At 40.1% G+C, this 65,547-nt stretch overlaps 1 protein-coding gene across 1 annotated transcript; it reads left to right on the forward strand.

The window, feature by feature from the left end:
• The first annotated feature begins 26,250 nt into the window (after positions 1 to 26,250).
• MEP1B (meprin A subunit beta) lies at positions 26,251 to 54,121 on the forward strand. The gene is made up of 15 exons (XM_023648268.2): positions 26,251 to 26,361; positions 28,655 to 28,673; positions 29,501 to 29,545; positions 29,628 to 29,671; positions 31,844 to 31,922; positions 37,442 to 37,559; positions 38,294 to 38,472; positions 39,985 to 40,203; positions 40,869 to 41,021; positions 43,087 to 43,302; positions 46,454 to 46,897; positions 48,373 to 48,552; positions 49,757 to 49,883; positions 50,528 to 50,732; positions 53,279 to 54,121. The coding sequence occupies exons 1-15, from the start codon at positions 26,302 to 26,304 to the stop codon at positions 53,291 to 53,293; spliced, it is 2,103 nt and encodes a 700-aa protein (XP_023504036.2). The 5' UTR covers positions 26,251 to 26,301; the 3' UTR covers positions 53,294 to 54,121.
• Positions 54,122 to 65,547: the final 11,426 nt, after the last annotated feature.

The raw sequence follows: 65,547 nt of genomic DNA on the forward strand, positions 1-65,547 counted from the left end.
TCACAGAGCAAAAAGTCTTAATTTTTATGAAGACCAATTTATTGATATTTTTCTTTTATGGATTATACTGTTGGTGTCGTGTAAAAACTCTTCACCTAGCCCTATGTCCTGCAGATGTTTTCCCATGTTAGGTTTTATGATTTTATATTGTACATTTAAATCTATAATCCGTTGATTTTTGTGTAAGGTGTGAGGTTTAGGTGGAGGTTCATTTTTTGGCCTATGGATGTCCAATTGCTCCAGAACCATTTGTTGGAAAGACTCTCCATCCTGCATTGAATGTGCTTTTGCATCTTTGTAAAAAAACATTTGAGTGTACTTGTGTGGGTCTCTTTTGGGGTTCTCTGTTGATCTATGTGTCTATCCCTCCACCACTCTGTATAGTGGATATGTAAGAGAATGTCCTTGTTCTTAGGAGATACATCAGAAATATTAGGTCATGGTATGTGTAATTTTCTGTCAAGTGGTTAAGCTAAAAGGAGACACACACAGATAAATAAATGTTAATACTTAGAGACAAAAGATGAAGGGTGTATGAGAACTTGTAATAGTCTTGCAAATTTTCCATAAGTTTGATTTTTTTCAAAATAAACTAAAAAATGTGTAGTCTTTTTTTAAGTTTTTATTATGGAAAAAAGGTATAAATTGTGTCCTGTCTTTTGAAATTTAAACTATGTCTTCAGTTGACAAGCTGCAGAACTCCGGCAGTTTATGGGGAAGATTAAGCTGAGCAGAGATGATGGCTTAGTGAAAAAGAAAATAGTGATTAAGTCTGTGAGCCTAGTGCCATGGAGCTGAGAGGAGCACTTTCTAAGCTAGTGAGCTTTTCCAGAATGTTTTCAGGCTGTGGCATGATGGCATCGCTTCTAAGTGATTTCCATAAAACAGCTTCATAACTCCAAACTCTTATCTGATCAAAAATAAAATAAAATTATGGCCTCTGCTTTAGTATTTTTTAATTGAAATGTAACATATTAGTTTCAGGTGTACAAAATAATGGTTTGGTATTTGTATATATGGTGAGATGATCATCACAATAAGTCTAGTTAACATCCATAACCACACATAGTTGCAATTTTTTTATTGTGATGAGAATTTTTAAGATCTACTCTCTTAGCAACTTTTGAATATACAATACAGTATTGTAAACTATAGTCACCATGATGTACATTACATCCCCATGACTTATTTATTTTATAGCTGAGAATTAGTACCTTTTGACCACCTTCACCCATTTTGCCCACCCTCCACCCTCTGCCTCTGGCAACCACCAATCTGTTCTATATCTATGAGTTTAGTTTTTCTTTTTGTTTCTGTCTTTTTTTCAGATTCCACATATAAGTGAGATCATATGGTGTTTGTCTTTGACTTATTTTCACTTGGCATAATGCCCTCAAGCTCCATCCATGTTGTTACAAATGGCAAGATTTCATTCTTTTTTTTTTTATGGCTGAATAATATTCTGTGTGTATATATATATATATACCACATCTTCTTTATCCATTTATCTATTGATGGACACTTACGATGCTTCCATGTCTTTACCATTGTAAATAACACTGCAATGAATGTGGGGGGTGCATATATCTTTTCAAGTTAGTGTTTTCATTTCCTTTGGATAAATACCCAGAAGTGGAATTGCTGGATCATATGGTAGTTCTATTTTTAACTTTTTAAGGAATTTCCATACTGTTTCCATAGTGTATGCACTAATTTATGTTCCCACCAACAGTGCACAAATGCTCCCTTTTCTCCATGTCCTTGCCAACACTTGTTGTCTTTTTGATAACAGCCATTCTAACAGGTATGAGGTGATATCTCATTGTGGTTTTGATTTGCATTTCCCTGACAGTTAGTGATGTTGAGCATCTTTCCACGTACCTGTTGGCCGTTTGCTGTCTTCTTTGGAAAAATGTCTATTCGTGTGCACTACACATTTAAAAAAAAAATTAAAGTCTTTCATTCTTTTTTTATCTTATTTTTAAATTTTTGGTGAGGAAGATCGCTCCTGAGCTAACATCTGTTGCCAATCTTCCTATTTTTGCTTGAGGAAGATTGTTGCTGAGCTAACATCTGTGCCAAACTTTCTCTATTTTGTATGTGAGATGCCACCACAGCATGGTTTGATAAGCAGTGCGTAGGTCTGCACCTGGGATCCGAACTCATGAACCCCAGGCCACCAAAGCAGAGAGTGAGAACTTGACCGCTATGCCACTAGGCCAGCCCCCACTACCCATTTTTCTTTATATATTTTGGATATTAGCCCATTATCAGTATATGATTTGCAAATATTTTCTTCCATTCAGTAGATTGCCTTTTTATTTTGTTGATGATTTTCTTCCCCGTGCAAAAGCTTTTTAGCTTGATGTAATCCCACTTGTTTATTTTTGCTTTTGTTGCCTTTGCTTTCATTGTCAAATCCAAAAAAATCATCACCAAGCCTGATGTTGAGGAGCATACTGCCTATGTTTTCTTCTAGAAGTTTTATGGTTCCACGTCTTATGTTCAAGTCTTTAATCCATTCTGAGTTAGTTTTTGGGTGTGGTATAAGATAGTGGTCCAGCTTCATTCTTTTGCATGTAGTTGTCCAGTTTTTGTAACACCATTTATTGAAGAAACTCCCTTCCCATGGTATATTCTTTTTTTTTTATTTTATTCTTCCTTTTTCTCCCCAAAGCCCCCCAGTACATAGTTGCGTATTTTTAGTTGTGGGTCCTTCTAGTTGTGGCGTGTGGGATGCCACCTCAGCATGGCCTGATGAGCGGTGCCATGTCTGCGCCCAGGATCCGAACCAGTGAAACCCTGGGCCACCGAAACAGAGCTGGTGAACTCAACCCCTCAGCCACGGGGCCGGCCCCTCCATTGTATATTCTTGCCTCCTTTGTTGTAAATTAATTGACCATATATGAGTGGGTTTATTTCTGGGCTCTCTATTCTGCTTCATTCATCTATGTGTCTATTTTTACACCAGTACCATATTGTTATTTCTATAGCGTTGTGATATAGTTTGAAATCAGGGAGCCTGATGCCTCCATCTTTGTTCTTCTTTCTCAAGGTTGCTTTGGCTATTCAGGGTCTTTAGTGGTTCCATACAAATTTTAGGATTGTTTGTTCTATTTCTGTAAAAAAAAATGCCTTTGGAATTTTGAATCTGTAGATGCTTCTGCTTTTGAATGCATAAAATAAGAAACTGTTGCAATATCAGGAAAATTTTTACTTTATTTTAGGTTAAACTTCCTCGTTATCTTCAATCATTCCTCATGGCCTGGTTTTAGAGTCACTTATCTTTCTGGTTTTCATTAACTGGTCCTGGTTCACTTTTGTTAATGCTCTGAATTGTTGGCTCCTTGATTGCAATGTAGTACTTTAATTTTTTTTTGATCAATGCAGAATAATTGGTGCCATTATGTGCACTGTATTAGAAACCACATTTTAATCAAAATTGCTCAAGTCCATGAGCACTGATAGCAATTTATGTCAATTATAACCTCTAAAATGTTTTTTCATAATTTATGACTACCGAATTTTGTCTTTTTTAGTTTTTCTGATTCTTGCCACTTACATGTTTGAAATTTTGGTTTTGGCATTCAACATATTAGCTATCACACCAAGATTCATTTGCAAATTTGATAAGCAACACCTTGACCTTATTGCACAAGACCAAGGTCAGCCCAGGAGCAAACCATTAAAGACTGCTTTAGTCAACCACCGTCTATTAATCAATAATATTTGTGTACAATTATTAAACCACATATAAATATGCCTGAATATTCTATTCTATAGTCTTTGCATATTGTTCACAAGACTAACAATTCTTAATCTACCAGTCCATTAAAAGTGTTAAAATATGAAATGTATTTAGTTTGATTTGACTTGGTGAATATACAGTGGGTCCTTTAATTACCATTTTCTTTTCTAATTGCTTGCAAGCCAGCTATTCGAGAATTTTGTCCGACGTGGAGCAGAAAAAGAAGGAATGAAGTCTGAGTATGCCGTGATGTGGGTTTGGTTCTGGCAAGCCTTAGCGGAAGCAGATCCTTGGAAGACAGGCATCTCTTTTGTTCTTTTCATGATGGTTACAGATTGTTGTGAAGCTTGAATGTGGGAGGCTCCCAGCAAACGGTTGTCGTTGTCTTCATTTTCCTGGGGTTGCCACTCTCATCCTTATCATACTGGGATGCCATTTATCTGGACCTAGAGATACGAATTCATGTGAAGCTGCTGTTTATTTTTATTCATGTACCTCAAGCTTCAATTCTCTATTAATTATGCTTATGCTACTTTTTCTAGTTAAATGCTGTTTTCCTTAGTAGAGAAAAATGGAACTCAGGGTTTGCATCCCAGAACCTTAATGGTGAAAAGTTCCTTATGTCCTAGACGGAGGTCTCATAGATGGTTAGCACCTGTTTTATTTTATTGGGATGCAATACCGTTTTCTCTTGGCCTATACGGCATTCTACTCTCCTTGTTCCCCTTAGAGTCCTCTCCTACTCCTTCTTCTTTCTTGGTTCCCCGTCTTTGGCCAGGCATTTCCATATTAGAGTTCTTCAGGGCTCAGTCCTATCCCTTCTCTTTTCTCACTCTATACTTTATCCCTCATCAAGGATTCTTGTCCTTCATTGTACATCAGTGATCGTGTTCCTGCAGGTTTTAGGTACCGTCTTTACGTTAACCAATCTCAACTTCTCCTCTGAGCACCAGACTATCCAACTATTTGCTCAGCATCTCTGATTGTCTCACAGGCATCTCAAACTCATGGTAGCTAAAACCAAGTGTATCTTCTCCTCACACCTAGTTCTCTGTGTTCCAAAACTCAGTAAACATAATACGTTCCAGCACTTGCTTAAGCCAAAAAAGCTTGGGAGTCATCCTTGGCAGTTCTCTCTCCCTTACCTCACATGTCCAATTCATTATCAAATCCTGTTTATCTCCTAAAAAGGCCATAAATCTCTTTGCTTTTCTTCCTAGTCACTGTCATTCTGCTACCCAGGGCTATCAACCCTGCTTGTAGACTGCTGTCAGTCTTCCTGAATCTACTTTTGCTTCCCTTAGTATATATACTCAAATTTCTCATCATTTTCTCGTTAAAATCAGCCAGTGACTTCCATTGTTCTCAAGAGAAAAAGAAACAAAACAGAAGTTCTTAACTTGGCCTACAAACCTACATGATTTGCTTCTTGCTTAACCTTCTCAGCCTCATCTATCACCACTCTCCTCACTAGAGACCAGGGCATTATAGCCATAGATTTTGTTCCTTCAAAGTTGCCATGAATAATCCCACCAGAGAGCCTTCACACGTGCTGTTTCCTCAACATAGAACACCCCACCGTCATGCGATTCCCCGTGTAGCTATGTGTGATCTATTCGTCCAAAAGCTCACTTCTCGCCTTACTTGCTCAAGGCAGTCCTGACGGCCCTGTTTGGTCAGGTCTTGGTAAATGCTCCAGAGCGCTCATTTCCTCCCTTCCCTACAGGTGTTTTCTGGACCTCCCAAATGCACTGCTTACACTTGAATCCTTGTCTCAGAGTCTATTTCTTGTGGAACCCAAACCAAGACATGCACTAAATCTCAGACTGTGTGTCAGATGCTGCCCAAAGTAGCAGCATCAGCATTGTGTGGGAATCTGTTAGGAAAGCAAATTCTTAAGCCCTGCCCCAGAACTCTGATACAAAAACTCTGGGCTTGGGTCATTAATCTGTGTTTTAACAAGGCCTTGAGGTGATTCTCATGCATCCCAAAGTTTAAGAACCACTGGAGTGAATTATTGCTGTTAGACCTTCTACTCCAAACAGAAACCCTATGTCTGTGTTGTGTTTTTCCCCTTCCAAATATATCTCTAAAGTTTTTAAAAAATAAAATCTTCAGAATTTTTCAGGAGTCTTAGATATCCTGGGCACTAGACTTCTGGAAATGATTCTTAAGTGTTTTAGGTCATGACTATCCTTGTAGATATGTCCTATCTATAAGACTGATCCCACTAAAAAAATTTGATCTTATTCAAATGTGCAGTTACTTTTATTTCTTTAAGTATTTCCCCTTTTCCTTCCTTATTGGGATCAGTTTGTGATAACATTGTTAGAATACTCTTTCTAGTAACTTTTTTCTTTCTAAAGTCTCTTGCCTGGGGATCATACCACCTTAGTCTGAACTTGTTGAAATCTGATTTTTCCCCTGTAATTCATGAGTCTCCAATCTATTAGGACATTCAATTCAGAATTCTTTTCAGTTGTACCTTAATAATTTGATAATCTGCCTTATATTAAGAAATATTTATTCCCAACAATGTTATTTATATTTTTTCACCCTCTTCCAATACTGAACCTCTAAATCTCTATTTGTGTCTTGCTTCTGTAATGAACGCCAGGCACCTGCCAGTTTAGCCTTCTTTGGTCAGATTATTAGTGGAATTTCTTTTTTTAAAGATTGACACTTGAGCTGACATCTGTTGCCAATCTTCTTTCTTTCTTTCTTCCTTTTCTCTTCTTTTTCTCCCCAAAGCCCCCCAGTACATAGTTGTATATTCTAGTTGTCGATTTTTCTGGCTCTACTATGTGGGATGATGCCTCAACATGGCCTGATGAGCAGTGCCATGTCTGCACCCGGGCTCCAAACCAGTGAAACCCTGGGCCAACAAAGTGGAGTGCACAAACTTAACCACTCAGCCACAGGGCCAGCCCCTATTAGTGGAATTCTGAACACAGGAAAATTAACTTCATCAACTTTCTTCCACTATAAAAATGGAGGCAGTCATCTTGTTTATAGGACTGCAGGTCCATAAAGAGAAGTATCTGATAACCTCAGATCTTTAGTGTTATCTTTGAAAACTGTAAATTATGTACTGTTTTTTTCTTTGATATTTACCAATTTCTGCACACTTCAGAACAAATTCCTTAGCATGGACATCAGTGCACTTTTCTACTTGCCTCCATCATACAGTCTGCAATCTAGTTTCATTCAACTATTTGAAATTCTTCCCACATGCTCTACACTTACTCTTATGTCTTTTTTCTTTTTAGTGCCTCTGCTTTGAATGCCTTTCCCATACCTTATCTTGCTGAAATCCTATTTATTTGCTCTTAAAGCTACAGCTCAACAATATAAATTGAATGACTATGTTAGACATGTTCTAGTGCATGAGATACATCAATGAACAAAAATCTCTCACCCTTGTGAGCTTATATTCTGCTTGATCTCCCAGCAGAATTTACTATGTTAGTAGCAATTTGTTTACATCTCTATCACAGCATTACAATTAATTTGTATGTCTCTTTCCCAACCAGATCAACGGTTTTCAACACTGCTGCTCAATAGAATCACCTGGGAAATTTTGGAAAAACAACTATGCCCATGTTCCATCTACAAGATTTTTATTTATTTGGTTTTGGGATGAGGCTCTCATGATTCCTAATGTGCAGCCATGGTTAAGCACAACTGCACCAGACCACACGGAAATTTTCTTGCTTTTTTTCTTTTTCGTAAGGAAGATTGTTCCTGAGCTAACATCTGTTGCCAATCTTCTTTTTCCTTGAGGAAGATTGTTGTTGAGCTAACATCTGTGCTAATCTTCCTCTATTTTGTATGTGGGATACCGCTGCAGCATGGCTTGAAGAGCAAGTGATATGTAGGTCCACACCCGGGATCTGAACCTGTGAACCCTGGGCCACCCAAGCAGAGTGCATGAAGTTTAACCACTATGCCACTGGGCTGGCCCCCAGACTATGGCATTTTTGAGGTTTGTGATCATGCTAATTTGGCATTGCTCAACACCTAACACACAGTGGGCAATCACTAAGTATTTGTTCAACTGTTTTGTGACAGTAAGGAGAAGCAGTATTGGCTCTCCTTTCACTGAGCTACGAACAAGTTGAGACGGATAGTCTCCATGGGGCCTTTAAGAAACTGAGTTCATTTTAGGTAATTATTAAGATGCATAATCAAAAATTACCAGGTAGACAATCTCCAGAAAAACTATAGAAAGCATTTCATAAAGAAACTTGGGAAAACAATCTGAAAATTTAAAAAGGAAAAATAAGGCATGAAATATAAATTAAGAGAAGCTGAAGAGGGGTATCATGAAAGAGAAGTAGTTAAAAAAAAATACCACCCTTATATTTATTAAGTACTCTATAATTTTAATGCACTTTTGGACCCATTGTTTTGCCTGATTCTCACAATGATGATGTAGGCAGGGCAAATGTTTCCATTTTACAGATGAGGACTCTGAGTCGAGGTAGATGAGGTTAGGTAACTGGTCCAAGGTTATACACCAGCTTGAAAGCAGTTAGACCCAAGACTAGAACCTAGTGCCTAGTCCTTAATCTGATGGACTTTTTCCAACACACTGGCTGTCCACAAGAGGTGCAATTGCCCTTGAGTTTGACTGTCTAGCTAGAGGACGTTTGTGAGCTCTGTCTTCCCCTTCTTCGACATGTCTGGGTCTCCCCTTCAAGGAGACCTCCTTTGGAGTTCCAGATCCCTAGAATTATCTATCAGCCAGCAGGGCCTTAGATGGTCTACTTTGACATGTCTTCACTGTATTTGTCTCCCCGGGTGAGACTCGGGGACTTTTAGCTTATTGTACTTATTCATTTAGTGAATGATGTATATTTAACAAGTGGTTAGTGTATGCCAGGACCTGTGCTGCATCCTGGACAGATAATATTGAGCAGAAAGACGCAGTCCCTGCCCAGAGGACATTTTACAGTAGTGGGCGAGAGACAAACATTAAATATTCACACGCTCACGTGCACACACACATACACCAATCCAAAATTGCAACTGTGCTCAGTTCTACAGAGGAGAGGTACATAATGCTATGAGAGCACAAAAGAGCAGGATTTGGTTATGTCAGAGACTCACAGAAAAGATTCCAGTTGAAACAAGATCTGAAGAAGTAGGCATTAACTAGACAAAGACAGGGATAAAGAGCTAAACCAGATCCAGCATTGCAAACTCCCTTTGAATTCCAAAAAGTCTCTCAGACCTCCCCACATGACGAGCAGCTGACTTTTATGATTGAGGAAATATACAGTGCTATTAATCCAGTAACAACTCCAGGTGGATTTATAAGTTATTACTTGTTCAACATTTACATATGTTTGAACCGTGTTTTTTCTTTTTGTGAGGAAGATTTGCCCTGAGCTAACATCCGTTGCCAATCCTCCTTGTTTTTTGGTTTTTTTTACTTGAGGAAGATCAGCCCCAAGCTAACATCTGCACCAATCCCCCTCTACTTTGCATGTAGGATGCCTCCACAGCATGGCTGACAGCAGAGCACGTCCGCACCCAGGATCAGAACCTGTGAACTTGGGGCTGCCAAAGCAGAGCAGACAAACCTTAAATACTCGGCTACCAGGCAGGTCTCTGATCAAATATTTCTTATTTTTGTGGGATGTTATTTATTGACTATACAGATAGCACTTGCCTTCATGTGTGGCCTCCTTAGACTCTCTATGGCTCCTAAGCGTTGGGTGCCATGGGTTGTCCATCTCTGAGCTAATTTGTGGGCATCTACTTTAGGGAGAAGAGAAAACAGGACCTTGCTTCTCCTCTCTTTGTCCCTCCCCTAGCAGGTACCAAAAGTGTAGTCTTCTGTGACTTCTTGGAGCATCAGTCTCAGCCAGTTTCCAAACCACTCTGAAGGGATGGATGGACTGTGGAAAGATCTTGCGTTGCGTTAGAATAAGTAATTTTGAAAAGGGAAGATTACATGAAGGAGAAAACAAACATCTGGTAACGCAGTGGTTGGTCAAACTATATGTCAGGAATAGCCTATGGTTCAGTGTAAGATTTTGTTTTAAAAAAAAGAAAGAAGTTTCTCCTAAGAATATTTAAACAAGCCTGTTAAAAGCAAGATCCTCGAGTGCCTCTTGGGCTGGCGAAACTCCAGGAATGAAGTCCCAGAATGGTGGTGTGTGAGCTTCCTCACCGAAACGGTGCTGCTCTTCCCTCTGCCTGGAGTGTCTAACCTCCCCTCAGCCGTGGCCCCTTGACCTTCTGGCTGAAGCCTCAGCCTAGACTCTTCTGTGAAGCAAGCCATCACCGACCCCTTCAGAGAGACTCGAGTGCTCTCTCCCAGGCCCCCAGTGCACGAAGAGCCCCACTGTAAGCAGGCTGCACTACAGCAGTTGTCCTGTGGTCTCGCATGGCTCCCCACAAGGCTGGGGGCTCCTCAAGGCGATGGCTAACAGGTGTTCAATAAATGCTGGCGAAAGAAACTCATTATTGCTTGCTGGATACTGGGGTTTTAAAGTAAAGATTACACAGCAATTTGGGAGAACACTATCATTGTGTCTAGACTCCAAAGCAACGTGTGACCCTGCCGTGATTTTAAACTCTTGGGACACTTGTTATCCTGAAGGATGTAAAGAATTGCAATCCACTTGCATGAGCCTGTGACGGGAAAACTGGCAGCTCTGGAGGAAGGAAGCACATATTTCTACTCTGTAGCTGTCGCATAAGTAACATGCTGTTCCCACATGCCGGGTGGAGTTAGTGGTCGTGATGAAAATGCAGAAAGTATTAGGAACGGCTTCAAATTACAAGTGTAGCGGACAAGCAGCACATTAAAAAGGTGGGTTAAAACACATTCACTTAACAGCCACAAGGTGGCAGCTTCGAACTATGACATTACGGATAGAACATTCAAAGACCGGGCCGCTTGGAACGTGGTCAGAGTGGAGAAGAGAGTGCAGGCATATTGGGGTGATTCGAATGCGGAAGGGAGAAAGAGACCAGGATTTGCTGCTGCACACAGCTTTGTAATTTTGTTTCCCCTAGAAAAAAGGACAGGCACACACATACACGCTCACACACAGCAAAGTCCCATCAAATGCACACTTCACCTGGGTCCCTCTCAAGAAGCCCCACAGTGAGTCCGAGGTGTTTCAAGTGTGAGCTGGCTGTTTCCTCAGGTAGACCTCACTTCTTTTGTACCTCTTATGGTATGCTTTTATGGACTATTCAAGTATGTCTTGAGGGTAATTTTCCCTTATTTGGTTTTCACCTGATGTGTTTGCTTTCTCATCTAACCCTCTTATTAAATGCTGCTATACCCTGCTTATAAAAATATACATATATAAATTTATACATGTTATTTATGACACCTATTTTATATATTATAAAAACATATAACATATACTAATAAATCGGGCAACTAGTGCTTTCCATCATGCCTCTAATACAGTGGGTGCTCAATATGTTTGCTGAGCTGACCTGAAGGGAAACAGAGATGAAGCGTCCAGGAAAAGGAAGGGGCAGCCGCAGCGGCAGAGCAAACATTCAACATGGTGTGGACGGCCGTAGAGGGTCACACACTGTTCAACATAGTGTAGAAAGACAATGCCCACTTCCCTTCCTCTTCTCAGGGCAAACCTGCTACGTCCAGGGGTCCACTAAACTCAGCGTCCCCTCCCCAGTTTTGATCCAAACTGTCAACATGTCCACATGTCCTTCTAGTGATTTGAACACCAGTTCTTCTAACATGGTTGTGAAACTTTAGGAAAAATAAGAGTATCACGAAGGGGATTGCTGGAAGGCACAGTTTATGAGACAGACTTGCTGTTTGAACTCTCATATTTCCAGTACCTTGCCCAGAGTAGGCACTTAATCAAGCTTGATTACAAATCCAACACGCCCAAAAAGAAGGCCGAAAGCTAGTCACTGAACCACGCGAATGCAGGGAATTACTGAAGTAAATAAAAGGAAATGTTATTCATAGTAAACCATTGATAGACTACTTGAAACACAGCTTTTGTTAAGTATTTAGCAAATCAAAGTCACATTTCAGCGAAATCACCTTTCTTCAGACCCATACTACACGAAAAATTCTGGATACAGGGCAAAGGGTACTGTATCATCCCTCCTTCAAGGAACCGTGGGAAAATACAACACGTCCATAAAAACATGTTCAATGCTGTATGGCAAAAATAAATACTGTAGGACCTCAGAGGAGGGAGAGAGCACTTTGTTGATGTCAAGGAAGCTTTCACAGAGGAGACCAACATCGACCTGGACTTTGAGTCATACCTAGATAATAAGAGGAGGGGGAAGCAGTCTCAGAGCGGAGGGCCAGGAAACAGACTCAGGAAGGTGTGTCCAGGAGACGGTGCGGAGAACACAGCAGACAGAGCAGAAAGTCATGGAGGGTGTGGCGGGAGATAAGACTGAGACACAGATGGGGCAGAGTGTGAGCCAAGCTCCAAGCGTCTCTTCTTTACCCTAGAAACACTGAAGTTCTTTCAAGAGGGTAATGACCTGGCAGAAGCTAACTTTTGAAAGATTATGCAGTGTATATTGGTTTGGGTGTGATGAGAGATTTAGATGGTATTTTATTCTGCTTTTAAAAAATCATCCAAACACCATAAAATACAATCTGCAACTACCATGCATACATAAATGTTCAAACATATTGCAGCCAATAGATTATCACACAATTATAAGTGGATGACAAAGGAAATTTGAGAATCACACGCTATTTTAAATACACCATTTTTAAATTAAGGTGTTACTGAAGCGTGTGGAGGATGAGTGAAGAGGAAAAAGCGACCATGACTTTATTTGGAAGGCACATTCCAAACTCCACCTAGAGTGCTAAGAGCAGAGCCTTGGTTTTGAGAGGGGCTCTTTGTGACCAGCAGGGCAGTGGTTTGCTATGCACAGCGGGGCATCAAAGGGCCAGCTAACCCGAATCAAAAGTTCTCTCATTTGAGATCTTCAGCTAGTGCAGCGCAAACCTTTTATAAAAAGAAGAATGGTATCCATGGTTTCACTTTTGTCATGAAAAAATATACCTGCTATAATCTAGTAGTTCATCAAAAACTTAAACATAGAGTTACTATCTGACCCAGCCATGCTACTCCTAGGTGTATTTGCAAGAGAAATAAAAAATACATCCACATAAAAACTTGTACAAGAATGTTCAGAGCAGCATTATTCATAACAGCCAAAGACTGGAAACAACCCAAATGTCCATTAACTGATGAATGGATAAATAAAATATGGCATATTCCTACAAAGAAATATTACTTGGCAATAAAAAGAAGTAAAGTGCTGATCCATGCTACAACATGGATGGACTTTGAAAATATTATGCTAATTGAAAGAGGCCAGACACAAAAGACCACATATTGTGTGATTCCATTTATATGCAAAGTCCACAATAGGCAAATACATTGAGACAGAAAGGAGATTAGCATTGCCAAGGGTGGGCAAGATTGTGCAGAAATGGAGAGTGACAACTAAAAGGTACAGGGTTTCTTTTTGGGGTTCTAGACCTGTTGATCTTGAGAGGTGTCCAGCAGGAGCTGATTTTGAATCTGAAGCTTAAGTAAAGGAGGTCATTAAAAGCATGAGAACTTTTAATGACCCAGACTAACATGTAATGATATTTAATAGTTGTTAACATTTATTACATACCTCCTATGTGTTTATATATATTAACTTATTTAATTCTCCCAAAATATCTGTTCAGCTGATGCTTTTACCCCATTTAGGTATAAATGAGAGATTAGAGACAATAATATGAGACTTCCGCAGCTTCCTCACCCCCATCTACCTACCTGCCTCATGCACTCGCTCTACTCTCCTCCGGGACTTGATCTACGAAGGATGAAAGCCGTTTTCCTCAGCCTGCAGTCTCACCACTTGTGTACTAGATGTCCTCCTCGCTCACCTACTAATGGACACTGTTTCAGCAGCTGTCCCCTCTCTCTGTCCATGATAAAATTTTACCTCTCTACTGGATTATTCTTATCAGTCTACAAACATACTATGATTTCTCCTAATTCAAACAAAACCAAACCCTCTCTTGACCACATTCTGCCTTCTAGCTTCTGTCCCATTTTTGTTCTTTCTTTTACATTGGAAGGCAGAAGTGAAGGGACAGCCATATTAGGCTTAGAGGACTGGTACAGTGTGCGAAGTGCTGCTGGTGCAGTCAACTACAGTGTCACTTACCTGCTGGCTCACCTGGTTGGCACGGGGCAGTGGCTGACCCACAACTCTTCTGGCTCTAGCTGGATCCTCCTTTAGTTTCTGAGACTTCTGGGTCTGGGATGTGTTTAGCTCCATGATGAAGGGCATCAGCTTCTCCCGTAGGATGTCCCCACCCCACCCTGCACATCCCTGAAGTCGGAAGCTTAGAGATGATGAGAGCAACGAGTTTCAATCCACCCTCTTGGGTTCTAGTTCAGCTGTGTAGGTTCCATCTTGCTTCCCTTACTTCACATCTGTCTTCCCTTCTGGCTACCTGCCCTGCTGACTTCAGGCACCAGCACCAGACGCGGAAGCAACAGCCCCCTACAGACTGTTTAACCAGCTCCCCCAATTGCGTAAAGTCAAATCCCTATAGTAAATCCCTGTGTGTGTGTGTGTGTGTGTTATATTGTGAAAAGTTGAACAACTAGCTTCCTAGAAAAAAAAAAAAGCCCTGATTTGTAGCATTTGCCAATTTCCCTTGTATAAATATTCCCACCATGGGTATTTTAAACTACTGATGTGACATCACTAAATGGGGAGTGGGGCAGAGATGCTAACAATTAGATCTCTCAGGCCACTACTAACCAGCTCCTGCACACCACTGGGAGTATCTCCTAGTGGTCTTGCTTCTCTGACTGCACCCTAATAGATCTATTTAATTTTTTCCATAGCTCTCAGCACCTTCACCATGCTACATATTTTAGTTATCTGTCTCCTGTCTTGGAATGAAAACCCTATCAAGGCAGGGATTTTTGCTTGTTTTGTTCACTGCTATATCCCTGGCTCTCAGAACAGGTCCTGGCACTTGATAGCTCTTCCATACATAATTTTGAATGGATGAATGAACAAAGGAAGGAATGTGGTGTGGGAGGAGGAATGGGGCAAGAATAGAACCCTGGGTGTGGCAGAGGAAGAACTTTGTTGAGGTGACATCTAGTGTGGTTCAACCCAACAAATATTTGTTGAGTATCTGTCATCTGCCAGATATTTTTCTAGCTGCTGGGGCACATAAAAAGAATAAGGCATAGTTACTAATGTGCTGGAATTCAGAGAGGTGGGAAAAGAAGGGAGAGAAATGAGTAGCCAGGTAACCAGGGACAGAGAAAGTTTAGAAAATGAGGAAATATTCAAAAGTGCCAAAGGCAGCATAATGGACTAGTAAGAAAGTGATTGCGAAGTGTCATCTGAATAGGGCAATTAGGAAAGTTATAGGGGGTTTTCTCTGAGAAGTGCCCTGGTATCTCCTTTCTTTGGCTGTTATAGTCCCAAAGCACGTTGGCCACGTTCTGTTGCAGCCTTGCCACATAATTAATTTGTTTCCAGTCACCCATTCCTTTTGGCAGTGGAATCTTAGAAGACAGGGCTGTTGTTCAAAATCTGGACCCTTGGTTCCCAGGCCAGTGCTTAGCATTTGTAGGTGCACAGCAGGTTTGATGAATAACCAAAGTACAAGAAGATTTTAAAAATTATAGACATCCGGCTATTCGTCTCAGGCTTTTCTTAGAGTCATTTTCTCTTAGCATTTTTCATGGACACTTAACAGAAATTGGATTATTACTCTAATAATTTTAATTCTTCAGTTCTCCAAAATTTAGGCCTGCTTTTGGGATCAGAAATAAATATTAAGTGGTAATTTATAATGAGACAAGTCACATTTGGAAGTAATAGAAAATTAATTTGCAGCCCAAACTATTAGTTGGGAAACACACTGTCTGGATAACTGATAACTAGACCAGGCTAATTTGTTTATTCGTTTTCCTAAAAGGTATTGTTTTCAGGATCTCTAATCCTGAAACTTTGCCTTCGTATCCACCGTTCAGTAAATTCCACCCGTCTGGAATTCGTCCCTCTGGTCTCAGAAAATCGTCGTCTGACCACAGATTCCTCCCCTGACACCTCAGGTAAGTAGCGCCCCTCCCTCACTCTCGACCTCCTCGCCTTGAGGAGGGACACGTCACTTCCTCACATGGTGTTCTGTGGTGACATATCTGACGACTGTCTCCTCTCCCATGAGAATGTAAGCTCGAAGAGGGCAGGACTTCATCTGCTTAGCTCACTGCTTTATCCCCAGCACTGAGAATAACAGCAGCATAAAATGGGGACAGGAAATCTGTACACTGGATGGTTCTGAGCCTTTTAGAGCAGTAAGTGGATTTGTCCTTTTTTTTTTTTTTTTTTTTTGAGGAAGATTAGCCCTGAGCGAACTGCTGCCAATCCTCCTCTTTTCGCTGAGGAAGACTGGCCCTGAGCTAACATCCATGCTCATCTTCCTCTACTTTACATGTGGGACGCCTACCACAGCATGGCGTGCCAAGCGGTGCCATGTCCGCACCCGGGATCCCAACGGGCGAACCCGAGGCTGCCAAAGCGGAACTTGTGCACTTAACTGCTGTGCCACCGGGCTGGCCCCTGGATTTATCCTTTTTACCAGGCGTATTTTCTTTTTAGAAAGAGTTTCCAGAAAGTGATAAAGATGAGAACATGAGAGCTAATACCAGGACTGCATGGTACAAGTCACCCACCTGTTCTGTGAGTTAGTGGCCTCCTCCTTTTCTATATAGATGGATAGATGGCTCTTTCATGGCTCCTCTGACCCTTCCCTTCCCACTCTTCCCAGCCCTTTCCCCGTCACTGTCCTCTCCCCCATCCCCCCTGGCTCCAGCTTTGCTGCCAACATGCCCGAGTCTTTGACATTCCCTATAATCTTTGTTAGAACCTCCTGCTGCCTGAAGTTACCATCCTACCGTTCTTCTTTCTCTCAGGGCCCAAATTCTCAAACGTGAGGATTGTGCTGACAACTTTCATCTCTTTTCCATCTATTCCTCCTTTAAACATTTATAATCTGGCTCTCATTCCTAAATACTTCTGGAAACTTCTCCTTATGCAACTATATCCAAAATGGTCTCTCTTAACCTTTTCGAATCTATCCTCTACACAGACAGCAGAGTAATCTATCTAGAATGAAAACCTGATTATGACAATTTCCTGCTTAAAAACTTTTGAGGCTTCCCATCTGCTTTAGGATCAACTTCAAGCCTGTTTACGAGGCAGCCCAGACCTGACACGCTGCTTCCTGACCACTCTTCTCTGCTCAGCTCACCATTCTCTGTTGGGCACTAGGCTTTCCATCTGCACCCACTGTTTTATCCTTGCTTGCACCATGTTCTTTACTATAATTCCTGTGTTCTGGCTGCCTTTTGTCTAAAATATCTGAAGTCCTTTTATGACTCCCATCCGGCTAATTCCAGCTGATGCTTTAATAGCCATTTAAAAACATTTTAAACAACTAACTATATATCTATTTGTATCAATATCATCTATTGATAACCCATCATTTGTCCACTAGTTTTAAATGCCACCTCTAGCATATAGTAGATTCTTATGTTTGGGTCTTTACATTGTTTTATTAATCTATTTTCTGTTGTTATTATTATAAATTTCAAATGACTTTTTTTTTGGTGAGGAAGATTGGCCCTGAATTAACATCTGTACCAATCTTCCTCTATTTTGTATGTAGGGTGCCTCCAAAGCATGGCTTGACGAGCACTGCATAGATCCACACTCAGGATCCGAACCTGTGAACCTTGGGCTGCTGAAGCAGAGCATACAAACCTAACCACTACGCCACAGGGCTGGCCCCTCAAATGACTTTTAATATCTAATATCAGGGAAGGCAACTCTCTCCACTTTTTTTCTACGTAGCTACTGACGGCTATCCCCTTCTCCCAATTCTTTTTCAAAATTTTCTTGACTATTTTCAGATGTTTATTTTTCCAGGTGAGCTCTAGAGTCATTTTTTCAAGTTTTCTCCCTTTTCAAAAAAATGGGATTTAGATTGAAATTATACTATAATTATTAACAATTTAAGAAAGTATTATTAAGTCAGAAAGAAGAAAGCAGAGAGCCAGCAATTGTTCAGCTATAGTTTTCATAGTCCCCACTCACCATTAATTCATTCTATACTTTGGTTTTTGATATGGTACAATTGTTGATAAAATGGTTTGTTAGGAAAAATTGTCCAAGACTTGGAAATTGGCTAAAGAGATTATTGGGCTGTCTTTCCATGGAATGCTGGGCACTGTCAAGAGAACACTGTCTCACTATATAGGGGTGCATATCTTTGACTGTCTTCTGTTGACTGGGGTGAAACTGAAGCTGCAGAAACCTGGTAGTGGTGCAAATGACTTCTGTAAATAGAGAGGCAACTGCTACTGTCCAGTACAGATACGATTGACTTCTGCCCTCTAGAAAGATAACCTCAATATTACGTTGCATTTTTCTATATAATATTAATCAGTTTTGCAACTATTAGCACATGTATTTTGGCATTCCTGATTGCCTATATATATGACGATTCATCAGATTCTTCTTGGAACTGGTTCTGGCATCTTACTGCGTCTTTATTAATTAATTGAATAAAACCTTTGACATGTATCTATTTATATTTGGATGAGAGTCATAATTTTATTTCTTTGAAAACTATACATTAGCAGTACTGTGCCTTAACAGACTATGTGGGAAATGTAATTAAAGCAGAGTGCCTTTGCGTACAATCCTTCAAGGAATTAATCTATGTAAGTAATATATGCTTATAAAGTAATTCAATGGTACAGAAGCCAGCAGGTCTAGAGACCTTAAACCCTGGAAAAATCAGAATGCCCAGCCCCTTCCCTTCAAATAAAAACAGTAGTAGTAATGTTAAAGAAAACTTTTCCGATATTTAGTTATTAGCAGATATCAAAGTTGTCTGACACCCTTGCACACAAGGGAAAAGCCCTTACAGAGGCTAGTTTAAAGATTTTTTTTCTCAGTGGGAGTATTTTATAGAAAAAGAGAACATTTTTGTAATCATTGTAAGATCAAATACATTAAAAAAGCTTTGGTAAACAGGCAGCTGATATTGAAATGGGTGGTTGGAGAACTAGATTCTCTGAAAATCTTAGTTCCATTAAACTTCATCAGAAAATGACTCCTGTGGGGCCGGTCCGGCGGCACAGTGGGTAAGTTTTCACGTTCCGCTTGGGTGGCCCAGGGTTCCCCGGTTTGGATCCCTGGTGCAGACATGGCACCGCTCATCAAGCCATGCTGTGGCAGGTGTCCCACATATAAAGTAGAGGAAGATGGGCATGGATGTTAGCTCAGGACCAGTCTTCCTCAGCAAAAAGAGGAGGATTGGCAGCAGATGTTAGCTCAGGGCTAATCTTCCAAAAACACACACACACACACAAAGAAAATGGCTTATGCGTTTTATCAGGAATGCTCATAGCTTCTCAGGAGGAGGTTCTTTCCAGGTTCAGGACAATTTTTTGTTTACACTAATCTTACAGTTTAGTGTAAGTATAAGAAGGAACACTAAAGTTCTGAATTTTACTTTGGCGCTTTCAAATAAATATATCAAATTTCAATACTTTTCCATTTTTTTTTTTTCTCTTTTAGGTCTCCAAGCAAATATTTAGTCCAACCAACTAAGGTCCACAATTAAGCAAAAAAGTCCTTTCCTTGCTCCTGTGCGTCGGTTGCTTTCTTCAGAATTGACTCTTATTGGCAATTTCTTATGTATTTCTTACATATGTGCTGGAGACAGACAAGCAGATCTGTCCGAAACCTTTATCCTTCTCCTTTTCAGCTCTGGAGATCACCCCCTCCCACCCGGCACGGGCGAATGCTCAGTGAGATCCAGATGAAGGAAGAACGGCTAGGACAGTTTCTCCCCTCGTGTGACTTGTCCCTACTCAAAGTGACAAAGGTGGGCTTGTCCAGAAGTATTTCGGGAAACCAAACACACAGCATTTCTGGTGGAGAGAGGACAAGCCAAGAGACATGGCATGGGAGAATCCTGACTCGCGGAGGATCAGACGCCCTCCGTTCGAGGTGCAGAGGTCTGGAACAGAGGGAAGCCCAGGGAACATCCCAGGAAGCCTGAAACTGCTGAGTTTGCAAAACCCTGAAGGAACGTGGACACTGGGACTCCTTTACCTTTCTCGGAAGGCGACGTCACCGGAGCAGGGGGGTGAGAGCTGAGGCAGAATGGAGAAGCCCGTAAGAGGGAGGGGCAAGGAACGCCAAGGCTGGGAGTCTTCCCAGGGCTTAAACTCTGAGGCTGTGCTCCTGATGGGAGCCAAGAGGACAAGTTACAGCTTCGGGCCAGCCAGGTTTTGAGACCTTTGAAGGCCTGGGTCCGCCCTCTTATTTGGAGCCCCATCCCACATCCTTTCAAGAATACTCAAATGTGCTGACCTCCCACATTACATAAATATAGCTTTCTTCCCCCATAAAATATTGGGTGTATTTTTAGGATTCTGCTTTTGAAAATATTTGCCTGTGAGTAACTTTTAATTTTTTTATTGCCTTTCTTCATAATCATGTTTACTTGAGATTTCTGGCAAAGTGAGAAAATCTGATGTGTTTTTAAGTTTTTTTCAAATGCAAAAATATTTATGAATAGTAAATGTAATGACAGATGAGTTTGACACATGAGATTAGGTGCAATATTTAATTAGACATTTATTCATTTCACATCTGTACCTCTATTTTTAGTTCAGAGCAAATTTTTTCCCCCTAGGTCTGTCTCAAGCATTTTCGTAGACAGCATCATTCAAGCTCATTGGCCGTAGGCCCTGTTTCTATGGTGCCTAATGGAAAAAACAGCTTCCTATGGTCCTTACAGGCTATTAAAACACTCCTCCTTTTTTCAACTACATTTCTGTTTGAGGCCTAATTTTCTTTGTGTGCTTTCATCATGACAACATATTGCAATGGACTGAATGCAGAAGCAGATCTGAGAATCCCACTGTTCTCTATTAAGCCAGATGAGATTTGTCAAAATGTAAAATGCCACTTTCTCACTAATTTATTTTTGTTTTTGAATATGTACTTAGTTTTCTTTAAAATATATTATTCATGTTAACAAATAATAGGTTTAAAATTATTGTTTCTTAATAAATAGTTTAAATTTTTCTCAGTTTTTAATTTCTAAAAAGGTCAATATTGAGAGATAACTCAAAATAATAAAATTTCTTTGGGGGTCCTCAATCATTTTTCAGAATGAAAAGGGGTCTCAAGATAAAAATGTCTGGGGACTGCTGTGGAGGAATGTGCATGTGACAGGAAGGACCAGGAGCCAAACACCTACAGCAGAATGCTCAGGAAACCTTTTCTATTCACAGTAGACTCCAGTGGAGTGAATTGAACATTCGATCTTTTCTTCCTCAGTAACATTTGTGGTTAAAGTGGCCCAGGCGGAACATTACTGTGAGTTGGAAGCTGGAGCGCAGGAAACAGAAGGAGGAAAGAAGACTATCTTTCCCTCAAATTTTCTGTCCAGGAAATTTTCTCCTGCTTAGATACAGCAAATGCTTAAGCAATGCCATTGACGGTCGCACACTTTAGTAACACGAGGTAACAGAGTCAAGCTCATTCCCCGAGGCGCCCGTCTAGTCTTGCACTATGTGTGTGACCCTGGTTACCTTTTGCTCTTTCTGTTGTTGCACTGCAGATAGAGTCATTTGCACATTCTTTGGAAAGTATCTGTCATTCTAGCACATGTCTGGGTGGCTTTTCTCAGCTGGCACACACTGTAAAACAAACTGAACAAAACAAAAAGCCAATGCAGTGAAAGACAGGCTGGATGGTGCTTGGTACCGGGCACAGAGAAGGTACCACCTGCAAGTTGTTAACAGATAATTGAACTTTGGTGATTGCAAATAAGAGGACGATAACAGTGTCATCTTAGCTGACCCAAATTTTCACTGATACTCTCAACTTACCTGTTTTTGAGGAAAAGCACTTGTATGATTGTTTGAGATGTGAGCTGAACTGGCTGCTTTTTTCATGAACACCATATTTACTTAAAGAACAACGGACAGACGAAACCGTGGTTATTAGGTAATTGGCAGAAATTTTCTCAAAAACGAATGGAGTGAGCCTGCAGTGAATGCATTTATATAGATGAGTAGCTTTTAAAACCATGTTAGTGCTGGGCACACGTAATCCCACCCTCTACAAGGCCTTTTGTCACTTTGTACTAAGTCTAATTGACCCAACCAAATCACAAAGCAGTGATGTGTACACAGGAAACCCTTAAAAATATATCAGAACGAAGACTTCCATTACTTCCAGGGGAAAATATTAGTTCTTGCTGAGCAAAAATATGCAGGATTTTGATTTTAAATATCACACATAAAATATGTGATTTTATTGGCTTTTTGACCTATGTGCCTAGTGGAGATAAGATAGGCTTTAAAAGCAATTCACACATAGACACTGATTTTTCTTTTTTTCTTTTTTTTGCTGAGGAAGTTTCGCCCTGAGCTAACATCTGTGCCAATCTTCCTCTATTTTGTATGTGGGTCACCACCACAACATGGCTGATGAGTGGCGTAGGTCCGCACCTGGGATCTGAACCCGTGAACCCAGGCTGCTGAAGCAGAGCAAGCCAAACTTAACTGCTATGCCACGGGGCTAGCCCCTAGACACAGATTTTTCAATAGCTCATTCCCATTTCTTTCAACAAATGTTTACCAAACTCCTATCAAAGGCCAAGTACTGGGGCTGTACATTCCAAAGAGACTAGTTTCTAATTAGTTACTTGGGAGAGGCAAATTTACAAATAAGTAACTATAATCCTGGGCCATGAGTGTTGTACATAAGTGCAACCAAAGCAGAGAAGGAGTGATTAATCCCTTCTTCCAGGTGTTTGCAGGCCTGAGGCACAGGGGTAGGAAACTGGACTTGAGTTTGAGGGAGTTATCACTCTTGAACAGTGCCAAGAGATAGATGTACAGCTATCAATTTAGGAGCAGGTGTCATTATTTCCATCACAGAGTCACTGGCTGCTCACTCTAGACCTCTTCCAGCTTGGAGTAAATTCTTTTTTTCTTTCCCCCAAGATTTATTGAGATACAGTTGACACCAAACGTTGTATATATTTAAGATGTACAACCTGATGACCTGATATACATGTACCTTGTGAAATATTCACCTCAACCAAGCCAATCAACATATCCATCACCTCACACGGTTACCATTTTCCTATTTATTTATCTTTGTGTATATGGTGAGAACACTCCAAATCTACCCCTGTAGCAAATTTCAAGTACACAGTACAATCTTGCTGAGTCAAGTCACATCGCTGTATAATTGGAACTTTGTACCCCTTGACCAACATCTCCCCATTTACAACAAATACCATATGGAATAAATTCTTAGTGGCACCAAGCCAGCTGAGCTAGATTAGGGTTGTGAAACTTTACGAGCCACCTGGTGATCCTTTCATAGTGGTGGGAGGCAGCTGTTTATCTCTTCCTGCTGCAGCAGTTTTTTCCCACAGTTCCTTTGTGGGCTGGCTCCCTGCATAAAAGCTCCCCGTAGGAAATCAGCCCAGGGATTTGAAGTAGGATTATCCTGTGTAGTAATAGACTTTTTCCTCACTGCCTCAGCCAATTGGCTTCTTAAAATCTCAAGGGTTACTCCTGGTCCTTTGATAATTTCCTAGTATCAAAGATGTGACTGTATTGTCGTTCATGCTCATCACAAACTACGATAGATAGCATCTTCACCTTCTATTCGCCAGGGGTGTGGCTGACAGTCAAGGCAATTGTATGAGGTGACAACAATAGTCACCTTAGTGTGACCAGTAGCTATCCTGTAAACAGGTGAGCATGAAGAGTCTGGCAAATAAAACAAGAGAAACAAAAAGGTAACTATGATGTTTCATTTTATGTGTCAACTTTGTTAGGCCACAGTATCCAGATATTTGATCAAACACAAGTCGAAATGTCACTGTGAAGGTATTTTTTAGATGAGATTAATATTTAAATCCATAGACTTTGAGTACAACAGATTACCCTCCCTAATGTGGGTGGGCTTCATCTAATCAGTTGAAGGCCTTAAGAGAAAAGTAGACAGAGATCCTCAGAAGAAGATGGAATTCTGCCAGCAGACAGCCTTTGGATTGGAGCTGCAACCTCACTTTTTGTCTGGGTCTTCAGCCTGTTGGCCTCCCTTATAGATTTTGGACTTGCCAGCCTCCACAATTGCGTAAGCCAATTCCTTAAAATAAATTTCTCTCTCTATCTATTACACATCTTATTGGTTCTGTTTCTCTGGAGAACTCTGACTACTATGGTAATATCCTACAATTTTGAAAAATGGACTAGGAGATGGCAAATCAGGGCAGGGATTTAGAAGATATGTGTGAAGAACGTGATTTAGTGTGCTCAATCCCAGGGCACACGGATGACTTGTGAGCTTGCCTGCCCTCTCATTGCCTGGGCCCCCATTGAATTCATGTTCTCATAGCTGCTCAGGGACTTCTTTAGTCACTCCACCTCCATTTTTTTCCTTTTTCCTAGATCCATTTAATTTAATTTATATTCAAATATATGTACCTTCCTATTATGTTATAGAAGTGTTTATAAAATATCACAAAGAGCGAGTATTGGGAAACTCATGAAATAACTTACAAAAACATTTTTTTCTTTTTGGAGGGAGAATAAGTAAAGAAAATGGGCATTACAAGAGGAAAGATATAAAGTTTCTTGGATCTTTTGTTGCAATATCTGTACTATTTACTGTTAGAAAGCTTTTTACACTCACAATCTGCTACCCTCAGGTCTAGAATGTACTCATATTCCATGGGGATTTTGAGAACCATATTCCTAAGAGAAATTTGCTTTCCTGATGGTTCCAGGGGCTCTCAGAGCAATCCATAAATCCTAAAATCTCAAGCTCCCGGTTTCTTGTTCATGACATTAGCTGGGAGAAATGAAGAGCAGCAGAGGATCAGCAGGCAGAGGCAGAGACAGCTCCCTGGGATCAGACTCCAGACGCCATGATGAGGCTTCCTAGGGACAGCATCAAGTGATGGGAGCTGGAGGGATGTTAGACCAGCCAAGTGTAGCTTCTGCATTACAGAGCTTCATTGACAACCCCAGAAAGAACGAGATATAAAGGATATCCATTAGTTGTAGTCAAAACACATTTTTGGAGTTGAATTTCAGCCATGCCTCAATGATTGTCCATGAGATCCCTAGTAAGGCTCTGTCCATATGCTGTCATTACCGTTCAAAACAGACTCCAACAGTCCTAGGAACTGCCACTTCCTACCCTGCCTTCTTCCGGTTTCCTAACTTCTAATGTGAGCTGCCCATCCCAACACACAGAATGCAGTCAGGTGTCTGATGTCTCAGCTCACATCACATCTGGTCTCACGGGAATTATTCTCCTCCTCCTCAGACATGCTTTCTTCTGTAGTGTATTGTTTCCTTGCAGCTCCAGCCGGGAAATGGGCCCATTTGGTTTTGGGTCCCACAAAACATCTGGAGGATCCCAGGGAGCAAGTGAGGAACTGATGATCATACTTACCGTTTTTAACTTTCCCCTTTAACTCATCCTCTCCTCAGAGGGTGGGAATGACTAGCTCGTATTCACGAAGCATCCTCCCAAGTTTTTGTCTGTGCTACGTGTCTTTTTATATCCTTTCTATTTGCATGGGATGGGGCAAAGACCAATCTTGAGTGGGGAAGGAAATACTGTGGAAAAAAACAAGTATTTCTGAAATATTATCCTGCATCACACTTAAGCTGGGAGTGAAACTGTGGGAACTGACTTAGAGAGTAGGCTGTCTCTAAAGAGAAGTCATCCCAAGAAAAGAAGGAAAAAGTGAGACAGAATTGAGAGATGGATTGGGAATATTAGTTTATTAGAAAACTGGTGATCATTCCTTGCCTTTTTATCCTAATTCCCACTTGAGTTTGTTGATGGGAATTTTCAGGAGTGAGATATGTTGCTATTTTGTTACTTTGTATCTGAATATCAAATATGCCAGATTTCTAACACCTTAATGGAGTTTGTAACTCAATAAATTTTTATTAAATAAATGAAAGATAAAAAGCTATGGACACAACTGGATATACTAAAGCATCAGAGGACTACATGAGTAGGAGGAGCTTAATAAATGTTTACTATTTGAAAGATTAGGATTAAAAATTAATTTGGTGTTTTCTTTTGCTCAAGTGGCACTTAATAATCTTAGGGACCAGTACATGTACATTAGAGAACTTATTTTATTACCAGGCTCAGCAAGGATTTGGCTATTGAATGTTGATACAGGGAAAAAAAAAAACCAACAACCAACCAACAACTCTGCAGAGCTGTGTTAAGGATACTGGACTTTAACTCTTTGATTGGAGGTATTGCTACCACAGCGAGCTGACTTGCAAGATGGATCATTGAGATCAAAGGTTATAAGTTATGATGTTTGCCTTTTAAAGGGTGAACACTACTCTGAATTTCGTTTGTGACTTTCCTCTGGAAGTGACAGCATGGATTCATGGTATCTGCCTTGGTTTCTCTTCGCTGCTCTCCTCGTGGTTTCTGGCTTGGTAAGGAAACAACGTATGGAAAACAATTAGAAAAATTGGGGGCAATTGATACCGATTGTTAAAAAACAACCTGTTTGTTTTTTGTTTCTTAGGAATTTCAAAGTGTTAAGGAAATGGTTGTTTCTTTTTGGTGAGCAGGGCCAGGCAGGGTATAGAGAGTGAGAAGAAGCCCCCTGCCAGAGAAAGAGTCAGGGACATTGACATAAATTTATGTTTTTCTTTTAGTTTTGTTGTTGTGTAATGTTTTCTTTTGATTAGATGGAAAATGCGAAATTTGAAAATCATTCCACTTTTACTGCTGAATAAAATGCATGTTGCTGTTATAGTAATGTGAGACATGAATGGAGTGAGTGACAAATGGCACAGGCACAGCAAATACTTACAAAATTTTGTAGCCTGAGATTTCTCTTCTGCTTCTTCATCAGTTTAGACCAATCTTCCTACAGTGACAGATAGTCTGTACCATAAACCAACCCAAGGTTTTAAATAATGTTTCAAATGCCTGGGGGAAAACCTTTAATTGTGATTTGAAAATAACAGTTATTATATTGAGCTGATAGTCTCTGAACAAGAACTACAGTCCTAACAACAAGAGATATCATTTAAGCTACATTCAACTTGTAATTTTGAACAAATACTTCATAACTTTTTCCAGTAGGTGCATTGGCATTCCTCTGTGAGTATGTGCCTATGTGTGTATAAAGTGTGAGACAACCAGGGCATTTATTAGTATCAAAAAGGATGGTAACCATCCAACCAGTTCATCCTCACTGCTTGCCAAACACTCCAAATGACTCGAGTAGTTAGATATGTAAGCCACATCTAAATAACATTGCATCTTACATTTGTGTGACATTTTTATTATAGTTTACAAAGTGCTTTCACATTATATCATATAACCCTCACAATACCCATGCAAAGCAGGCATTGATCATATTTTATAGATCGTCTGAGTATCAGGAAGGTGAACTAACTTCCTATTAGTTGGTGGAACCAGGAATATAACCCAGACCTACTGTCTACCAGTCCTGTGAGCTTTTTTACTAGACTTCAGTAAGAAATTTCTCAAATTGACTTAATTTCTTCCAGTGGGCATGTAGTCTGGGTTTCATTTGGTCACTTGTACAGAATCTATTTTTAGACTTTTTTAAAGATTTTTTATTTTTTTTAAAGATTTTTTTTATTTTTTTCCTTTTTCTCCCCAAAGCCCCCCAGTACATAGTTGTATACTCTTCGTTGTGGGTCCTTCTAGTTGTGGCATGTGGGACGCTGCCTCAGCGTGGTTTGATGAGCAGTGCCATGTCCGTGGCCAGGATTCGAACCAACGAAACTCTGGGTTGCCTGCAGGGGAGTGCGCAAACTTAACCACTCGGCCACGGGGCCAGCCCCTAGGCTTTTTTAAAAGTTTTTTTTTTTAATTGCAAAGTATACCCATTGATTTTTTTCTTAAATATTTGGTATTGTCTTTGAAGGCAGAGTCTTGAGAGAAATATGAAAGTAAAACATATTAATGAGGTCTTCAATAAAATTTCTTTGTGAAGGATGATTATAAATTGCAATAGTATCTCAACATTGGGAGTAAATTATTAGATTTTTCAAAAATGGCTCCATGCTTATATGGTGACGGACAAGAAATAACGTACAACTGAAATTTCACAATGATGTAAACTGTTATGAACTCAATAAAAAAAATTGCTCCATGAATCCTTTAGAAAATCATGTTTAGGGGCCGGCCCTGTGGCGCAGTGGTTAAGTTCGCACGTTCTGCTTCAGCGGCCCAGGGTTCACCGGCCGGGATGCCGGATGCGGACATGGCACTGCTTGGCACGCCATGCTGTGGTAGGCGTCCCACATATAAAGTAGAGGAAGATGGGCACGGATGTTAGCTCAGCCTTAGTCTTCCTCAGCAAAAAGAGGAGGATTGGCAGCAGATGTTAGCTCAGGGCTAATCTTTCTGAAAAAAAAAAAAATCATATTTAAACTAAACACTTATTTGAGAACTGAAGTCTTATGTTCTGCCTTCTTTTCAATCTGTGAAGTTGATTTCTTGTTTCTTTCACCTTCAAATTCATGTAACAGGCAGTTTCATTTTTTTATATGAAATGAGAAGATCCTTTGATCAAAAAGTTATCTTAAATTACAATTTAGCTGTCTTGGATATATGTCAGAAAGTAATCCATCATATTAATAATAATAAAAAAAACCCCAAATGGCTAGATATAAATTGGAACCAGGAAGACCACTTATGTCATGGGCATGGTAATAATATCTTTTTTATGTGTTTGTTTCCCAGCCAACTCCGGAAAACTTTGGTGAGTCTATTTTGAGTTTTGCTCTAAGTTATAGTAAAAGAAAGTTATGTGGATACTAGAACAGAGAACAGAAGAACTTAGGACGCATTTAATGATAAGTACAATACATAATTGCATTTGCGTAATTGCATTGAACTTTGATCAAACACTTGCTTCTTTTGATTTATTAAGGAACATTTTATTGTTCCTGTTTCAGGGTTCCACATACTCAGCAGAAAAACAGATGGTGATATAGGAAAGTCCAAACACAGTCACATAAATGCTTGCTATTATTATTTTTGCTATTTTGTGTCAAGTCATCTGGACCTGACGTCCATTCTATTCAGTTGTATGCTTAGAGATTAGGCCATAGTATCCACCCCTTTGCACCTTGAAGGAGTAATTCACGTTTAAATTAGGAATTTTGCTTGAGAGCTCCAAGGTATGCTACAAGCAAGGGGTGTACGTGTATGGGGAGATTGGCCTGCTTTGACCACATTTAAACATTTGCTTCCTATTTAATCTAGTCATCTACTCTAGTCTTCCAAATTAAGCTTAATATTGTGTGGAGTAACCAATTTCTTGTCCCTGAAGTCATTTGGCATTCAAGGGACATGGGTAAGACAAGAGTATATATGCAAAAGCCCCAGATCCCCAAGCCTGGCTCATGAGATGTTCTCAATCAATCAATCAATCAATCAACCAACCAATCAGTGTATATTGAATCAGAACCTAGTAGCCACTTATCTGAGGCAAAAGAACTTGTTTACTTTTAATTTGATCATTGATAGAGATTTTCTTCTTTCATAAACATAATGTTCAATATGTTTTTCTTTGTTGTTTTAAAGATGTAGATGGTGGAATTGACCCGGATATATTTGATATCAATGAAGGTTTGTGGATATATATATTTTTTTCATTCTTTATGTAAGTTGGAATTCAATTGTTAACGTGAATTTTTGTTTTCCTTCTCAGGTTTGGGACTGGATCTTTTTGAGGGAGATGTCAGACTTGCTGGGGTGAGTTGAAACAATGCAAGGAAGAATCGTCTATTAATCACTGCAAGCTAAAATACAGAGTATTTGTTAAGCCCAACTATCCCTAAGGGCACAGAATCATGGTGACACATTTATTCAATGAGTACATTATACTCTAGGGACTCATATAATAGTGTCTTCATATTCCATTACTCAGATTTCAGAGTGGTTGAAGCCACCATCAATCACCATGTATGCCTTGGTCTTATTGATCTGATTGATTTTCATTATTGGAAAAACATGACATTTTTATTTTTAGATAGAACCTCACTGATTCAATCTAGTTGAAGCAGAATTAAACTGAATTTGTAAATGTCTTCAATGAATCAGGCTTTTTACCATAAGAGAGATTTTGTGACTTCTACCCTGACAGCTGAAAATAGTTTTGCCAAGTTGAGATCCTCCCAAACCTATTCATAAAGAGCACGGATTCTTATCTAGCCATCATGGCACGCAGATGAACACAGGTACCTTACATGTAGTTTAAGGGAGCTTAAATGTTCTCTATCATAAGCACTGTAGACACCCCTCAAACCCCCATGGTGAACTTGAACTCAAGAAACAGAGCTGTGGTGTCTGAGGCTTAGTCCTGGGCCTGCTCTTCTGTGTTCTCTCCTTCTTGATCTCACCTGTGTCAGGGCTTTAACTGTCATCTTTATGCTCATGACTCCAAATGTGTAACTCTAGTCCATTCCTTCCCCTGAGCTCCAGACTGGTCTATCCAGGTGCCAATTTGTCAGTTCCATTTGAATTTCTGTGAAATACCGCGAACGTCAGCTGTCCTAAGCTGAGCTCTGATTTTCTATACAAACCGTTCCTCCTCAGTCTTCCCTCTTAGTAAAATCATCAGCACCCTCTCCCCACACTCCACTGACTAAGTCAAAAATTCAGAAGTCACCTTTGCTTCTTCCCTTTTTCTCACCTCGCCATCCAATCCATCAGCAAGTTCTGTGATTTCTGTGTCAAACATATTCCTCAAATAATCTACTTTTCTCCTAATTTGTCTATTTCAATTATTGCTCTCCTATAATCTTTTCTACCTGTCCCTGTCTCCATCCCTCACAGCAAAGTGGTCTTTTAAGTAGCCAATGACACCATTTCACTTCCTGGCTTAAAACTCTTCAACACCTCCCTACTGCATTTAGAATAATACCAAAATTTACCCACAGCCTTCAAGACCTTGCATAGTTTAACTCCTGCCTATCTCTCCTGCCATCTCCTCTTCTCGCCTCTCTTATTCTCTTATCTCGTCTCCTTCTCTCCTAACTCATTAGGCTACTGGCCTCAAAACATACCAAGACTCAGAACATACCAAGCATATTCCCACCTCAGAACCAGGGTAACTAGTACTGTTTCCTCTCTCTCGAATATCTTCCTAAGGTCACTTTGAATCCCAGTTCTTTCTTAACATTTCCATTTCACCTTAAATGTCACCCTTTCAAAGAGTCCTGTCCTGACCACTTCATCTAATGTACTCCCCCATCCCTTCACTCTTGTCCACATCTCCCTTTTTTATTTCCTGCACTATTAAATTGATCCTGTTTAAACTTCTTTCCTTTCTTACACACTGTTTGTCTCCTCCACTAGGTGTTAGCTCCATGAAGGTAGAGACCTTTGCAGTTTTGTTGCTGATGGATCTCTGTTCTCTTGAGCATGTTCATCTTGTTGACTAGATGAATACATTAACGAAATATTAGTTTTCTGTTATAAAAATTTCAAATCCTTTAAAAACTTTTGAAAACTTTGGCCTAGCTCATGTGTGACTTTTTCTGATATTGTGAGATCAAGATTATTGAGGTTTTGCTATCATTTCCTTCTTGTATATTTTTTATCTCTAGTATAGGAAACTAGTCTATAAATCCACCAGTATTTATAGCTCAGTTTTCCAACAGTCATTCTTTACATGATTTTGCATGATTGCTTCTTCAACTCCATCAACAAAATTAATGATAGAAATTAGTAGTTTCCACCTGGAAAATCTGATAGGATACGATAAAAGTAGGGGTAGACACACACACATGCACACACACCTGCAATTTGTTTAGGCTGGCTGGGAAAGCTTTAAACTTGATTTATTTCTAGATTAACTTTTGATTGTTTCATAAATTTTTGCCTGATTTATTTAGTTAACTCTTTCACATTTATTTTCTATAGACACAAGATAGAAATTCCATCATTGGAGAAACATACAGATGGCCTCATACCATTCCATATGTTCTAGAAGATAGCTTGGGTTAGTATACACCTTGGAGTGTCCATAACTAATGTATGTCCCTGACAGAATTTGATCACAATATTTCCAAGTGTAGGATCGCATGGTCTTTAAGGGTTTGTTTATTCGTTTGTTGCTTTGTGTGGCTATGTACATTTACTTAAAGAAGTATGAAAAATGAACAATGAAAAGAACCTAAATGATGTCTGAAATATTTGCTGAGTTTGAACCAATAAAGAGATTAATTCAACCAACATTCATGGACAGCCTACTCTGTATTGGATGCTTGGGACATAAAGATTAGGGAGTGAGTCTTTATTCTAAAGCTGTGGTTTCCCACATGTTCAGATTTTACACGTGAGTAAAAAATATTAAACAACCAACCAAAGGAAACTTTAGAGAGCAGCATTGTTTTACCGATGTTTTATTTTGCCAAGTCAGGAACTTAAATAAGAGCAAGAACCCACTATCTTTTACCATCATCTTTTCATAAAATAAATATTTTAATACTAGAAAGTCAGAAAAAGTGAATCCATAACTAAGGACAATTTGTCTAAAGAAGAAATTTAATTGTAATGGAAAACTCTAACCATGGATCTCATTTTATTTACGGACTAGCAAAAATGATGTCAGTTACCAGCACCAGTTTAGGAACTGCTGCTTGGTAAACTTCTCCTTAAAGATCACACATTTCAGTAGAGATTCAGATAAATCAAAAGCTAATTATAATAGAATGGAATAAACAGCATGATTAGTAACATGTTCAAAGAGTTATGGAAGCTTGTTGGAGGGGCATTTAACTCAACCTAGATATAAAGGCATATGTATTGGGGAGCAGGTGACACTCTGCAACAGGGCTGTCAAGAAAGTCATCAAGTTGGACACCACATGTAGGCGCCTGGGAGAGGGAACAAATGGGGCTGAAATCAAGTTTGCATTCTGTTCATCAGAAGGCTTTCGTTTCTTTGCGTGAAGTGCTATTCATTCACTGGCCAAGCCAACACATGCAGCATCTGCCCAAATGAGATGCTTCTTTCTAAGTCCCAGAAAGGCAGCAGGTGGGCTAGTGCAGCCTCTGATAGCAAGGGAAAGGTGGTCTAGGCAGATGGATCACTATGTGCGAAGGCATGCGGAAGGGAGAAAACCCTTAGCTGGAATTTCAGTTGGAAGTGGGGAGATAATGAGATTGAACATGTAGGCAGGACCCAGACTGGGAAGGAGTCTTTCCCGTGTTAAAGAACTTGGTGTGTATACTGATGATAACGTGGAGCCTCCAAAAGCTTTAATGTGGAAGTGAGACTGTTATCATGCTGGTTGCAGTATAGAAGATGTATTATTAGAGGGGCAGAAAGCAATAAGGAGGTCAATTAGGAGACTACTGAAGAAATTCAGGGAAGAACTGAAGAGTTTCTAAACCAAGACTCTCTCGGTGAGGATAGACATAAACGGATAACTCCGAGAGACTTAGGAAGCAGTTGTTTGATTTGGTGATTGACTGCAAGAGCTCAAGAACTAGATGGGTCTAGGGGCCAGCCCGGTGGCGCAGTGGTTAAATGTGCACATTCTGCTTCAGTGGCCTGGGGTTCGCTGGTTCAGATCCCAGCTGCAGAACTACACACTGCTTGGCAAGCCATGCTGTGGCAGACATCCCACATATAAAGTAGAGGAAGATGGGCATGGATGTTAGCTCAGGGCCAGTCTTCTTCAGCAAAAAGAGGAGGGCTGGCAGCAGAAGTTAGCTCAGGGCTAATCTTCCAAAAAAAAAAAAAAAAAAAGAAAAGAATAAGATCAGTCTAGGTAAAGAAATGCCAGTGCTCAGGATTCAGTCTTTATGTACCTGTTTTTAAACAAAGGCAACTGGGTGGATGGTACTGCCTTTAACAAGAATAGGGAATATATCTCAAAGAGGGTGAGATAGAGAAGTGTGGTGGAAATTAGTTTTTGGCATGCAGAATTTGAGATGCATCAGGCTCACTGAGGTGGAGGTATCATATAAAGTGTTGGTGTATGGCCTTGTTGTTCAAGATAGAGAAATATTTGGGAGTTATTAGGATGTAGGAGAAGATTGAAGCCATGCGTATGAATGAGCTTCTCTCACAAGTACTCTTTAGATAATTGGATCTCACTGAATGACCCAAGAAGATTGTATTGAGTAAGAAGATGACCGAGAATGGAATTCAGCCTGGGGAACAACTTTTTGGAACTGGAATAGATGGAGGATCTTATAGAAGTTATTGAGAGGGGAGGACTGGCCAGAAACATGGATGAAAAACCAAGAGTAGGGAGAAAATGCCACAGCAACAGTTTGGAAGGGTTGGAAGCTGTAACATGAAAGGAGAAAGATGTTCACTGACTTTCGGAATCAGGGGGAATCTGAAAGATTTTAAATATTTTTTTGTTTTAATCTTTGATTAAAAAATTTTAAAAGTACTTGTGTTTTTAAATTATATATATATAAAATTTAAAAAAAATTATTCTCTTGTGTTCCATGAAAGATCAGTGAGCTTTAATATGACTGTATCTCTTAGTCTATTTTTGCCATGTATTGTAACCAAAGCTATTGTAACTTTATGAACTTTATATACTTGTTTTTAAATAACCTTATAAAACAACATAGTGAATGCCCTGAGGACAGGAGCCATTTTTCATCTTGCAAATCTGAGGCTTGGCATAGTCTCTGGCATATTATAAGCAGTTAATATTTTTTTTTTTTAAAGATTTTATTTTTTTCCTTTTTCCTCCCCAAAGCCCCCCAGTACATAGTTGTATATTCTTCGTTGTGGGTCCTTCTAGTTGTGGCATGTGGGACGCTGCCTCAGTGTGGTCTGACGAGCAGTGCCATGTCCGCGCCCAGGATTCGAACCGACGAAACACTGGGCCGCCTGCAGCGGAGCGCGCGAACTTAATCACTCGGCCACGGGGCCAGCCCCAAGCAGTTAATATTTTTAAAAATAAATTGATAAACATATATGTATGAAGTAAACAGTTCAGCTCAGATCCTACCATCCAAACTGTGAACATTTTTACGTAGTTATAACTGTAGTGTTTTAAATTTTTTGTTCCGCTTTCTTTCACTTAATATTATTGCATTGTTTCATGTTATATAGTTTTTATAATACAATTAAACTTCAAATTTTTATAGGCCATTTTTTCAGTTTTATGATTTTGATTCTTTCTTATTTAGAAAATACTTTACCTATGTTTAATATCGTAGCAGTGAACTTATTCTCTATGTTTAAAATGAGACGAGTATTTCCTCACATTTCAGAAATTTATACCATCTTCAAATGACTCCGACTAAGAAAATCACTAAGCAAGGCCACTCTTACACATAGCAAAAGTAAATACCTATGAAGGGTTTTCCAGAGGTATTCCAGAAATCACTATTACTCAAATTCTGGTGGACTGACATGAAATTCTGCCAGTAGGGCTTTAGTCTTTTAGCTGAAACTTCAGGTGTTGTCTGGCTGATAGATGCAACTCCCCTGAAAGGCGTAATGCTTGAAGCAGCCATGTGTAGCTTCCACTGAATAAGTTAAAATTCCTCGCATGAGTGCCAGATCTGAGGTGGGGGATGGGGCGGTGGGGGTTGGAGGATGGCAGTAAAAGAGGTGGAGATGGAAATGAAGGTCAAGGTGCTAGGAACTGAAAAGGCTAAGGAGGGGAAAATAATCCTGAACAGCTGCTTGCTTAACTCCTAAGCTTGTCCAGGACCTGCCTTATCCTTTGGAGCCTTGGGATTGAAATAACATGATCCCAGGTGGAGCTCATCCACGTCTAGGATGCAAAGTGAATTAAAAGGCCCTCAGTAAATAAAGGCACATGGGAAATGAAAATCCTATCTTGGGAGAGGGCTATGCTTTTGACAGAACTTTCACATTTGTTCCCTTATTTGATTCTCAAAACAATTCAGTTGGGGGTAGAAACTATCTTCATTAAGTTTGATAAAAGCCAGCATGCTGCTTTCACATTCACTACGAAAATAGTCACCTAGCGGTCGGTATTATCACGCCTTATTTTAAGGAAGTGTTAGATTTGAAATAGTGATCCAAACGTGATATTTATAGTACAGAAAATTTGGAAACAATTTAAATATTTGACAACAGGAAGTTACTTCCATATGTTACAACTGTATAATGTAGCCGTTAAGATAATAAAAACAACATTGATGAAGATTTTAATGACGTGTTATTTAGTGAAAAAGAAGTTTACAGACTGTTACGAAGCCTGTGATTTTATTTTTAATAAAAATATATGTGTATTATGTATGTATGTATTCATAAGCAAAAAACATGATAAGGGTGGTTGGTTATTCCTGGGGGGTAGGATTTTAAATTTCCTTTTTGTTCATATGCATTTTCTAACTTGTTTATAACCAAATGTGTTATTTGTGTGGTATTGTAAAAGGCTGAATTCTGAGTGCCTCTCATCGATGCGTGGATTTTAGGGCCTTACTTGTGTGAATGCTGTTCTTGACCTTCTCCTGCCTGGACAGAGGAGTTCCGAGTAATTCTTTAAATGCCTGTGCAATGGTCAAGTAAGAGGGGAGGAAGGAAATGAATATTTGATAAATGCTCCTTTTACTTAGAACTTCACCTCTACTTTCTCCCCATCCTCACAACATTCCTGTAAAGTTGACTTCATCATGATTAAATGACGATACCAAGGCTCCAAAAGTGAATCCAATTAACCAAGGTAACATGTCAAAAGTAAGTGGTGAGGACTTAGGTGTGTCTGGTTCCAGAGTCCAAGTACTTTCCACTCTGCCATACTGCCTCCCGCCTCCCTGAGGCCAGCACCCTTCACTTCACCGGTATGCCACCCCATTTGTGATGATCTCTCCACGTACATCTTATACAGCCCCTCCCTCCAGGTTGCCAGTTTCTTTTCCTGCATGTCTTTGTTGCTTTCATGCCTCTGCTTTTTTGAGCTCCATGTCTGTCCGACCTGTTAGCATCACTCAGCTTCAAAGCAATGATCCTTAACCCTATTTTGGGCCCTGAATTCACTTGTGAATCTTATGAACGCTCTCCCCAGAGAATGCAATTTGAAGATGTAGATAGACATAGATATAGATAGAGATACAGATATAGACATAGACACTTTGCATATTATTTCAGAATATTCAGGGACCCTCCCATCTCAAGGTCCTCAGATTAAAAGCTCCACTTTGAGGCCATAAATACACAGTTCAGCTTCACAGATGAAGCACATGACAGTGCTTGTTCATTTTGGTTGCCTGTGATCCAATGCATATGTTCTCTGAGGTAAGGAGATGCCTTTGCTTACTGTTCAGTAATGCACCTCTAATGGCTCCAGAAGATAAACACAGGGTGAAATAAGGGATCTGAAGAACAATCAAATACTTGTATATGATACTTAATTGGCACCGAATACCAAGCTTTGTAAAAATAAAACGCCAAACATTCATATTAGAACTAACTCACAATAAGCAATATGTTGTGTGGGCTATTTCCAGGGTGAATTGTTCAATGGCGATAATTTTAGTAAGTGTATTTTTGTTTGTTTTCCTCCTTCAGACATGAATGCTAAGGGAGTTATCCTCAATGCATTTGAACGTTATCGCCTGAAAACATGCATTGACTTCAAGCCTTGGGCTGGAGAAGCTAACTATATAGCAGTGATCAAGGACAGCGGGTGAGCTGAAGAGTTTGTCTTCTAAGGCCTGGAACGAGAACTGTGCAGCTGTGGCATATCACGGCAATTGCCATAGGCCCTGACCTTGAGGGTGGGCTGGGGGCTTCCTTTGCTATTTACTGGAGAGTACAAGACAATTTGTATCTGGGTTCTCTAGCCATAAAAATGATATGTTCATACATGCAACCAGACTACCAATGCTAAGAAAAGGAGGATGGGATTGCATGCATCCAACCCACAACTTTGGGAACTTTGGCTGCTTATGGTTAACATACTCCTTATTTCCCCCTTTAAGTAAAACATGTGTGTGTGTGTGCATGCACAGTGTATTTAAATTTATTTTAAGTACACTTTATTGCTTGAGTTAAGAAGGTGACAGTATTATTTGCCTGGAGCTCAGCAATTCCCAGTGGTTGCTGTCTCTATAAAACCCTTATTAGTGGTTATCATCATACCGAGGACGATCTGAAAAGACTGAACTTTCCGGGAAAAATCAGGACTAGGCTGACTTCTGTGTAATATTTGGTGCCAGGGCAAGTTCTCCTGGGACCATCTGGTCTGCAAGGTTTTTCATACCTCACCAGGGTTACAAGAGAAGCATACAGTGTACAGACGTAAGAGTGAAGGATCTGGGAGGGTAACTAAGGAGACTAGGCACTGGAGATTCTGCCCGGAGACCTCAACCTCCATCATTATAACACCCTCACCCCTTTCTCCTGTGACTCTCCTGTTAGCTGCTGGTCTTACGTGGGAAATAGGCGTGTTGGGAGGCAAGAGCTCTCCATTGGGGAAAACTGTGACAGAATAGCAACGGTTCAACACGAGTTCCTCCACGCACTGGGGTTCTGGCATGAGCAGTCACGTTCTGATCGGGATGACTATGTCAGCATAATTTGGGACAGAATTCTGTCAGGTACATTTCTCTTGCTTTCTTATATTTTTTACTTAAAGACTGAATTTCTAAGCATGTGCCCTCTCCTACCATCTGTGCCGACTGTTAATAATGGGAAAACTCTATGTTGTGATATCTTACTTTATTTAGCTCTGACTCAACATGAGTTGAAGTGCCTGAAGTTTGTTGGGGCACAGTGTCCCTGAAACCTAGTTTGAGCTGGATGTGATCTTAGAAACTAGTGTTTCCCAAAGCAGGTGTTATGGAGCTCTGTTCCACAATGTGTTCACCAGTGTATGGAAAGAGATCTGTGGTCAAATTAGTTTGGGAAACCCTAGGTTAAAAGAAATTAAACTTACAGTTATTTATACTGCTTCCTGTTCAGAGTCTTTGTTAGACTGACACGAATTGTAAATCTCCAAGTAGAGAAGCATTTCCCAAAGTGACTTGATCATGGTCTTTTTTTTCTTTTTGTGGAGTATTCAGGTTTGTTGTTCCATGGAGGCCATATGGAGAAACACTGCAGTAGTTGAACAGCTCAAACTTTTTGTGACTTTGTACTCAAAGTCAGAAGGGTTTTAATAACCGTGTCTGACTAGAACTCATGTTTTCCACAGTGACACTTCATTTCCCCGTCTGTCCTGCCTCTGTAGGGTATGGCTGATGGAATGGTGTTGCTATCATGTGAGGTTCTGTGAGGAGTGCCCTGTGCTGAGGCCCCTGACATCACAGTCTTAACATCACGGCTCTTGCACCTTACCATCTGCCCTAGTGTCTGGTGATCTCAACTGGCGTATGGCATAGCAGCAGACTGAAAGAGCAAGAGAAGTGTTTAGTTTTAATCCATGGCCACACACTTTAGGTTTCCCAAAGTCTTATTTTAGGTAGAAACTTCCACCTACATTCGATAACACATCTGTATGCTTTGAAGATCAGATCCACCTCACTGTGACCACAAAATCAACCAATTTCAAGTCACAATCAGTTGTCCGTTAGTATGATGCTAAGCAGCCAGGCATCTTCTCTAAATGTATTCATTTTAAATACATCTACACATATTTCACTAACCACGAAATCCTTGACTATGTCACTCCTTTCTAATGACTCTATGCTATCATTCTCCAGTCCTTTCCCATCACACCTCCCCAAGTCCTCTTACTTTCATCTCCATCTGCTATGGATGCCCTCCCATCATCGCCTACCGATGACTCTCACTGTTTCAGCGACATCTTTTAGAATCCTCCTTTCCATTAGCAGCTCTTAGAACCTTAGGTCAAATGCTAATGTCCAATTGGGGGCTGTAATGAAACCTTATATACGTTCGGCATGACCGCTGGTATCACAGTTCTAAGCTTGAATATTATATTCTAGAATAGGACTATATGGAACACTCTTGAAATACCATAGAGCAGTTGTAGCAAAGGTTGCACTGTGTTTGTTACAGTCTTCGTTTCAAAGGTAACAGTATTTGGACTAAGATGACCTGAATTTTGTGAACATCAAGTAATTAAAGATTTCTTACTTATTGTTTAGGTAGAGAGCACAATTTTAACACCTATGATGACCAAGTATCTGACTCTCTGAATGTTCCCTATGACTACACTTCAGTAATGCACTACAGTAAAACAGCATTCCAAAATGGGACAGAACCAACAATCGTAACAAAAATCTCAGACTTCGCGGATGTGATTGGCCAACGCATGGATTTCAGTGACTATGATCTCCTAAAGTTGAACCGGCTGTATAACTGTTGTATGTGACAGGTTCTTTGAAATGACTTCTGTTTCTCTCTGCTATGTGGGAAAAATTATGCTTTGTGCCATTTTGCTGAATATTTCTGGGTTTTCTGGAATTATAGTTTGACAATTATTATTTGATAGTTGAAGTTTGATATTCAGAAAAAAAAAGCAGAATGGCACCCAGATCCCAATCTACAACTCGGAAGCAGCATTTTCCTTCTCAAAAGATCAGGCTTTCAGATATAAAAACAAATTGGCTCCTGTAGGAACATGCCCCACGCAGGTTTTTGAAGCCAATTCTAATTCAGATGTGGCCCAACTTGATATTCAAACTCTTTTCACCCAAAATAGGGTGTACAGCCATAACATAAATGGGATCAAATAATCTGGGTTGTGGCTTAATAATCTGAATAGCTAGAGGAGGTTAGACTCAGATTTCTATAATTTGATAATTTAATAAAAAGACTTGGATCAGGCAGCTTATTCAGATGTCTGGAATTGATTGATGTCTTGGTTCTGCAGACATCAAGAGGCCTCCAAGATACCATCACCAGAATCAGCAAGCTGTCCCCTTTCACAGCATCCTGGCATTCCTAGTACTTCTGTGATAAGCTCAGTTTTTATTACTTAGATGATCACGTAGTATGAGTGTCAATAATTGTTCTTTTGCTTTTGTAGCCTCTTCCTTGAGCTTTATGGACTCATGCGATTTTGAACTGGAAAACGTGTGTGGTATGATTCAAAGTTCAGGTGATAATGCTGACTGGCAGCGGGTTTCACAAGTTCCCAGGGGGCCAGACAGCGACCACTCTAACATGGGCCAGTGCAAAGGTAACAGGAGGGAGATATTTCTAGATTTTACTCTCAGTGCTTCCAGCCTTTCCCTTTGCTATGAAAGACTGAGAATTTATTTCTAATTTCCATAAGAATTACTGGCGATAACCCATGAGGTTGCTACTAAGGACTCGGTTCTGTGCGTTATCAGGGTGTGGTTAATTTCTTTGCTTTTACTGTCTGTATTTGCTTTTCTTCCTATGAGTCAGAGCTGGGCTCCATGAAGCCTTCACCCATAGTATGTGCCCACGGCAGAAGGGACTGTCCCTCCTGAAGGACTCTTATGTTGGGGGTAAAGGATTTTTTTCTAGAAGCTTGCAGAATACAAGAGAATTTCCAGTGAAAGGCAATAGGCTGTGCATTAATCAATTTCAGAATTTCAGCTGGTTGTGATTACATCCTCCTGTTAAAAAAATACTTAAAGTGAAGGTACAAAGTACAATTTATTTAATTTTATTCAGATGAATATTCTCTGCCATTGTAGTTTTGTTTTGAACTAGATAGTCATTTATTTGGCTACAAGTACCAAATTTTTATTTATTTGCTCATTTTTGGCAGCAAATGTGTAAAACTAGACTTCAGGGGGCTGGCCCCGTTGCCGAGTGGTTAAGTTCGCGCGCTCCGCTGCAGACGGCCCAGTGTTTCGTTGGTTCGAATCCTGGGCGCGGACATGGCACTACTCATCAAACCACGCTGAGGCAGTGTCCCACATGCCACAACTAGAAGGACCCACAACGAAGAATATATAACTATGTACCGGGGGGCTTTGGGGAGAAAAAGGAAAAATTAAAATCTTTAAAAAAAACAAAAAACAAAAAACGAAAACTAGACTTCAGCACTCAGGGCCATTGCTTGTGGAGGGGAGCAGGTTTTGCCACCCTAAAAGATTTCTCTTTGGCATAAGGATTATTTTGAGCTAAAGGCAATCAAAATCCAGCAGATTCAGGAAAGCTCTTTACCTCTCCTATACGTGCCTAAATTTACATCGGAAAGGGGGCCTGTACCAGGAAGAAAGCTGTTACCAGAGATACCTTTTTATCTAAGAAATGTATCTGCCCAACAGGACAATCTTTGTTTCCCAAACACCTCTGCCTTTGCTCCCCTTTGTGCCTCCAGACCCCTAGCCCCTTCCTCACCTCAGGATGTTATATAAGCCTCGATTACCTGGCTGCCCTTTGAGTCTTCATATCTTTAGTGTCCCCTGTATGTACATAATTAAATTTGTTTTTCTCTTGTTAATCTGTGTTATATCCATTTAAATATTAGACCAGGTAAAGAACCTGGAAGAGAAGAAGGGGAAATTTTTCCACCCCTACACGTGACAGCTCAGGTGGTCTAGGCAGGAGTTACTCTCTAATAATGAAGTGCCTTTCCTTTTCTTTTTCTTGTTCTTTTTTTTGGGGGGAGGAGTATGGAACAAATGTTGTTTAAGAGTACAAACTTGCAATGAGTAGTAAATAAGCCCTAGAGATCTATTGCACAGCATAGTGAATGTAGATAACAATGTTGTATCATAATCACCAAACTTGCTAAGAGACTAGAACTTAATTATTCCAACCACTAAAAAGAAATGACTATTATGTTACATGATAGAGGTGCTAATTATCGCTATAATGGCAATCATATTACAATATAAGTGTATTAAATTAACATGTTGTACACCTTAAATTTACACAGGATATATGTCAAATATATTTCAATAAAAAATATTTTTCTTTTTAAATGCAGATTTGGGTAGTGGATAGTGGTCATACACAGGCCAGAAGGAAGGAGAGAGGAAAGGAGGGAGGGAATGTGGGAGGGAGGCAGGGAAGGAGGGAGAGAGAGAGAGAGAGAGAGACGCTAAACCAGATAGGTGATACTTTTTTCTGTTTTTGAAAACTAACATCTGTGGTAAGAAAAAGGTAGCCTCGTGTTGTCTCTTTCATAAAATGCTTGATCCTAGACCCATATTTAAATGCCCAATACAGTGGGAACTAAGTGGACCTATAGTGCCCACAGAATATGCAATCCTATATCCAATATATGTTTTCTCTCAATTCTGCTTTTGTCCTCTTAACAGGTTCTGGTTTCTTCATGCATTTCGACAGTAGCTCTGTAAATGTGGGGGCCATGGCAGTGCTGGAAAGTAGAACACTGTACCCTAAAAGAGGATTTCAGTGCTTGCAATTTTTTTTATATAGCAGCGGAAGTGAAAATGACCAACTGAACATCTATATCAGGGAGTATTCTGCAGATGATGTCAATGGTAGTTTAACCCTTGTGGAAGAAATAAAAGGTACAATATCAGCAGTCTCATTGTTTGGGTTCACAGTGAGGCAGTCTTAACTCTTTTTTTACTAAATTATTTTATTGAAGTCATATTGGTTGATAACATTGTATAATTTCAGGTGTACATTATTATATATCAGTTTCTGTATAAACTGCACTGTGCTCGCCACCAATAGTCTAGTTTTTATCCATCATCACACATAAGTACCTCCTTACCCCTTTCTCCCACGCCTCTACCCCCTTCCCCTCTGGTGACCACTAATCTGTTCTCATATCCATGTGTTTGTTTATCTTGTACATATGAGTGGAATCATACAGCGTTTGTCTTTCTCTGTCTAGCTTATTTTGCCTAGCATAATAACCTCAAGGTCCATCCACGTTTTTGCAAATGGGATGATTTTGTCTCTTTTCTACGGCTGAGTAGTATTGCATTGTTTTTATATAGCACGTCTTCTTTATCCATTCATCAGTCGATGGCACTTGGGTTGCTTCCACATCTTGGCTACTGTGAATAACGCTGCAATGAACATAGGGGTGCATAAATCTCTTTGTATTGTTGATTTCACATTCTTTGCCCAGTAGTAGGATAGCTGGATCATATGGTATTTCTATTTTTAGTTTTTTGAGGAATCTCCATACTGTTTTCCATAGGGGCTGCACCAGTTTGCATTTCCACCAGCAGTGTGTGAGGGTCCCTTTTTTCCACACCCTCTCCAACATTTGTTATTTTTTGTCTCGGTAGTTATAGCCATTCTGACAGGTGTAAGGTGGTATCTCATTGTAGTTTTGATTTGCATTTCTCTAACAATTAGTGATGTTGAACCTCTTTTCATGTGCCTGTTGGCCATCTGTATATCTTCTTTGGGAAAATGTCTGTTCATAACCTCTGCCCATTTTTTGATCAGGTTGTTTGGTTTTTTTGTTGTTGAGCTGTATGAGATCTTTATATATTTTGGAAATTAACCCCTTGTCAGATATATGATTTGCAAATATTTTCTCCCACTTGGTAGGATGTCTTTTCATTTCGTCATGGTTTCCTTTGGCTTGCAGAAACTTTTTAATCTGATGTAGTCCCATTTGTTTATTTTTTTCTTTTATTTCCCACGCCTGAATAGACATGGTGTTAGAAAAGATGCTGCTAAGACCAATGGCAAAGAGTGTAAGAGGCAGTCTTAACTCTTAATGCAATAACTTACAACAGGGCAGGGGCTATGGACTCATTGCTTTTCAACTTAGAACTTGATCCTCCCTGTTTTATGCTGTGGTCAGGAAGCAAAAATGAGGCCCCTTTGTGTACTCTAATATGTGACACTCACTTAAGAAACAGTATATAAGTCTCTGGCACAGTAGAGGTCAGTTTTTGGCAAGTCATAAAAATACAACGGATACCAGCTTAGGCAAAATGGGAAGAGTTACTGGCTCAATATAACTAAATTATGGAATGGACGAGGGAGGAACGGTTTCAGGCAGGACTGCACCTGTCTCTGAACATGGCTGGAGACGTCTCATGTTATCTGAGCTGGGCTTTGTCTATAAACTTGTACCTTGGCACTTCCCAGCTTACGTCTTGCCAAACGTGCCTTTAGACTGTAAAAGGGACTCTTCTTCTAATTTCCAGCTTAGAAAATAAATCCCAGTGAAGGACTCTGATTGTTATGACTTGAATTAAATGCAACGTCTGGAGCAATTCCTGAGTGGAGGAAGGGTATCTCTAGGATTGGGTGCCCATGCTTCATTCCAATCACGTGTCAGAGAGGTGGGTCATGTTAACCACCTATTAAAGCGGATGGTTAAGAGGGTCCTTGAGGCAGGGAGGGGCTGAGGGCTGGCAGATATAGTACTGTCTGCTCCACACATTGACCTCTTGGTTTGAATGAATTAAGTAAAACCTATTATAAAATTGATCAACATTATGCTATATGTCATGCCATTCCCCCCCCGTTTAACAAGGAGAAACAATCTGAAACACAGATGATATTTTTCTTCATGAATACGTACAGTGAAATTCTCAATCTCTTTATGTCTATATCTATATACACACACTCACACCCACCCACATACTATATATGTACATTATATATGTAATCATGTATAATATATAAAATTACATATATAATATACATCTTATGTGTGTGCATGTATGTGTGTATATATTCCTTTCGATTTAGTAATCTGTGAGTATTATCATTGATAGACAATAGCACAAAAGCACTTAAGAAACTTGCTTAGGAGTCCAGCATTTAAACTGATAGCACTGATAATAACGAAGCAAAGCTCTCAGGAAAGGTTTTTGTTCAATCTAGAGTCTATTCATAAACACAGCATTTTCTGTAATTTGGATATTTCTAACTTATTTTCAAGCAATTGTGTTTCATATTCAGTGCCAACATATTTAAGTTTTAAGTCATTGTGTTAACGACGAGTTTGACATGAATTCCTCAGCTATTCTCTGTCTGGGGGCTTCTGACATTTTTTTAATGTACTGCTTCTTATCTGGGTATGTGATATAAGAAAGTAAGACAAGGTGGCACCCCGTGTGCCATATAGTGGAGGAAGAAGTGCAGGTTGGGGAGAAAGGAGATGGTACTAAATACCAGATAACACTTACAATGTCGAGTCACTTGTAAGTGACCCAAGGAGTGAATCATAGGATGTTGCCTTTCTAGGGTTTGGTAGATTCTTGTTTAATATTGCCAAAAAGTTGATTGAAAATTTTGCATGTGCAGGAAGTATTCCAAACTATAAATATATTGAAGGAGACTTTGGCTGAGTATCACAGGAATCTTGGGAACAAGGGTAAGAATATTGGGCTTGCTTGACCATTTAACTAACATAGAGCAGGGAGTAACCCATGAATAGGGCATGGAGTACTCACAAGTTAGATGCTGTTGTTTACTCACCCATCTCTAGGAAAGGGTGACTTACCCGAGAAACAACTAGATAAACATCCAAATATTCCAGAGAGCAGCTCGACCCCACAGAAACACCTTGAAGTAAATGAGTCTGGGCTGGAGGAGTAAGAAAGCCATAAACCTCAAACCTGTAGACATCAGGAGCTCTAGGATGATCATTTGTCCATGAAGGTTAGAACTTTAATGTTGATTTGCACATGATTCATAGTCTTTGCGTTCTTTGAAATAATAATATCTCTTTTGCAGATATACCCATTGGGAGCTGGCAACTTTATCATGTAACATTGAAAGTGACCAACAAATTTAGAGTGGCGTTTGGAGGGGTCAGAGGCACTGGTGCATCACTGGGTGGCCTGTCTATTGATGACATCAATCTTTCAGAAACACAGTGCCCTCATCATATCTGGCATATAACGAATTTCACACAGTTCATTGGCAACCCAAGTGGAACTCTATATAGCCCTCCATTTTATTCTTCCAAAGGTTATGCCTTTCAGATTTTCTTGAATCTAAACCATTTGACTAATGCAGGAATATATTTCCACTTGATCTCTGGAGCCAATGATGATCAATTACAGTGGCCGTGTCCTTGGCAACAAGCCACGATGACACTCTTGGATCAAAATCCTGACATTCGACAGCGTATGTCCAACCAGCGGAGTATAACTACAGACCCATTTATGACCACCGGTTCGTGACTCATTTTCTTTATTGCTAATTCATGATCATTGCTGTAGGAGAGATGGATGGTTTGGGAATGAGAGACTGCACAGTCGTGTACCCAGGGAATTTTGGGCTCCAAATTTTAGGAACAAAAGATATTTAGGGGGAAGGGCTTCAGTGGTTGTGGAAGTCTCTCAGGCAAGAGATTGCCAGGGATGTCAGCAGCAATGCCAACAAATGGAGAAAATACTGACTATATTCCTAGGAATTGATGTCCATACCTGAATTCCCAGTGTTGTGCAAGGAGTGTTGGTTTTAGAGTCTGGCATGCATGGGTTCAAATCCAAGGTTTGCTTCTCATTAGCTCTGTGACCTTAAGCAAATAATTTCTTGGAGCCCCAATGTCCTCAGCAGTAAAACTGGAGCAGTAATAAAACCCCCTAGATGTGTTATGAGAATCACTATAGATCAAGCATGGAAGCCTGTGGAAGGGCCTGGGGTGGTGAGGCCCTCAGGTGCTGAGTGCAACAACCTGTGCAGCCTTGGTCTTGCCATTGGGACTGTCAAAAACAATTCAGCTGTTTTAATGGGGGATGGTTTTTGACGAGAAGGAAGACATTGAGCAGGTACTCTGGAGTGTTGGGAAGAGCGTGAGAATGGATTATGACTTCTTATTAAAGAGTCCTGGAAGACTTGCCAGTGATGACGTCATTCCCCATCTTTCCAGTCTCCAAAAGGAGCAGCACCCAGAAAGCAATGATCACATTTCCAATTTCAATAATCCTTTGCCCTCTTGGAATCCAATAAAGGGAAAAATGGAATTACGGCAAGGTGATTATTACCACCAAATCTGAATTCTATATACAAAAAGAATGGACCTGAGCGACAGAGGAAAAAAAAACCTAATTTGATAGGGAAAAAAATAATATTCAGAAGGAGAAGTCTAAGGACTTGATGTTCAGGATTTCTTCCCTTTCTTTTCAAAACATTTTTCCCTGACTGACGTTGCAGATGGCTCAGGGGTGGGCAGGTCATCACCGTTCCCAGAAGCAGTGCTTCTCACTGTCTTCTACTCCTGAAGGACAGTTAATGAAATAAACTGTCCTTTGCTAATATTAAAATCTCTCTCAGCAACATATTGATTTAACTCAGTTAAAAGGACTGTCTGTAACTCAGAAGGGCACTAAGGAATGACTCCAATGTGTAGGGGATTTTCTATACTGGTCAGTCAGTATAGGCATGGTACCCGACCTAGGAAACTTTTGGAACCTCTCCACTCATGTTCCAGAATGTGGTCCTCTCTGCCAGGCATCTCATTTCTTTTAGGACAGTATAAAATGAACAAGCTCCCGTGACTTGCCAGCGAATACATCACAGGTCAATACCATCATTTAATTATTCTGAGCTCCATCCTAATTGTGTTTCACGTTGCCTGTGCTTTCCTACCACCAAAAGCTATGATGATGCTAAACACAATCCATTAATATAAATTGCTTTTTCAGATAATGGGAACTATTTTTGGGACAGGCCTTCCAATGTGGGAGAAGTGGCTTTTTTCCCTAATGGAACTCAATTTAGAAGAGGTCGGGGCTATGGAACCAGTGCCTTTATAACCCATGAGAGGCTGAAAAGCAGAGATTTTATAAAAGGAGATGACGTTTATATCCTACTGACAGTGGAAGGTATGTTGATAAAAGTAGTTTTATATAAGCTATTTGTTTTGTTGTTATGGCCAATGATTATTTATTGTGCTCTTCTGGGTTCCATTTTTAGGTATATTAAATAGAGATGTGGGAGGAAATAGGCATGACTAGGATTTTTTTTTGGTATGAATCATTAACAATAAGAAAATAATTTAAATAGAAACAGTGATGATTCCTGGATAAAGAGTTTAATTACCACTACATGGAGCGATAGTGGAAAACTTTAGGCCAGAAAACATCTTTAGAAATAAGTTAAAGTATAGCTATTATATCCTAGGATTATACTCAAGGATTCCAGAAATAAAAATATCACACAAGCACGTGAAATTAAACTGGAAATGGACTATCTTTATTGTCTCATTTAAATATATATACATGCATATGCACACACACATATATACCTTGGCAGTGAGAATAATCTACTGTCTTCCTAAAATTTCTTAGCCATGGCAGCCAATAAATACATTTTCCAGGAATCCTGGTAGTTGCCATGTTTTGTATGGTAGGATTTTAACTCATTTACTATTAAAGACCCACTTATGTCTCAGTAAATCAGAATCTTGTTTGTGATGAAAGGTGGTACAAGTAAAACCCATGAAATTTTTACATTATTGTCTATTAGAGTAAATCTAGATGATATTTCTCAGAAAAACTTATTCAGGAGTAACTTTTCCCAAGGGAGAAAACATTTTATGTAGCAGAGAAAAAGTTACATATTCATCAATTCTGTTTGACACTCTTTGTACCAGAAGTAACGGAAAACACTGCAAAGAACAGAACCCTGGTTGTCAGGGGACCTGGTGTCTTGCGCCATATATCCGCTAACTTGCTCCACCAAGCAGGAGACCTGTGACCTGGGGCATAGCCCATCAGTGATCTTGCATTTCTGTGCTTTGGTCTCTTTGGCTGTCCCTCGAGGGTCAGTAACAAGGGCTTGGGCCCCTTCAAGCTCAGGCAAGCCTAGGCCCAGGCAAGCATGTGGTTCTGTAGTAGCCCCACAGGCCAGCGAGATTTCACCTGCCTATTTATTATTTTCATGCCTGTGAATGTTACTGGACTATGCCTCAAGATTACCTGAACTTCTCACAAATCTGAAACCTGGGCATCTATTTTAAACTTAAAGAGCAAATGATTGTTAAAGCAAAGCTCATTTCCATCCGTGCTCTCCCCCTGCCTTCCTTAGACATATCCCACCTTAATTCTACACAAACTGAGCCAAACCCAACCCCTGGCATCAGTGAACTTTGCACAGACTTCCAATGTGAGAATGATGGCCTCTGCACTGTCCGAGAAGGCAAAGCCGAGTGCAGGTAAGGGGGTCACTCAGACGAGATCTCCCCACTCTTTTGTTAGAAATGTTATCATTCCCTTGATGTAGGATTAAATACTGATATTTCATGTGAGTGAAATCAGTTGATTCCCATAACCATTCATAGGATATTTACTTTTTTCTCTCCATTTGGGACTTTGGATAGCCACAAGAACAATGAAATTGCCTATGAAAAAATAGCACATTATATTCTAACTGCCTGAAAAAGTCCTTATGAGTTACATATCTTATTAAGTCCTGACAACAGTCTGATGTGGTTAAGTGTGACTCTCTCCATTTTCCAGATGGAGATACCTAAGTTCTGAGACGAGCTTGACCAAGGTGTCTAGCTGGGAGGTGGAGGGGACACTGAGAACTAAATTTTCTCCTTTACCCACACTCACCTCCTTTCCCACCTCGGAGCTGCTGTTTGAAGTACCAGAGTAGAAGTCATTCCATTGCTCCTATCCACTGGCCCTGCCTGGCCTCTGGTGCCAGTCTAACCATCCCCCTCTGGACTAGAGTGGGCAAAATCATTCCATCATCCATGTCAATGACCTGAATGTTGACCTATATCTTTAATGGTGAAGATTTTCAGATTTAAAATATCAGCTGAGAACTCTGAGTCATGCTCTGAATGTGTAGGTGTCCGTCAGGGGAAGACTGGTGGTACATGGGAGAAAGGTGTGAGAAGAGAGGCTCCCATCGTGACACCGTTATCATTGCTGCTTCTTCCACTGCCGGTGTGTTTGCCCTGATGCTCATAGTCACCCTCGTCAGTGTCTATTGTACCAGAAAGAGATACCGTCAAAACGCAAGTTCAAAAACAGCAGATATGACTGTGAGAAATGTAAGTGGAGTCTGATATTTGGCTATTCAAAACCTATCGATGAATCATATGAAGAAGAATTAGGATTTTTTTTTATATACACTTTTCTTTCTTTCTTTTTGTTTAACCTTCTCTTCATTCTCTATACTGGGGACAACTGCTCTGAGACTATAGTTCCTGTTCCCTTCACTACAAATGAATGGTTCTTAAACTGGAGTCCATGGAGACTTTTGGGGAGGGAGTTTAATATCCTCCTATAATTGTGTCTGAAATTGTGTATGGTTGTGCGTTTTTTCCTGGAGTGAGGGTCTGTGATGCTCCTAAAAGGCACAACTAATTTTGCCTACAAATGCCAGTCTTCCTGATCAAGGGGACAGATGATCTGTCAGTGTTGGGTCCAAAGGTGTCTTGGTGGTGGTTGAGCTCAGGCTTGTAGCAAAGGGTACTGGCATAGTTATGGCTTTTCCATTGAAGAAGATAACTAATTCTGGCTCCATGAGCAGTAAGTAACTCTAAGGCAAGGTTTTCAAGTAGAGGGTTTAAAGTCTTGCTTCAGAGAGTCTCTAAGTGGCAATAGACTTTGAGACTATCCTGTCCCAGATGGGTCTCAGGAAGCAGACTCTGAGATGGATATTTGCATACAGGATGTTTATTGGGGAGTGCACTTGGGAACTCCTGTAGTGGAGTGAGGGATGCGGGACTGAGCAGGGGGTGAGGTTGGACTGTGAGGCGATTGCAGTTAAGGCCTCAGGGCCTGCCACACCCCCAACCTCCACTGCCCTACAGGGAGCTCTGGAGCTGGGATGGCCCCTTAGACATATCCTGAACTCAAGCAATGAGGCCAGGCCCTTGTACTCCCCACATCAACAGCCATTGAATTGGGGCTCCCCCCTCCACCCAGAGGGAATGGATAATTGGGCAAGGCAGCACCCTTCAGGGGAAGGGCATGTCCTGCAGGAAAGCCTCCATTTTGAAGGGCAGAACTCACCTGGGCCCCAGCAGCCACTATGTACCTCACCAGTAGACAGCACAGAGGTTCATATGCAGATTTGTATTCTCACTCACAAAAGAGCACAGAGAAAATGGCATATGATCTGAACATCAATTAAAAGTAAATCTTTAAATTTCCTCCAGGTGTATTTCGTTCAAAATAGAGTCTGAAAATTACTAGTGAAACTAAAGGAAAAACACGCTCAATTAAAGTATCTCTGAAACTAAAAACACTGCAGTTAGTTAAAGCAAGAGTATATTTTCTTAAGAAAAATGATTATTCAAGACATACTATATTTTAAGGCTATGATTTTTTTTTAAGTGGACAAACAGATCAAGACACTAAATTTGCTTGCAAAGTTAGTCAAAAGATGGAGAATGACAATGGACAGAAAGCAAATAGTTTTATTCCCATATTTCCTCAACAAGAAGATATTTAAAGCTAATCATAAGGCAATGGATCAATTACTTCAAGAGGCTTATTAGAAAAGTACTTAAAATATATGCAAGTTGTTTTTTAAAAAACATATTTCCAGCTTATTTTGTGTCTCAAAATAAAAGGAACAGATCAGCCAATGACCCAGTAGGCTAATTTGACGGAAGCTGTGCCTGCAGGCGTGGTCCCCTGTGCCAGTAGGGATGCAATTGGGGGTGGGAGTAGGGAAGGTGGAGGAGTGGTTAGGGAGGAGAGGAGCCATTAGCTGGTGGATGGGACTGCTGGAATATTCCTCTGGAAACTGGAAAATGTAAGCACTATTATAAGGGCCGGATTATGAAGCAAAAATTGGAAGGAATTAAAGAAAATTATAAAACACAGAGAAGAGAAAGAAAGAAGTCAGTCAATAAAGTGGAGAACTATCAGAGTATCAGGGACATGGTGGGGCCATTAAGTGGACACACACACACACACACACAACCACAACCACCACAATATTACAACAGAACCGTTTTGCCTCTGGGTCATTTAAACACATTTCGAAGAGTAGGCAATCAACTTACATTTTCCTTCATTGGGGCATTTCTATAGTTAATTCACCGATAACAGAGCCTTCAGATCTAGTATAGATTTTATTTTTTATTTTTATTTTTATTTCTTTAAAGATTTTATTTTTCCTTTTTCTCCCAAAGTCCCCCAGTACATAGTGTGTATTTTTTTTTCTCACTTGTGGGTCCTTCTAGTTGTGGCATGTGGGACACCGCCTCAGCATGGCTTGATGAGCGGTGCCATGTTCACGCCCAGGATTCGAACTGGCGAAACCCTGGGCCGCCGAAGCAGAGCGTGCGAACTTAACCACTTGGCCACAAGGCCAGCCCCCAAGATCTAGTATAGATTTTAAATCAGAATGACCCTCTTTCTGAGGCTGCAGTGTGTGCTCACCCTAATGTTTTAGCATCTGAATAACGCAGGCCAGTGCATCTTCCTGGAGCCAGGGCCGGGGCTGCCTGCCAGCTGGGAGGGATGCCAGGGGACTGCTGATGACACTTCATTTAAAAATTAGACTCTTTCATTGTGATTCATTTAAATGACAGTTTTTAAATTTAGAAATTAAGTCATCAATTGTTCTTTCCCCTTTTAGCAACATGCATTTTGAAGATTAACTCAACGATATGGCCAGCAAATGAAATTAAAAAGGATTCTTTGTCATGGATTTCACCTAAAATATATTACAACCGCTTCATTCTTCTATAAATGGATCTTCTCTGTAAATAGCTGGATATACTATAAATCATTATTTTGGTAAAAGTCTAATTAGTGAAATGTTGTTTGTGTTTTTGTTTTTAAAGGAGGAGAAGTAAAAAAATAAAAATAAAGGAGGGGAAGCAATTTGGGCTCCTCTGGAAGTATAATATTGTCTATAAAAAGGAAAGCAGCAACTGGAGACAGCTTTCCAAATTACTGATCCTTTATTTGGGGGCAAGTGTGTGGCCTCTCCAGTGATTCCCTAGAAACCCACTGGAAACACCCAATGGCAATGGGCATCGAGACATGCCGCCCTGTCTCAATGTAGGGAGGGGCAGTAGGACAGCTCTCTTTCTCTCCTTGGACCCCTCCCTCCCAAATTGGCCGCCCTCTTGTTTTCTTTCATAAGCCCTTTGGTACATGAGCTTGGTTTAGAGTTAGTTTGAATCTCCAGCTATGATTAACATGAAAACTTAAAACTCTTAGAACAGTGGTTTTCAAAGTTTTGGGTCTCAAGACCCAAATTTTTACTCTTAAAAATTATCAATGGCCCCAAAGAGCTTTCGCTTATGAGTATTACATTTGTCACATCTTACCTTATTAGAAATTCAAGATAGGAAGATTTAAAAGTATGTCTTTAATAATTATTAAAAAATAATAAGCCCATTCATGTTAACATAAATAATATTTTTATGAAAAATAACTATATTTTCCAAAATAAAAGAAAATTAAGCAAAAAGAGGGATGTTGTTTTACACTTTTTTTGCAAATCTTTACTGTCCGGCTTAATAGGAAACAACCAAATTCTCATATATGTGTCCCCATTCAGTCTATTGTGATATATTATTTTAGATGAAGGATAAGAAGAAAATCTAACCTCACACAGATTCATAGTTGGAAAAGGTAATTGTGGATATTCTTTTTGAATACTATAGTAAAAGTTGACAAATGGTAATTTCTTAAACGCTGGTTGTGATTGGAATCTGAAGTCATATCAATGACCTTTTGTACTCTGTCCAGTACATCTATCATTCATCTGTCTTATATTTTGAATGGCTCTTTCAGCTATGCGTGATTTTGCAATATTGTAGATTGATCATTTACAAAATATTGGTTCACTGAGTTTTTCAGCTCTTATAACTTTTGGCACATTTCGTTGCACAGTAACAAAGCATAACATTAGTCAATATCACTACTGATCTCATAAAAAAGTCTTTAAGTCCTGAGAAGTTGACGTTCACAGTGGCGGAAACACATTTTCCAAAATTCTAATCTTTGCTCAAAAGCTTAAATCTTATCTTTGGCAACAAGTACCGTCTTCCTTGTAGTGACAGGCTCACTTCATTCAATTTTTTTAATTCACATTTTATTTGAGATGAGTGTACATTCACATGCAGTTGTAAGAAATATTACACAGAGATCTTGTGTACCCTTTACTTTAGTTTCCCTCAACAGTAACATCTTGCAAAACTATAGTACAATGTCACAATCAAGATATTGACATTATACAGTCAAAATACAGAGCATTTTCATTACCACAAAAACCCATCAAGTTGCCTTCATATAGCTTTGTCCATTTCCCTCTTGTTCCCGCCTCCTGTTTAACCCCTGGCAACCATTAATCTATCTCTTTCTATAATGTTATCATTTAAAAAATGTCATATTAATGGAACCATACAGTGTAGAACCTTTGGGGATTGCTTTCTTAAAATTGTTCTAGCTCAGCATAATTCTCTGTAGATTCATCCAGGTTCTTGTGTGTACAACAGTTTGCTCCTTTTGATTGCTGCATAGTATTCCACAGTATGAATGCACCACAGCTTGTTTAATCATTCACTTGTGGCTGGACATTTAGGTTGTCTCCAGTTTGGGACTATTGCAAATAAAGATGCTATAAACACTCACGTACAGGTTTTTGTACAGACATAAATCTTCATTTCTCTGGGATACACGCCCAGGTCAGCATTGCTGGGTCATATGGCAGTTGCATGTTTAGTTTTTTTGAGAAATTGCCATTTTACATTTCTACCACCAGTGGTGATCCAGTTTCTCTGCATCCTTGCCAGCTTTTGATGTTGTCATTATTTTTTTCTTAATAGACTATTTTTTAGAGTAGTTTTTGAGTCCCGGGAAAATTGAGCAGAATGTATAGAGATTTCACATAAACCCCCTGCCCCCATGTACTCACATCCTCTCCCACTATCAACATCCCCACCAGAGTGGTAAATTTGTTACGATCTGTGAACCTTCATTGACACGTTATGATCACTTAAAGTCCATAGTTTACATTGGGATTCACTCTTAGCGTTGCACATTCTATGCGTTTTGACAAATGTATAATGACATGTATCCACCATAATAGTGTCCTAGAGAGTAGTTTCACTGCCCTGAAAATCTTCTGTGCTCCACCTGTTCATCCCTCCCTCCCCTGTAACCCCTGGCGACTACTAATCTGTTTACTGTCTCCATGGTTTTGCCTTTTCCAGAAAGTTATTTAGTTGGACTAATATGGCATGTCGCCTTTTCAGATTGGCTTCTATTCACTTGTCACTATTTTTTATTTTAACCACTCCAATAAGTGTGTAGCCATCTCTCATTGTGGTTTTCATTGGTAGTTCCCTAATGACTAATGATATTGAACATCTTTTCGCGTGCTTATTTGCCATCTGTGTATCCTCTTCCGTGGACGACTTCTTTACGTCTTCTGCTCACGCCCTGTGGAGTTTTTGCTCTTATACCACTGTATTTTGAGAGTTCCTTATGTATTCCAAATCTATCCTTTTGTCAAATGTGTGGTTTGAAAACGTATTTTCCCACTCTGTAGCTTGTCTTTTCATTCTCTTAAAACAGTATTTTGCAGAGCAAAAGTTTTTAATTTTGATAAAGTCCAATTTATCATCTTTTCTTTTTAATGGATTGTGCTCCTGGTGTCAAGTCTAAGAACTCTTTGGCTAGCCCTAGATCCTGAAGATTTTCTCCTATTTTAAAAAATGCTTTATAATTTTTTGTTTTGTATTGAAGTCAGTGATACATTTTGAGTTAATTTTTTTTGTTGTTGTTGTTGTTTAAGGATTGGCACCTGGGCTAACAACTGTTGCCAATCTTTTTTTTTTTTCTGCTTTATCTCTCCAAACTCCCCCTGTACACAGTTGTATATCTTAGTTGCAGGTCCTTCTAGTTGTGGGATGTGGGACGCCGCCTCAACGTGGCCTGACAAGCGGTGCCATGTCCGCGCCCAGGATCCAAACCCTGGGCCGGTGCAGCAGCGCGTGCGAACTTAACCACTCGGCCACGGAGCCAGCCCCTTGAGTTAATTTTTGAAAAAAGTGTGAGGTTTAGGTTGAAGTTCATTTTTTGACTTATAGATGTCCAACTGCTCCAGCTCTGTTGAAAAAGCTGTCTTTCCTCCAGTGAATTTTATTACATTTTAAATAAATATATATATATATACACACACACACACAAAGAAGTGTATACATAGTATATTTAAAAGTTATATGTAATTATATATAAAATTATAAATTATATATAATGTAACAATTTATAAATTTATAATTATATATCTAATGTAATACCTAGAGCAACCACTATAAAAGCCATACCAAAGACACTAGAAAACACATATATAATAAGTTAAACTTTAGATATAATATATATTACATTATGTATGTATAGAAAATTATAGTCTTCATTCGATTTTGAAAAAATATCCGCCAAATAAATAAGTCTGAATAACTATAATTTATCCTTCAATTGTTCTTTAAAGTGAAAATGGTCTTCCATGCAAAAAGCAGCCAATTCATCTCACCACTCAAAAATCGTACAGGTGCTTTTCCTTGAGAACCCATTGTACTTCACCAGGCAGCAGAAGTGCTTTTTCGGTACTTTCTGCTCTACCACACAGAATATAAAAAATATGTATACACAAGAATTGAGATTTCATGAAGTTAATAATATTTACTGCTTCTTTAAGGACATTTTTAAGTAAAGCTTGCTTTAAAATTATTTATTCATTGGTTCATTTATTTGCTGCAAGTGTGTAACAACGAAGGTTACAATGCCTTTAGTACAGTTTGGTTCCACTGCCTTCATTTGTGCTAAGACACCAATAGTTTTACCCATCATTACTTTTTTTTTCAATTTTTTTACTGTAAAAATTTTAAAACCATAAAATTCACCATTTTAACCATTTTAAAGTACCATTTGGTACATTCACAACGTTATACAATCACCACTACTATCTAGTTCCAGAACATTTTTCATCCTGTAGGGATGACTCCCCTGTAGCGGATGATGACAATTCCTCTACCCTCTAGGTCTTTCTGGCTGGTCTAAGAATTAAATTGACATGAGACAGAATAATAAGAGAAAATCAAACAAAACTTTATAACATGAATACATGGGAGAAATCCAGGAAAACTGAGTAACTAGCCAAAATGGCCAAAACAACCACCTTAAATACCATATTTCGCTAAAAACAAAGGAGGACTTGGGCGTAGTGGTTTGGGACGTCAAAGGGGAGGAAGACAATTCACATGGAAATGGAAAAGCAAATGTTTGGTAGACAGAACTTTGATAAGAAGGATAATGTTAGCAAGGACCCTCACAGTCTACAGATACCCGGAGTTATCTATGGTGTCCCCAGGACAGGCCTTCTGTCTTAAATTCTTTTAGGCAGTTAGGGGGAAGGTCAACGTCTCTTTCAGAGTCTTTTGTCTTTAACCAAAGAGACACATTTTGAGGTGGCCAATTCCAATCCCCCATACCCCAAAAGAAAATTCTGTACCATTAAAAAATTAGTCCCCTTCCTCCTTCCCCCAGCCCCTGACAACCACTAATCTGCTTTCTGTCTTTACAGATTTGCCTAGTCTGGACATTTTGTATAAATGGACTCATACAATATGTCACCTTTTGTGTCTAGGTCTTTCACTTGGCATGAGATTTTCAAGTTTCATCCACACTGTAGCATATATCAGTACATCATTCCTTTTGACAGCTGAATAATATTCTATTGTGTGAATATAACACACTTCGTTTATTCTTTCAAAAGTTGGTGGACATTTTGGTTGTTTTCACCTTTTGGCTGTTGTGAACAGTGTTCCTGTGAACATGAGTGTACAAGTTTTTGTTTGAACACCTATTTTCAACTCTTTTGGGACTAGATCTAGTAGGTGAGCTGTTGGGTCATATGGCAAGTCTATGTTTAACTTTTTGAGGAACTGTCAAACTGCTTTCCATGGCAGCTGCACTGCTGTACATTCCCATCAGCAGTGCCCGAGGGCTCCAATTTCTCCACATCCTCAGCAATACTTGTTATTTTCAATTTAAAAAAATTATAACTATCCTACTGGGTGTGAAGTCATATCTCATCATAGGCTCACCAATACTTTTGCATCATAAGTTCAAATGTCAACATAGAAAGAGGCAAATAATATCCAAGTATTAATATAAAAATATTTTTATCTCAATAACCCCCATGAAAAGATCTTGGGGGTTGCTGGAGTCTGTGGACCGCCCTTTGAGAACAGCTGTCCTAGTTGAACTCTATGCAGCCAGTAATAGTGGACTTTTCTTTACCCAGTGTCAATGCAAATAGTCCATAACCAATCTATAAATCAAAATTGGGGTGAGTGTATGATGAGCCAGATCTGAGGACTAGCCCAGGGCCTTCCTTCTCCAAGGATGAAAAGGCACTAAAGAAGTGGGGTGGACAGAGTGGTTATATACCGTCAAAGAGCATGTATCACATATGATTGGAATGTCCCTTTTCAACAGTCACAAGACTGCCTACCCAGCACAGGGATTCACACAGCATGTAGCAGGTCTGCTGTCTTGAGCTGAGTGGTCACAGGGTGGGCTCAGCAATCAGTTCCTCGCCTGGGGAGAGATGCTTATCCTTAAGGAAATGCCAATGTGGGGCAAGTTGCATCTCTATCCTAACGCCATTTGTTCTTGTCTTTGGGACATAGCAAATGCTTAAAGCAGATATAAAGTGCATGCTCAATGGCCACGTCAGCTCCTTTTGGAAAAACAAGGTCAGGTTGAGTTAGTTTTACACCAAATGGCTTCCTCATACACTCCAATATATCCTATTGCTTGCCATTTATGTATCACCAGTTAGTGACAGTTGAGGTGATTTTTCTTGGCTGCTTGCCTTTCATAAGGAGCAAAAGTGGAGTAGTGATTAAGGCCATGAGCTTTTGCACCAGATAGACCTGAGTTTGAATCTTGGCTCAGTAAACACGAGTTATGTAATTTGGGGGAAATTTCCTAATATCTCTGAGACACAATTTCCTCAGCTATAAAATGAGACAATCACTGTTGCTACATCATGGAATTCTTATGTGGTTTAATGAGATAATAAGTGTAAATTTTTTGGTGCATAGTGGGCACTCAACAAACGGAAGCTGTGGAAAGTAGGTAGTATTAAAAGTGTGATATATTTTAATATCTAGACAGGGACAATTTTCAAAAATGATTACAGACACCAGGCTTTACCGGTCCCAGTCAAACCTGGAAGCATGGTAACCCTAATGAAAGGAAGTTTTAGAAAGTACACTTGAGCAACAGAAGAGAAATTGTTGCCTACACACTCGTGGCTAAGAGTGGACTCTGGAGCCAGACTGCCTAGCCTCAAATCCCACCACACACTAGTTGTGTGACCTTGGACAAGTTTCTTAATCTCTCTATGCCTTAATTTTCTCATCTCTACACTGAATAATAATAATACTTATCTCAAATGTTGTTGCAAGAATTAAACTACATAATATTGTAAAGTGCTTCGAACACTGCCTGGCACGTCACAAGCACTGTGTAAGTGCTGCTGGAACCGGGTACCTGAGGGTTACTATAGGTATTCAATAGGAATGTGGTTGCCTTTTGACCTTGTTACCAACACAGACATGGATGATGAATCTTGTCGATTTGCCCTTTTCTTGTTTAACTTGAGGGGTGACTCAGGTCTTAAGATTTATGAGTGTTTTGCAGAAGAAAGAGAATGGCTTCGGGGAGGTTGCGGTCACTGGATGGCTGGCCCCCAGCAGCCCGTGGCAAACTGCCCAGGGGCTTATTGAGAGTGGCCCCTTTGCTTCACCGAAGCTCTTCCTGCCAAACCCCTTAGCTCTATAAATGCCCGCTGCTTTTTGCTCTGGTTAAGGCAGATTTGAGTGAACCCATGTTCCCTCCTTCTCATCTTGGCCAGATGGAGTAGAGTCTTTCTCCATCTCCAAGCACCAGTGTCTCAGTGATTGGCTTGCTACGCCTTGGGCACATGAATTTGAGATGAAGAGGTTCTGTATCACTGCTATTGTTAGAAGGGGAAATACAACAAGAGGCTAGAAAAGCAGGGAGAAAGCAGGAGGAAGAATCCTGCATGACAATGGACTATTCTCAGTGAACAGGTAGGGGTAGAGTGGGGGGATCAGTTAAAAGATTTTTATAATCATCTAATTAGCAAAAACAATTGCATATGTGCCTTTTCTCACAACACATGCCCACAGTAGTTTACAGTAAAAATCCTGGTTAAAATTCAGCCCTTTAACAAAATTGGCCCATTCACAGCAACGTGGATGGACCTCGAGGGTATTATGTTAAGCGAAATAAGCCAGTCAGAGAAAGACGAACTCTATATGACTCCACTCATAGGTGGAAGTTAGTATATTGATAAGGAGATCTGATCGGTGGTTACCAGGGTAAAGGGGGGGTGGGGGGAGGGCACAAAGCGGGAAGTGGTGTACCCACAACATGACTAACAAAAATCTACAACTGAAATCTCACAAGGTTGTAATCTATCATAACATTAATAATAAAAAAAAAAAAATCAGCCCTTTAAAGGTTGATCTCATCGTTCTTGTTTTCTGTGCAGGATCATGACCATTTGTGTTGCAAGCATTATTGGTCTCCCATAGTGTGGTTCTTGGATGGTTAACACTACTGAATTACAGGCAAGCTGTTATACTCCATCATCAGGAATTCCCAAATTGAGATTGAGATACATTTTTGAGAATTTTATTGAATTCTAGGACCAATGGAGGAAAATCTCTCCAATTTCTTATTTGTGATTATAATCATATTACTCATGATGAATATATACTAAGGACAAGGGAATGGCAGGTATGTATATACTTTAGTAAAATGCCATTCATTGATATTGTGTAGCCATATTGGGTCCAAATTTTCATTACCTGTTAGTTCCAGACTTTAAGCTTTTTAATAGTGTATAGATTTTCATTTTATAGTTGTTTCCAAAGGTTAAAACTGGAGCATATAATAGTTTACATAAATGTTTCCTCTTTTTCAAGTATATATGAAGCCCCATCCCACACCCAGTTATCTTTAAAGTAAGAGGGGAAATGGAACCATCTCAGTCTGTCATGATCCAGTATCTGCCATGATTCTCACCCCAGGATACTTTCCTTTGATTACTTTTTCCTTGGTCTCTATTCCCTGTGATAATTTAAGATATGTGTCCAGAGCTAATTATTAACTAACAGTTCACTAGTGGAGTTCGAGAATTTTCAGCATTGTTTCAAGGCTGAGAAGAGTTCCCTTCAATGGAATATTTCAGCCCTGTAAAATGAGGGGATTGGACTTGATCTAAAGACCTTTTCCCATGCAACCAGCATCCAATGGTTCCATGCCTGCCATGGCAGCAAGGTTGTCAAGTTATACTTGTGAGGCCTATGACTGTAAGTTTGTGATGCCATTTGTTTCTACCACTTTTGAGTGACAAGGGACAATGGGTATATGTGGAAACCAGCTAAAGTGGCACTGCCCTGTGGTTATAGGATAATCACAACTTGCAATTCATGTGGGTCACTAGCTTTAAAATTATGAGAGTCTTGAAGAATTTTAAATTGAGATGTTTCACATTATTTTAAATTTTGTACATAGAGAGACTTTATTAAGACATTTAATATTGTGCTATTTCAAACTTCAAATTTTACATTTTGGATAGAATTTAATGACACCTTATTTCATGGGCAAAAATCACTCCCTAGTGTTACCAAACCAGATTTGCCTTGCTCACTGCACGATTATGCCAATCACCGAGATGCTGAGTTTGCAAAGAAAAAGGATTTAATCACAAGGCAGCCAAGCGAGAAAGCAGGAGAATCAATCTCAGATCTGCCTCCCCGAAAATGGGACTCAGGGATATTTATGGGGTTGGGGGCAAGGTGGTCTGAAGTGTAGGAATAAATGATCGGAGGTAAGGGAGAAGTGAGGTAATTGATGATCTGTGCGAGTGTAGTCAAGCTTCATGCCTCATCACAGGATTCATGTTCACAAAATTATGGTGTTACCATGATCTGAGGGTGGAGTTTTTAGCTCCATGACATCAAAAAGGTCACTTGTCAGAGCATTTGTGCAGGCCCAGTTGATGGGTTGGTGGTCTCAACCAGCCTGAACTGGACAAGGGGTCTCAGCTCCTGAAAAACCACTCTTAATTACTCTTTTGATAAGATGGGGTCAGTTGAACTGGTCCTGGACGGCCCACAGTTATGCTAGTAGTGAAGTACTCATGGAAGCACATTCACTCTTTCGGGCCTATTGGTACCTGGTGATATTGATGAGTTAATCTGCTTCTTTAAATACCAGGGAGAGATTGAACATTATTTAATCCTAGGGCTCAAAATGACCTTAAAATTCCTGTGTGTCTGTGGACACCATTGCTTGGGGCCTGGAAAGAATAGAGTCCTATTCACATTATCTTCAATATCTCTAGTCACATTTATATAAGAACAGGGACTACAGGAAGGACAAACAGTTATCCTTTGACATCTAGAATTTTAACATAAAACCGAATTTCACCACTGAAGTCAAGTCTGACTGCTAAGGCCATTGGACTGGAAGCCATCTATAACATTAATCTTAGTGCTCAATGTATTTTACACTCGGAACAAAGTGCTTGCTGTCCTTAGAGTTACTGATTACAGGAAATTTTCTTCAGAGCTCTCAGATGACTGGGAAGAGCTGTCATGGAAACATGTAATTGATCATTGGCCACTTAAACACCCATTTCAAACCAACCCAGGAGGTGGAAACAGGCCACTGGAGGTGGATAGCGCATAGACTTTTGGGACCTTGGAGAAGAGCAAGATTAGAAGAAGGGAACTAACCTTCTTCTTGGTCAGAAGAAGGGAACTGACAATTTTGTGGGGACTGCACTCAATTCTAGACTCTATGCGAGGTGTTTTATGTATTTAATTCTCAAAACAGTCCTTTGTGATAGGCGACATTATCCTCATTTGGCAGAGGAGAGATATGTTTAGAACTAGGTCAATCTGTCCTTCAACTTGTGCTTATTCCACTCTGCTATGTACGTGTGGTGCTTCAGGCAGAACGTGCCACCCCAGTGAGGGCTGGCCGTACCTCAGGTACATCTGATCTGCCCTCAAGTTCAACCTTACAGACGGGACCTACATTCAATCTTTAAGGGGGTCAATTATCAAGCAGGGCCAAACCAAATCAAACTTCTACCCTCAGAACAAACAAAAAAGAAATTATACTCGTAAGTATGTGTGATATTATGATTCATAATAAGAAACATATATTTGGTCTTCCCATTCCTGCGACGGAGCTCCTAGAACGCTGGAAATTGTGTTTTTTTGCTAAAGATTGGCACCTGAGCTAACAACTGTTACCAATCTTTTTTTTTTTCTTCTCCCGGAAGCTCCCCAGTACACAGTTGTATATCCTAGTTGTGAGTGCCTCTGGTTGTGCTATGTGGGATGCCGCCTCAGCGTGGCCTGAAGAGCGGTGCCATGTCAGCGCCCAGGATCCGAACTGGTGAAACCCCAGGACACTGCAGTGGAGCGCGTGAACTTAACCTCTAGGCCACGGGGCAACCCCCACCCTGGGAATTTTTTAAGTGACCAGAGCAGTCAAACTGTCTTTTGTTATGTTAATGAGGTTACTTTTGGAAAGAATTTAAGGATTGGGGCTGATTGCCAGGGCAACAAACCTAGATTAGAGGGTAGGAATTTTCAGTCCTGCTCCCTGATTGAGGAAGGGGTGGGGGGCTGGATGTTGAATCAATAGTGAATGGCCAAGGATTTAATCAACCACGCCTAAGTAATGAAGCCTCCATAGAAACCCAAAAGGACAGGGTTCAGAGAGCTGCCAGGTTGGTGAACGTGTGGAGGTGGGAGGAGAGCAGCACATTCAGAGAGCATGGAAGCTCCATTCCCTTTCCCCAGACCTCGCCCTATACATCTCTTCCATCTGGCTGTTCCTGAGTTACAGCCTTTTATAATAAACCAGTAATCTAGTCAGTAGAATTTATCTCTAAGTTCTGTGAGTTTCTTTAGCAAATTAATCAAAGCAGGGGCCGGCCCGTGGCCAAGTGGTTAAGTGCAGGTGGTCTGCTTTGGTGGCCCAGGGTTTTGCTGGTTCACGCCCTGGGCGTGGACATGGCATCGCTCGTCAGGCCATGTTGGGGCGGCATCCCACATAGCACAACCAGAAGTACTCACAACTAGGATATACAACTCTCTACTGAGGAGCTTTGGGGAGAAGAAAAAAAAACGATTGGCAATAGTTGTTAGCTCAGGTGCCAATCTTTAAAAAAGAAAATTAATCAAACCCAAGGAGGGAATTATTGGAGCCTGTGATCTATAGCCAGTCGGTGACAATTTGGACTTGAGATTGGTGTCAGAAGTGAAGGTGGGCAGTCTTGTAGGACTGAGCCCTTAACCTGTGGAATCTAATGCTATCCTTAAGTAGATAGCATCAGAATTGAGTTGAATTGCAGAACACCCAGCTGGTGTAGAATTGCCTGCTGGTGGAGGGAATCACTCCTCTTCCATCCGCCGCAGTGGAATTGGGAGCAGAATCATTAGTCTGGGAATGTGAGGTAAAAATTTGACTTGCAATTTGATTGAGATTACAAAAGAGTTCCTCGAACTGAGCAGTGTGCTTTTTCAAGGAACTTATTTGATCTGCCAATCCAAGGACGAGGCCTCAGACTAAGGCCTTTCTTCGTCTCTGCCTTTAGCTGTTCTTGACCTCCCTAAGACTCAAGGCCCAGATTCCAGATCCTGAAAGTCGGTAAGCCCTTCTGTTGCAGAGCTGATGGCCATAGCGGCTTCCAAAAGAACATCTTGAGATCCTCTCCGTGCTCCCCTTCCAGCTGCACTTGTGTACACAACTTAACCGGGTCTCCCA

This window comes from Equus caballus, chromosome 8, assembly GCF_041296265.1.
Source record: "Equus caballus isolate H_3958 breed thoroughbred chromosome 8, TB-T2T, whole genome shotgun sequence".
NCBI lineage: Eukaryota > Metazoa > Chordata > Mammalia > Perissodactyla > Equidae > Equus > Equus caballus.

Bases quoted from the DNA above. Each gene is read 5' to 3' on its own strand.
- MEP1B (XM_023648268.2), top strand. From the start codon at position 26,302: ATGGATTCATGGTATCTGCCTTGGTTTCTCTTCGCTGCTCTCCTCGTG. The intron at 29,546-29,627 runs GTTTGTGGATAT...TTTCCTTCTCAG, and splicing joins TATATTTGATATCAATGAAG to GTTTGGGACTGGATCTTTTT. The intron at 38,473-39,984 runs GTACATTTCTCT...CTTATTGTTTAG, and splicing joins TTGGGACAGAATTCTGTCAG to GTAGAGAGCACAATTTTAAC.